General features: G+C 42.9%; 1 pseudogene; it reads left to right on the forward strand.

Moving 5' to 3' along the window:
• The first annotated feature begins 19699 nt into the window (after positions 1-19699).
• On the forward strand, positions 19700-54394 carry LOC101829298 (annotated as a pseudogene).
• Positions 54395-72089: the final 17695 nt, after the last annotated feature.

Consider the following 72089-nt stretch of genomic DNA (forward strand, 5'->3'; position numbering starts at 1 on the left):
TAAAAGGGTTTGGAGTGGTGGCTCAGTGGGGAATAGTTGTTACTGATCTTCCAAAAGACCTGAGTTCCTTCAACATCTGTTGTAGCTATGGGTGACAGCTGACACTGTGGACCTCCATTCTGTGATGAGCTCTGGGGAGCCTGTTGTGTGGCCAGCATAGTAGGTGAAGGCTGACATAGACACAGGAGAGTGTGAGTGTGAGGTCACTGCAGGAGAGCATGGCTGCTGCTTCTCCTTTGCAGCCCTTGAGGTGACACCTTCCCTGAGCCCTGCTGCTGTGCTCCGGGCTTCACAGGCTGTGCAGAGCCCTCTGTGAAGTCTTATTCTCTCTTTCGTCCACTGGGAACCTCAGTCCTTAGAGCTCCAACACTGATGTATCCAGATTTTAAAAGTTTTGTTCTGTTTATTATGCCAAATTCTTTTCTTGAGTGCATTTTTTTGTTTTGTGTAGTGTGTTGCCTTCCCTGCCATCCACCTGAGCCCTGCCACAGTTGCAGTCCCCAAATAATAAACAAGACAGTATATTAATTAGGAAAAAAAAGACCTGAGTTTAGTTCCCAGAACCCATATCAGGTAGTTCACGACCACTTATCATTCCAGCACCAAGGGAATATATATCTAGTCATTTCCTGGTATCTGTGGGCATCTGCACATGTACATGCAGGTACACACAAATATGTACACACAGACTCAACACATGTGCATGAATATACACACACTCAGCACACACACATACTCAACACAAGCACACACACACTCACTCAACACTCATGCACACATACTCTCTCAACACACAGGAAAGCAAACATATATAATAATAATGATAAAAGCTGGGTGTGGTAGTACATATATTTTATTTTAGCATTCAGGAGGCATAGGCAGGTGGATCTCTATTGGCGTGAAACCAGCCTGTTCTGCATGATGAGATAGAGACCAGCAAGGGGAGTGAGACCCTGCCTCAAAAAACAAACATTAGTAATACTACCACTACTAATACTAATAATATATTTTAAAGACTCATCATGATGAGAAGTGTTGTGTCCCAGCCCCACAGATTTCTGTGCATTAGTTGTCAGTTGATAGCCACAGGTGCATCTGGCTCTCTATTCCTGGCTTACAGCCTCAGCCTTGCCTGTCTGAAATCAATATCTAGCACCAGGAAAACAGGAGCTCTTAAACTTGGGGTTTTTCCACTGTGCTGTAAACTTGTATATAAGCCTGCTCCCTATTTACAGAGAGGAGAGGGGAGAGAGAGAGAGGTTTTGAAACACTTTTTATTATATATTTAAATTAGAAACAAGTTTGCTTCCCATGTCAGTTCCAGCTCCCTCTCCCTCCGCTCCACCCTCCACACCTGCTCCCCCCACCAGCCCTCCCACTCCCATCCAATCCCCACTCCATTCCAAAGGGAGGGTATGGCTCTCTATGGGGAATCTCTAGAGTCTCTCATTTCATTCCAGGAAGGGCCTCCCACAAATGTCCAGATTGAAAGAGCATCCCTCATTGTGGGATGCGCACCCAAAATACATTTGTATGCCAGGGATAAATACTGATATACTACCCAAAGCCCCATAGATTACCTAGGTCTCCTCACTGACACCCACATTCAGGGGGTCTGGATTAGTCCCATGGTGGCCTCTCAGCCATCAGTCTGGTGTTCAAGATATCCCCTTATTCAGGTCAGCTGTTTCTCTGGGTTTCACCAGCACAGACTTGACTCCTCCCTCTCTGTCACTGTGTTCCAAGAGTTCAGTTCAGTGTTTAACTGTGGGTGTCTGCCTCTGCTTCTGTCTGTCACTGGATGGAGGTTCTAGGATGGTATGTAAGATAGTCATTCAAAATCATTATCAGGGACGGGCATTTAATGTAGTCTCTCCACTATTGCTTAGTTTGCCAGTTTGTGTCATCTTGTAGATCTCTGGAAATCTCACTAGTCTCAGACCTCCCCCTCAAACCTAGAATGACTCCATATACTATGGTATCTCTCATCCTGCTCTTCTCTATTCTTCCCCAAACTCAACCTTCCTGTTCCCCCATGTCTTCCTCTCCCCTTTTTCTCCCTCTCTTTTTCCTGGCTCCCTCTCCCCTCTCCCACATTCTCTCAATCTGCTCAGAAGATCTTTCCTCATTCCACCTTCTCTGGGGTATCATGCATATTTCTCTAAGAATCCTTCCTGTTTCCCAGACTCTCTGGCAGTGGGATTGTAGGCGGACACTCCCATGATACATGTCTAAAATCCATATATGAGTGAGTACATGCCATGTTTGTCTTTTAGTGACTGGGTTACATCACACAGGATGGTTTCTTCTAGTGCCATCCATTTGCCTGCAAATTTCAAGGTATCATTGTTTCTTTTTCTGCTGAGTAGTACTACATTGGGTAAATGTACCACATTTTCTCTGTCCACTCTTCAGTTGAGGGGCATCTAGGTTGCTTCCAGGTTCTGGCTATTACAAATAGTGCTGCTATAAACATATTGGAACAGATGTCCTTGTTTTATGAATGGAATGTGCATCTTTTGAATGTATGCCTAAGAATGGAATTTCTGGGTCTTGTAGTAGACTGATTGCCATTTTCCTGATGAATCTCCATACAGATTTCCATAGTGGCTGTAAGTGTTGGCACTGCCACCAGCAGTGGAGGAGTGTTCCCTTTTCTCCACATCTTCTACAGCATAAACTGTCATTGGAGTAAGATGGTATCTCAGAGTTGTTTTGATTTGCTTTTCCCTGATTGCTAGGGATGTTGAGAACTTTCTTAAGTGTCTCTCAGTCATTTTAGATTCCTCTATTGAGAATTATCTACTTAGTTCTGTAGACCACTTTTTAATTGGATCCTTTGCTGCTTTGGAGACTTGCTTCTTGTGTTCTTTTTAGGTTTTGAAGATCAGTCCTCTGTCAGACGTGGGGTTAATGAATGTCTTTTCCAATTCTGTGGGATACCTTTTTATCTTGTTGACTGTGTCCTTTGCCTTGCAGATGCTTCTCAGTTTCAGGAGATCCCATTTATTAATTGTCAATCTCAGTGTCTATGCTACTGGTGTTATGTTCAGGAAGCAGTCTCATTACCAATTCTTTCAAGGGTGCCCCCCACTTTCTCTTTTAAGAGATTCAATGTGACTGTATTTATGTTGAGACCTTTAATCCATTTGGACTTAACTTTTGTGCATGGCGATAAACAGATCTATCTGCAGTTTTCTACATTCCAGCATCCAGTCATGCCAGTACCATTTGTTGAAGATGCCTCCTTTTTTCCATTGTATAATTTTAGCTTCTTTGTCAAAAACCAAGTTTTCATACGTTGTGGGTTAATATCAGGGTTTTCAATTTGATTCCATTGGTCTACTTGTCTATTTTTGTGCCAATACCAGATCTCTTAGCACTTTCAATAAAGACATATGCACAGGCATTCTTTGGCAGTAAAGGCGGCAGACACATTCTCTTAGCACAAATGGTTGGGCATCTCGCATCTCGTCTTTTATTTCCTGCCACAGAGAAGGTCAAATGTAGCCTTGTATTAGATCCCACAGAACCATACAAACCTGAGAGAAAGAGTGCTGTGTCAGTCAAGAACTCATTTTGCCTGTATCCCTGGCTCAGAAAGTTCAATGCACTCTTTTGGGCTCTGTGAGCACACACATATGTACACATACACACACACACACACACACATACACACACACACAAAACACAAAACACACACACACTTTTTTAATCAAAAAGATCTAACACCATAGTCAGTTCTTTTGGCTGTTCATCTGTACACCCAACCTCTGAGGCTTTTAAGATCCAGCAAAGTAACCATCCATCACATAATTCTGATTCTTCCTTAAAACACCACAGTTGCTCTCCCATAGACCTTGGCCACTATCTGATCACCTTTTCTCCTGTTATCATAGCTCTTATTGGCTCCCATATACTGAGTGCCTACCATAGCACAAGAAGGATACTGAGGGAGCTGGTGAGCTCGCTAGGTCAGGAAAGTGCTTGCTACACAACCACAAGGAACTCAATTCTGAGTCCTAGCTCCCACATAAAAGCCAGGCATATGCAAGATCACTGAAGTCCTTTAGTAATGGGATGTCGTTTTATCTTCCAGTTTGAGGCATGTGAGTCATATGTTTCATGATGACTTACTCCATGTTTTGAATGAAAACCAGCATCTTTGACAGCTGAGAATAGAACACCTACAACTGGGAAGCGAGGCCATGAAATCGCTGTTTAGCATGCTGAGATCACACCATTGTCTTTAGTATTCTGTAAGGTAAAGGCGGAGGCTAGAATTACTGACAGCAAGTAGATTGGTGGTCTCTGCAGAATGAATGATCACATCGTGTGCTCTGTGCCAGCCTGGCTTCCTTATATCCAGCTACTGTTAGTTTTATTCAAGTTTAAAGTATAAAGTGATGACAATTGTCTTGGATAATGCCCAGAAATGGGATTGCTAGATAATGTGTGTTAGCTTTGTTGTTCTTTTTGGTATTTGCATATCTTAGAGTTTTTGTTGTTTTGGTATTTTTTTAGTTAGATTTGTTTATTTTATGTGTATGTGCACCACATGAAGACACCCTTGTAGGCCAGAAGAGGGCACCGGAACTCTTGGAACTGCAGTTACAGATGGTTGTGAGGGCCCAAGTGGGTGCTGGGAACTGAACTCAGGTCCTTTGCAAGAGCAGACAGTGCTCCTCACCACTGTGTCATCTCTCCAGCCTCCAATTTCCTTTGCTAAGTTCTTACTGGCATGAATATATTGTACACGTTGCTGGATTTAATAAGTACATTTTCACATAGAATGCTTTTGGTACATTTCTTCCCTGATCCCAGTGCTGTGTGACACTATTCCTGGAGAGATAGGAATAAATGTCAATTCACCCCAGACACAGAACTGAGAACACACTGAAGTAATGATACCTCCAAAGTCCATCTTAGGCACCAATGAGTTCACTGGAGTTATTTACACTTGTATAGGTGAGGGCCTACTTACAGGAGCATAGACAAGTCAAAACCAGTTGTACCACTGAAATCCCACCCTAGCATGGGGGATGACTCACATAGCTGCCACCTTAAATCTTACTGAACAACTTCTTGGAAACTCAACAGGTTAGAGAGTTTTCTTCTAGGAAGCTTAGCTGGTTGGAGTATCCTTGAGTTTATGAATAAGAAGCTAAAAGTAACTTCTGCTATTATCCTTACTTTAAAAAAGTAGAATATGAGGTAGAAGAGATGGTCTTTGAGAGCACCATTTACTCCAGAAGTAAGGCTTGCCATCTATGTCTGACATTTATAGGTTGGATCACTGTGAGGCCACCCCTAGACATTGGGTTCATCTTGCCAGTGATCTTCAAAGGAATACACGGCTGAGGATCCTACTACTGAGAGAAAATTCTCTAGATATGTTCAGTGTGAATTACCTGTTAATGAGTCACCTCGGGGAATGGGTGTAAGTTTAATTTCTCTTCCTGTCATTATCATGTAAGCTACAGGGCTTACATGAGAAAATCCTTCCCCATATTGGGAGAAGGTACATGTAATTTACAGGGGTAAGTCTTATAGTTGATGTTTGGCTATGTAAATGAGCATCCAGGAAAAAATGAGGAAGAGCAACAGAGGGAGGGAACACAGTTGTATAATATCTGTGCTGGCTGCTTTCATCAATTTGACACAAAACTAGACATCTCTGGGAAGAGGGAATATTTTGGTTTTCCTTTTTTTTTTTTTAGTTTTTTTTTAGACAGGTTTTCTCTGTGGCTTTGGAGGCTGTCCTGGAATTAGCTCTTGTAGACCAGGCTGGTCTCAAACTCACAGAGATCCACCTGTCTCTGCCTCTCAAGTGCTGGGATTAAAGGCATGTGCCACCACCACCCGACTTGGTTTTCCTTTATAAAATCTTTTTAAAATCTTTTTTTATTTCACTTACCAATCCCAGTTCCCCTCCCTGTCCCCATAGTTCCCTCACCCCACCCTCCATCCACTCTTCAAAGAGGGTGAGACCTCCCATGGGGAGTCAACAAAGTCTGTTACATCACTTGAGGTTGAACCAAGGCCCTGCCCACTGTATCTAGGCTGAGTAAGGTATCTCTCCATAGGGAATAGACTCCAAAAAGCCAGTTCATGAACTAGGGATAAATACTGGTACCACTGACAGTGACCCCATAAATAGTCACCCACATTCACAAGGCCCAGTTTGGTCTTATGCAAGTTACCCAGCTGTCAGGCTGGCGTCAATGACCTCCCACTTGATCAGGTCAACTGTTTCTGTGGATTTCCCCAGCATGGTCTTAACCCCTTTACTTATATTATTACTCCTATGAATGAAGGATTTTTCTCCTCTTGTTTCTGTCTTTTTATAAAGATTATTTATTATGTATACAATGCTCTTCCTGCATGTATGCCTGCAGGCCAAAAGAGGGACTCAGATCTCATTATGGATTGTCAGAAAACACCATGTGGTTGCTGCGAATTGAACTCAGAACCTCTGGAAGAGCAGCCAGTGCTATTAACCTCTCAGCCATCACTGTAGCCCTAGAAGAGGGAATCTTAACTGTGTAAATACTTTCAGCATATTGTCCCATAGGCAAGTCTCTAGGATATCGATTAATGATTGATGTGAGTAGGCCCATTCCAGTGTGCTCATCCCTCAGCAAGTGGTCATGGGGACTATAAGAAAGTAGACTAGGCAAGCCAGTAAGCAGCATGCTCCCTGGTATCTGCTTTGAATTCCTGACCTGACTTCCCTGAATGGCCTGTTGTATGTTATAAGGTGAAATAAGCCCTTCCCTCCCCATGTTGCCTTTGGTCACAGGATTTTATCAAAGCAATAGAAATCTACCTAGGATTAGGGCTCAGCAGTTAAGAGCACTTAATACTCTAGCAGAAGTCCCAAGAGCAGCACCCAGACACCCATGTTGGGTAGATAAAAGCAACCTTTAACTACATCTCCAGGGCTCCAATGCCCTTTTCTAGCCTGCACTCATGTGCACACACCCCCATACAGACACACATGCATAATTTAAAAATTTAAAATAAATCTTTCAAGAGTATTGTGGTGGTTTGAATAAAACATCATAGGGAGCTTCACTATTAGGAAGTGGCCTTGTTGGAACAGATGTGGCTTAGTTGGAGGAGGCGTATCATTAGGGGTTGGAGTTTGAAGTCTCAAAAGCTCAAGGCAGTTCACTTCTGGTTGCCTGTCGATAAAGATGTAGAACTCTCAGCCCCTTCTCCAGCACCATGTCTGCCTGCACACTGCCATGTTTCCCACTGTCATGATAATGGACTATACCTCTGAACTGTAATCTATCCCTAATTAAATGCTTTCCTTTGTAAGTGTTGCCATGGTCATGGTGTCTCTCCACAGCAATAGAAACCTTAAGACAGGTATATACTTATATCTAATAGCCTAGTCTATATCATTGTAATGAGCTCTGTGTCTACCATCTAATGAATGAAGCAGAACATTATCATAAATGTCTTCTCCTCTCACTGCTCATATCAACCATCTTGAATGCAACTGAATAGGCTGAACTCTTTTAACTCTATAACAGTATTTCTACATACTTTTCCTCAAGCAGAATGGCACAAGGTTTATATTACCTTACATTTTACACAGACAGTGGCATCTGCTCTGCTTCTGCTTCCTCTTTTGATCAATAGTTTATTTTTAATGATATGTATGTGTGTGTGTACATACACAGTCCATTCACACATGCACGCTTTAAATGGACATTTTACAAGCAGAACTCCAGAGTTGAAGAGGGCTCACCTTCTGTCTGCCAGGCTTTGTGGCTGACTATACCTATTTGTAGTCCTATCTGCAATATATAGCAGAGTTCCCAGGACTTGAAATTCTCAGTTGACTCTGGTTTTTGGTTTTGTCAACCTGTTGAACTTCAAATGTCACTTTACTTTTTAATTGATACTTCCTGATTTTTGTGACTGAACTTATTTTTTTATTTATATGTGTACACCCATGCATATGTGTGTGCCCATTCACACGAATGTCATGGCACACATGTGGAGGTCAGAGAACAAATTACAAGAATCAGTTCTCTTACACTTCGCTGGTTCCAAAATCTAGCTAAGCTCATTGAGTTTGGCAGTGAGAGCCTTAGCATTCCAACCATCTCGTTGTCCAATAGTCTTCCTGTTCTTTGTGGTGTCCCTATTGTCATGCCTAGGTATGGACTTAATGTGTCCTTCCATTCTTTTCTCTCTTTTCCTTTCTTTTTCTTTTTCTGTTTTTGTTTTGTATGCTTTTTGAGACAGGGTTTCTCTGTGTAGCATTGGAGCCTGTCCTGGAACTCACTCTGTAGACTAGGGTGGCCTTGAACTCACAGAGATCCTCCTGCCTCTGCCTCCCAAGTACTGGGGTTAAAGGCATGTGCCACCACCACCTAGCAACAAGGGACAGTTTTAATTCATTTCTACAACTAGGTTTTGTGTGTGTTTGTATGTGTGTGTGTGTGTTTTGTATGTGTGTGTACTGTCTCCCTGTGTGTTTTTGCGTGTAGTATTGTATGTCTGTAGTGTGTGTGTGTGTGTGTGTGTGTGTGTGTGTGTGTGTGTGTGTGTGTCCCTTGTCAATTGTAAGAGCCAGAGGGGTCAAGGACACCACAAGAAATCTCACAGAATCATATAACCTGGGCTCATAGGAACTCAAGAGATACTAAACAAACCACCAGGGAGCCTATATGAAAGTGGCCTAGGACCTCTGCATATTTATGACAGTTGTGTAGTTGGTCCTCTTGTGGGACCTCTAACAGTGGGAAAAAGGGCTATCTCCAAATTAAAAGCTTTGGGAACCCTATTCCTCCTCACAGTGGTTCATCTTGCCCAGCCTTAATATATGGGGAGGTGCTTAGTCTTACTGCAACTTGATATGCCATGTTTTGTTGATACTCATGGGAGACTTGCCCTTTCCTGAACAGAAATGGAGGAGTTGGTGGGGGGAGGACTGGAAGGAGAGGAGTGATGGGGAAGAGACTGGGAGAAGAGGAGGGAGAGGAAACTTTGGCCAGGATGTTAAATAAATAAATAAATTTCTATTTATGTATATGTGTGTGTGTGTGTGTACATACCTACATACTTGCATGCATACACATACATACAAACTGTCCCTTGTCTGTGTTTCTCTTCACAGGCTGGAGAACTGTAACCTCACTGAGGTCTCCTGTGAAGGAATTGCCTTCTCTCTCAGGCACAGTAAGCTGAACCAGCTGAACAGCCCCGGGTCTGACCCTGAGTGGGGGAGTGTAGATCAGGGAAGTTCTAGCTACTCAGCTGCCTTAAGGAGGAGAAATAGACATCATATCATCTCAGGAGGGCTCCCAGTCAATGTTAGACACCATGGTTTATTCAAGCATCTTCTTAAATAGCATTCCAAAAGTGGGGGTACTGGCAGAAGACATCTGTTATCATGTATATAGTCCTGGCTAGGAAGTACTTCCTTTAACCCTAGAGACAGTCCTAGAATACACTAACACAAACCCTCAGACATTCTGTCAAGGGACGTCTCTTTTAACCCTCATGATGGGCATGGGGCCTAGGTCTATTATTACACATACTAGAAACCATTCTCCTCTGTGGCCAGGCCATCCAGAGGTAACCAGTCAACATCTAAAACACAATAGGAGATTCGAGCTCCTGGAATTGAGCTGAGGCTTATATCCGAAATATCTTATTCAGGCCCAGATAACTGGGGGACTGTGTATGTCTCTCTTACTGTCCTCCATGTCTTCTAGTTTCTCTGGAGGTATGGGTTATCGACTAGTAATCATTTCCTCTATGTCTAATATCCATATATGAGTGAGCATATACCATGTTTGTCTTTCTGTGACTGGGTTACCTCACTCAGGATGGTTTCTTCAAATTCCATTCATTTGCCTGCAAATTTCAAGATTCCAATTTTTTTTCTGCTGAATAGTACTCCATGGTATAAATGTACCACATTTTCTGTATCCATTCTTAGGTTCAGGGGCATCTAGGTTGCTTCCAGGTTCTGGATATTACAAATAATGCTGCTGTGAACATAGTTGAATAGATGTCCTTCTTGTATGATTGTTTGGGTATATGCATGCCTAAGAGTGGAATTGTAGTATCTTGAGGTAAACTAATCATTTTCCAGAGAAAATGCCATACTGATTTCCAAAGTGACTGTACAAGTTTGTACTCCTACCAGCAATGGAGAAGCGTTCCCCTTTTTTCCACATCCTTTCCAACATAAGCTGTTGTTGGTGTTTTTTTTTTTTAGCCATTCTGACAAGAGTGACATGGTACCTCAGAGTTGTTTTGATTCACATTTCCCTGATGGCTAAGGATGCTGAGCAATTTCTTAAGTGTTTTTCAGCCATTTTAGTTTCCTCTATTGATAATAGTTCTGTACCCCACTTTTCAATTGGATTATTTGGTGTTTGGTGACTAGCTTCTTAAGTTCTTTGTATATTTTGGAGGTCAGCCCTCTGTGTGATGTGGGGTTAGTGAAGATCTTTTCCCATTCTGTAGGCTGCAGTTTTGTCTTGTTAACTGTGTCTTTTGCCTTACAGAAGTTTCTCAGTTTATTAATTGTTGATCTCAGTGTCTGTGCTACTGGTGTTATGTTCAGAAAGAGGTGGTCTGTGCCAATTCTATCAAGGGTAACCTCTTCTAATAGGTTCAGTGTGACTGGATTTATGATGAGGTCTTTCATCCATTTGGACTTAAGTTTTGTGCATGGTGATAGATATTGATCTATCTGCAGTCTTCTACATGTCCATGTCCAATTATACCAGCACCATTTCTTGAAGATGCTTTTTTACCCACTGTGTAGTTTTAGCTTCTTTGTCAAAGATCAGGTGTTCATTGATGTGTGGGTTGATATCACGGTCCACAATTCAATTCCATTTGTCTACCTATCTATGCCAATACCAAGCTGTTTTCATTACTATAGCTCCATAGTAGGGCTTCAAGTTAGGGATGGTGATACCTCATGAAGTTTCTTTATTGTACAAGGTTGTTCTGCCTATCCTTGGTTTTTAATTTTTCCATATAAAGTTGAGAATAGTCCTTTCAAGGTCTGTGAAGATTTGTTCGGGTATTTTGATAAGGATTGCACTGAATCTGTAGGTTGCTTTTGGTAAGATTGCCAGTTTTACTATGTTGATCCAATATATCCAAGAGCATGGGAGATCTTTCCATTTTCTGGTATCTTCTTTAATGATTCAAAGTTCTTGTCAAACAAGTCTTTCACCTGTTTGGTTAGAGTTACCCCAAGATATTTCATGTTGTTTTTGGCTATTGTAAAGGGTGACATTTCTCTTATTTCTTTCCACAGCCCATTTATTGTCCATATATAGAAGGGCTACTGATTTTTTTAGTTAATCTTGTATTTTGCCACTTTGTTGAAGGTGTTTGTTTATACCTGTAGGAGTTCCCTGGTAGAATTTTTTGGGTCACTTATGAAAACTATCATGTCATCTGTAAATAGTGAGTTTGACTTCTTCCTTTCCAATATGTATCACCTTGACCTCCTTTTTTGTCTTATTGCTGTAGGTAGAACTTCAACTACAATATTGAAGAGGTATGGGGAGAGGGGTCAGCCTTGTCTTGTTCCTGATTTTAAAATCAGGAATTGACTTGAGTCTCTGTACATTTAGTTTGATGTTGGCTGTTGGTTTGCTGTGTATTGCCTTTATTATGTTTAGATGTTTTCCTGTTATCCCTGATCTCTCCAAGACCTTTATCATGAAGGGGTGTTGGATTTTGTCATAGGATTTTTCTGCATCTAGTGGGATGATCATGTGGTTTCTCTTTTTCAGATTGTTTATTTGGTGGATTACTTCAATAGATTTTCTTTTGTTGAACCATCCCTGCATCGCTGGCATGAAGCCTACTTGATCATGGTGGATTATTTTTCTGATGTGTTCTTGGATTTGATTTGCTAGTATTTTACTGAGTATTTTTGCATCAGTGTAAATGAGGGATATTGGTCTGCAGTTCTCTTTCTTAGTTGTATCTTTGTAGGGTTTGGGTACCAAGATAATTGTAGCTTCATAAAAGAGTTTGGCAATGATCCTTCTTCTTCTATTGATTGGAAAATTTTGAGGAGCATTAGTACTTTGAATTTCTTTGAATTTCTGGTAAAATTCTTCACTGTAAATATCTTACCATAGCCTCTTTTTGGCTGTGAGACTTTTAATAACTGCTTCTTATTCATTAGGGTTATAGATCTATTTAAATTGCTTATTTTTTCTTGATTTAATTTTGGTAAGTGATATTTATCCAGAAAAGTGTCCATTTCCATTAAATTTTTCAATTTTGTGGAGTACAGGTTTTCAAAATATGACCCGATGATTCTCTGGATTTCCCCAATGTCTGTTATGTCCCCCTTTTCATTTCTGATTTTGTTAATTTTCATCTTCTCTCTCTGCCTTTTGGTTAGGTTGGATAAAGGTTTGTTTATCTTGTTTTCTCAATGAGCAAACTCTTTGTTTTATTGATTCTTTGTGTTGTTTTCTGTTTCTACTTTTTTGATTTCAGCTTTCAATTTGATTATTTCCTAGCATCTGCTCTTCCTGGGTGAGTTTGCTTCCTTTTGTTCTAGCACATTCAGATGTTCTATTAATTGTCTAGTGTGGGTCTTCTCCAGTTTCTTTATGTGGGCACTTAATGTTATGAACTTTCGTCTTAGCACTGCTTTCAGAGTGTCCATAGTTTTGGATATGTTGTGTCTTCATTCTCATTGAATTCTAGGAAGTCTTTGATTGTTTTCTTTATTTCTTCCTTAACCCAAGATTAATGCAGTTGAGCATTGTTCAATTTTCATGAGTTTGTATGGTTTCTGCAATTTGTGTTCGTGCTAAATTCTAATTTTAAGCTGTGGTGGTCCAATAAGATACAGAGGGCTAGTCCAAATATTTTGTATCTGTAGAGGTTTGCTTTATTGCTCAGAATATGGTCGGTTTTAGAAAAGTTTCCATGTGATGCTGAGAAGAAGGTATATTCTTTTGTGTTTGGATGGAATATTCTATAGATGTCTGTTAAACACAATTGGGTCATAGCTTCTGTTAGTTCCTTTTTTCTTAAGTTTCTGTCTCATGGTCATGTCCAGTTGTGAGAGTGGGGTATTGAAATCTCCCACTTTAAGTGGTTTAAAGTGTGATTTGTGTTTAGTTATGTTTGTTTTATGAATGTCGGTGCCTTTTTATTTGGTGCATAGATGTTGAGAATTGAGACTTCATCTTGATGGATTTTTTTACTTTGGTGAATATGAAATGTCCTTCATCTCTTGATTAATTTCTAATTTGTTAGATATTAGGATAGCTACACCCACTTGCTTCTTATGGTCATTTGATTGGAAGATCTTTTCCCAACCTTTGACTCTGAGGTAATCCCTGTCTTTGCAGGTGAGGTGTGTTTCTTGTATGCAGCAAAAGGATGGATGCTGTCTTCTTATCCATTCTGTTAGCCTGTGTCTTTTTATAGGTGAGGTAAGTCCATTGATATTGAGGGATGTTAATGACCATTGGTGATTCTTGTTTGCTTTGAGTTTGTTTTGGTGGCGGTATTGCATGTGAGTTTCCCCCTTTTTCTGGCTTTTAGTAAAGTGTGGTTTTCTATTGTCTATGTTCTTGTGAGTGTAGTTAACTTCCTTGGGTTGGAGTTTTCCTTCCTAAAATTTCTGTAGGGCTCGATTTGTGGTAATGTATTATCTAAATCTGGTTTTATCATGGAATATCTTGTTTTCTCCATCTATAGTGATTGAGATATTTTCTGGGTATGGTATTCTGGGCTGGCATCCATTGTGTCTTACTGTTGTAGTGCATCTACCCAGGATCTTCTGACTTTCAGAGTTTCCATGGAGAAGTCAGGTGTAATCTGATAGGTCTGCCTTTATGTGTTACTTGGCCTTTTTCCTTCACTGCTCTTGGTATTCTTTCTTTATTATGTATGTTTGATGTTTTGATTATTATGTGGCAAGGGGACATTTTTTTTGGTCCAGTCTATTTGGTGTTCTGTAAGATTCTTATACTTTCATAGGCATGTCCTTCTTCACATTGGGAAAGTTTTCTTACTTGATTTTGTTGAATATGTTTTCTGCACCTTTGAACTGGATTACTTTGCCTTCTTCTATACCTAATATTCTTTTTTTGTTTTTTTATTCCTTTTTGGTTTTTCCAGACTAGGTTTCTCTGTGGCTTTAGTTAGTCCTGTAACTAGCTCTTGTAGACCAGGATAGCCTGGAACTCAGAGATCAGCCTGCCTCTGCTTCCCAAGTGCTGGGATTAGAGGTATGTGCCACCACCACTAGGCTATACCTAATATTCTTAGCTTTGCCTTTTCACGGTGTCCCATATTTCCTGGATATTTTGTGTAAAGGATTTGTTGTATTTAAGATTATCTTTGGTTGACGAATCTATTTTCTCTAGTTTACCTTTATTGCCTGAGATTGTCTCTTCCATCTCTTGTACTCTGTTGGTTATGCATGCATCTGTAGTTCCTGATCATTTACTCAGGTTTTATATTGCCAGGAATCCCTCAGGTTGTGTTTTCTTTATTGTCTCTATTTCAGTTTTCAGGTCTTGAACTGTTTGAATTTTTCCCTTCATCTGTTTGATTGGGATTTTTTGGCTTTCCTTGCTTTCCTTAAGAGATTTGTTGATTTCTTGCATTTTTTTTTGGTTTGTTTTTTTCTTCCTTTAAGGGATTTTCTCATATCCTCTTTGAAGGCCTCTATCATCTTTATGAAGTTGTCTTTAAGGTCATTTTCTTCTGTTTCATTTGTCTTGGGATGTTCAGGTCTTGTTGATATAGAATCCCTAGACGCTGGTGGTGTCTTATAAGTCTGTTGTTGGATGTGTTCTTATACTGTCTTCTTCCCATCTCTTCTTCCAGTGGGTACAGGTGGGGTCTTTCCCTCTCCTGTTGGGTATGGGACAAGGCTGTATCCTCTCTTTTTCCAAAGGGTGCAGGGGCAAGACAGGAATGGCAGCCGGTGATGCTGGGTATTTTGGTCTGCCTCTGGGTACCTCTGGAGGAATTGGTGACAGGGAGGCTCTGTCAGCTGCAGGTCAAGGGACTTGAAGAGGGAGAGTTGGCCTGGAAGAGTACCTGGCACTCACCCCTCTCTTTCTGTCTCTGTCTCTCTCTGTCTCTGTCTCTCTCTCACTGTGTCTCTGTGCATGCGTCTGTGTGTGTGTCTGTGTGTGTGTCTCTGTGTATGTGTGTCTCTGTGTATGTGTGTCTCTGTATGTGTGTGTCTGTGTGTGTCTCTGTGTATGTGTGTCTCTGTGTGTGTGTCTCTGTGTATGTGTGTCTGTCTTTGTGTATGTGTGTCTCTGTGTGTGTGTCTCTGTGTATGTGTGTCTGTGTGTGTGAGTCTCTGTGTATGTGTGTCTGTGTGTGTGTCTGTGTGTGTGTGTCTCTGTGTGTATGTGTGTCTGTGTGTGTGTGCCTCTGTGTATGTGTGTCTGTGTGTGTGTGTCTGTGTGTGTGTGTCTCTCTCTGCTTGCTCAGTGTCTCTGTGTCTCTTTCCCTGTCTGTCTCTGTCTCCCTGTCTGTCTGTCTGTCTGTCTGTCTGTCTCTCTCTCTCTCTCTCTGTTTCTCTCTCTCTCTCTCTCTCTCTCTCTCTCTCTCTCTCTCTCTCTCTCTCTCTCTCTCCCTCCCTCCCTCCAGAGGGTAGAGAGGCACAACAGCTTGAGGATTTTGTTTGTTTGTTTTTCCTTGGTTTTTGGAGACAGGGTTTCTCTGTATAACATCCCAGGCTGTCCTAGAACTTACTCTTTAGATGAGACTGGGCTTGGAACCCACATAGAGGAATTGGTTCTATCTCTACCATGTGAGAGTCTGTTCATCTGACTTGGTGAAAACCACTTGTACCTGCTAAGCCATCTCACCAGTCCATACCCTTCTGCCCTCCCCCACCCCCACCTCCCCCACCAAACACAAGGGAGCTTTAAATTTTACTACCATTTAATTTATTGATACTTTTAGAATGAAGAGGGGAGAGAATTGGTGCAGGAAAAGAAAGACCAAACATCCAGCTGTTTGGCTGTTTGTACTAAGAGAATGCATGTGCTGCCTTTATTGCTGAGAGAGAGAGAGAGAGAGAGAGAGAGAGAGAGAGAGAGAGAGAGAGAGAGAGAGAGAAATTCTTTATTGCAAGAGGTCAAGAGGTCTCTCCCTTGTAGGAAGAAGCAGTCTTATTTATGGGCTTACAACACAGTGGGAAAACCCCAGGTGGAAGAGAGTGTGTTTTCCTCCTGCTAGATGTTGATGTCAGAATGTCAAGGCCAGGGCAGGAAGCTAGGACTAGAAAACAGGATACACTTAGACTGGAAAACAGGATGGATTTTTGACTGACCAGTGACTCACAGAGACCCCATGGGGGCTAGAGCCCAACAAATTGGATTCATTTTGGTCAGTGGTTCTCAGCCTTCCTAAGATTGCAACCCTTTATTACTGTTCCTCATGCTGGGGTGAACCCCAACCACAAAATTGTTTTCGTTGAAACTTGAGAACTGTAATTTTGCTACTGTTATGAATAGTAATGAAAATATCTGACATGCAGGATATGTGATATGTGACCCCCTGTGAAAGGGTCATTTGACCCTGAAGGGGGTGGTGACTCACAGCCTTAGAACCTCTGGCTCTGCTTGTCCTGTTCTTACCAACAGATTGAGATATTTGAACCCAGTGGTTGTGTTGCACACCTTAAGTCCCAGACCAGAGAGGCAGGGGCAGGTGGACCGCTGTGAGTTTCAGGTCAGCTAGAAGACTCCTGCTACTCAAAACTGACCCCTGCCCTTTGCCTGGCTGTTTGCTCTCTGTGCTTCCTAGACATTGATGATCCCTATTGGTTGTGTATACAAAGCACACACAAGGCTCTGACTTTGGTCTCTTGTTTTGGTGTGTACTTAGCATGTATGAGACCCTGGCTTCAGTCTCTGATAGTGTGTGCATGGCTTGCATGATGCCGTGGCTTCTGGTGGTAGTGTGTGTATAGTCATGAAGTCCTGTCTTCAATCTCTAGTGCTTGTATGTGCACAGCACACATGAGGTTTGGCATCAATCCCTAGTGGTTGTATGTACTTAGCATGCATGAGGCTCTGACTCAATCTCTAATTGGAGTGTGTTCATGAGGTTCTGGCTTCATTCATCTTTAGCACTTATATAATATTTCCTGGTCTTTTTTGAAAATGTCATCATATTTTAAAAGGCACTCTGTTGCTCTTAAATCTCCCATGGCATGCATTTCAGATACTAAGTCATGGTTTTTTAAATATTATTTTTTATGTGCATTGGTGTTTTGCCTACATGTATGTCTGTGTAAGGGTGTCAGATCTTGGAGTTGCAGACAGTTGTCAGCTGCTATGGGGATTCTGGTAATTGAACCTGTGTTCTCTGGAAGAACAGTCAGTGCTCTTACCTCTCATCCATCTCTCCAGTCCCAAGTGGTTGTTTTTTGCTGCTGAGTAGTACTCCATTGTGTAAACATACCACATTTTCTTTATCCCTTTATCCATTCTTCAGTTGAGGAGCAGCTAGGTTGTTTCCAGGTTACCTATGTAGTTGTTTTAAGGCTACCCAAATATCACCCTTCCTAGCCACAAACTTCAGTGGATCATTAATTCATTTTTATTGTTTCTGAGGCAAGGAGCAGGTGTCATCTTTGAGTAACAAGAATCATTCAAGAGCCTAGTGATGAGTCAGTCATGGTAGTATATACCTTCAATCCCAATGCTTGGATTGGGAGGCAGAGACCATCAGATATGAGTTCAAGGCCAGCTTGGTCTACATAGCAAGTTCTAGGCCAGCTTGAATTACATAGTGAGACCCTGTCTCAAAATAGTCTGTGATGCCTCCCATCAACCCTGCTGTTGGCCACTTGAATGAATTCACTTGGTGTTCATGATCGGCTAGGAGAGGTGGGGCTCTGGTTTCCATTTTCAGGGGAGATGCAGCCTTGGGGATGGCTTCAGTTATTGTCATGTAGACACACCATACAGCAGATATATATTGTGTTTTTGGAGTAACTTTCACAAAGACTTCTGTGGTGGCTGTACCAATTTATATTTCTACCAAGAAGTGAATAAAGACTCTCTTCCCTTGGGTCCTTACTCATCAATCTTTTTCTGGGTGACATGACTAGGGTGAAATGGGACCTTGAGGCAATTTCTGTTTGTCATTGAGTTTTTAAACTCTCGTTATATGAGATTTCTTCAATTGTTTATTTTATACCATAAAGCAAGAGCTGTAGAAAACCAGATTAGCCAAAATAACCAATTTTATAGGTATCAGACAATAACAAAAGAGGGTATTTTTATGTGCATTGGTGTTTTGCCTCTATGTCTATATGAGGGTGTCATATCCAATAGAACAAGAGTTACAAACAGAATTGAACCCAGATCTTTGAAAGTGTAACCAGTGATTTTAACTGCCCAGCCATCTCTCTAGCACCAAAAGAGGACATATTTTAAGGACTCCTAAATTTTTCTGCCATCAAAGGCGACATTGTAGAGTCCTAAGAAGAAATGTAAGACTGTTGAGCCATAAAACAGATTGGACTTGTACCTGATGAGGAACAAAATCTGTCCTGTGGTGGCTGGCAAGATACCAGGATTTGAGTGTGTTCTTTGCCCATCTGTGTAACTACTTTGGAGGGATTTCTATTCAGATACTGGGCCTGTTTTAAACTGTCTCTTGATTGGCATTTAAATTTTTTTCTTTATGTATATACATGCCATGTTGCATATGTGGAAATCATAATACTCTTATGGAATAGAGACTCTGTCCTTTCACTGTCTCTATGTTGGTTCCAGGGATTGAACATGGTTCACCAAGTTTTTATGATAAATGGTGTTTACCCTCTGAACCATGTTCTTATTGCTGGTCTTATTAGAGTTTTCTCATCTTCCTCTAGGTCATGTCTTGGGTGTAACTTTCAGTGTTTCAGTTTGTTTTTATTTTATGTGTGCATGCATGTGGAGTTCAGAGGACAACTTCCAGGAATCAATCCTCTCCTTCCACCATATAATTAAGTCTCATGAATTGAACTTGGGTTATCAGGGTTGGCAGCATTACCCACTGAAACATCTTGCTAGTCTTTGAGTTCCCTTGTATTCTTATTTTATTCTTGAGACAAGAGTTGGTTTGTCTAGCCCTGGCTGGCCTGGAACTCTCTGTGAACTCAAGGCCTCTCTCTTATTTGACTGTTACATAACCAGCTGCATCTTTGAAGACATGAAAATCTTCATGTTCTCTAAGGAAGCCAAGAATTTGATGAAAAGTAAGACTTGAAAAAAGGCTAAGGGAGGGATGGGGAAAACACTCATCCCAAGTCATTGGCTTTTTAGTCTCTCTACATAGATCTAGCTGTCCAAAAACTTGTCTTGTAGACCAGACTGGCCTCAACCTAAGAAATCTGCCTGCCTCTACCTTCAGGATGCCACGGTGCTTGGATTAAAGGTATGCATTACCATTCCTTGCTCAATCCCATTTTTTTGAGACAGAGTTTCTCTTTGCTGGCCTTGGCTGTGCTGTAACTCTCTCTGTAGAGAGGACTGGCCTCAAACTCACAGAATCCACTGCCTCTGCTTCCCGAGTGCTGGTATTGATCTAATACTCCTAGGTAGTTTGGACATGGAACATTCTCATCCCCAGCTGGAGCAATTAAACAGTGAATTATTAACAACATTCTCTCTTTCTCTCTGTTGCAGAAGACCCAATGAGTAACCCAGAAGAAGACAGAGAACCAATCCAGAGTAACCAAGGACCAGATGAGGCACAGGTCCCAGGTTTGCATGCAGGGTGGGGTGTAAACATGGATACACTTAAAGTCATGTGGTTTTTAGTGTTACCTAAAGAATTAGCTCTCTTAAATCTTTTTGTTGTTGTGTTTGTTTTGTTTTTTAAAACAAGGTTTCTCTGTGTAGTCCTGGCTGTCCTGGAAGTTGCCCTGCAGTCCAGGTTAGCCTGAAACTCACAGAGATCCATGCCACCACCTCCCAGAAAGACCTCTGCATTCTTATGTGTGTGCATACAGGGTTGGAGTTTGGCTCCCAGCACCACGTGAAGGGACACATAAGCACTGGTTACTCCAGTTCCAAGACATTCAAACACCTCTGTTCTCTGCAGTTATAAGTGCTCACATGTACACATGCAGACACGTAATTGACAATTAAAAACCTCTTTTTAGAAGGGTAATGTTTTAGGAGGAAAGAAGCTAAGGTTGAACTTTCATCCACACAGACATGTACACTTATAACCTGCACTTAACTATATACCACAGACATGTACACACACAATTCTACTAAATTGCCTAGACAGTGGTATGGGATGGTAATTTGCAGTTACTCAGTTCTAGTTAACTAACCTATGTGCCTGTCCTTATACCACTACGTCCTCTGACTTCAGTGTTGTTTCTCTTGGGGTATATGACATTCTACATTAATCTGCAAAAGTTGGGGACCATTCTTGGCCCATTGATTCTACCGTGAGCTTTCTAATCATTTTGACAATTTCTTGGAAGTCGGCTGGGCTCTTGATATTGTCTGCATTTAGTTGCATGGATCTGTGTTTGGGTATATAGGTAGCAATATTAATAAATCTGAGTCTTGAAGTAAATTGCTCTGTCAGTAAAATGTTTGCTGCATGAGGACCTGAGTTCAGTTCCTAGAACCTGTTCTGAATGGTCAAGTGAAGGGGTATGTGCCTGTAATCCCAGCATTCATGGTGCTTGCTGAACAGCCAGTCTAGCGATGTTGCTGAGATTCATATTTAGTGAGAGACTCTCAAAAATATATTTAGGTACCAGAGAGAGGGGCTCAGGGTTTAAGAGCACTGAGAACACTTCAGAGGACAATTTCATTTTTCAGCACACAACCATCTGTAACTCCAGTTCCAAGGGATCTGCTCTCTTCTGGCCTCAGCAGGCATAGCATGCCCAAGGTACACAGGCATAACACACAGGCCAAATAGTCACCAAATATAAAATACATCTTTGCCAGGTGGTAGTGGTGCATGCCTTTAATCCCAGCACTCGGCAGGCAGAGGCAGTAGGATCTTTGTGAGTTTGAGGCCAGCCTGGTCTACAGAGAGACTTACAGCACAGCCAAGGCTACACAGAGAAACCCTCTGGAAAATCCAGCAAATAGATTAGATGGATAGAAAATAGTTGATACATCTTTAAAAATAAAGGAAGACAGTGATTGAGAAAGACACCAAAAGTCAACATCAGGTCCTCATATATGCACTTGAATGTTTACATGGACCCGCTGACACACGTACACACACACACACACACACACACACACACACACAGAGTATGGACAACCAACCGTAGGACACACCCCAAACAAAAGTGCCTCCATTTAGTTTGATGTCAGCACTTGGTTTGAAGTCTATAGCTTTTATTATATTGTGTGTGTTCCTATTATTCCAAATCGAATTGGTACCTTTATCATGAAGGCGAGTTGGTTTTTGTCAAAGGCTTTTTCAGCATCTAGTGAAATTATCATGTGATTTTTGTTTCTTGGCTTGTTTAAATGGTGGATTACATTGATGGGTTTTCGTGTCTTGAACCATCTCTGCATCCCTGGAGTGAAACCTACTTGATCATGGTGGGATGAGTATTCTTATGTGATCTTGGATCCGATTGGCCAGTATTTTAGTAAGTATTTTTGCACCAATGTTCATGAGGGATATTGGTCTGAAGTTCTTTCTTAGTTGTGTCTTGGTGTGGATTGTTTATCAAGGTTATTGAAGCCTCAGAAAAAGAGTTTGGCAAAGACCCTTCTGTTTCTTTTGCATACAAAATTTTGAGTCAAATTGGTATAAGCTGCTCTTTGAATGTCTTGTAAAATTCTGCACTGAGGCCATCTAAACCCATTTTTGTTTTTGTTTTTGTTTTTTAGAGAATTTTGAAAATTGCTTCTATTTCCTTTGGGGTTATAGTTTTATTTAAATGGCTTATCCATTCTTGATTTAATTTTGGCAAGTGACATCTACCTGAAAATTTTCCATTTCCTTTAAGTTTCTGAATTTTGTAGAATACAGCTTTTCAAAGTATGACCTGATGATTCTCTGGATTTCTTCAGTGTCCATTGTTATGTCCCACTTTTCATATCTGATTTTGTTAATTTGCATATTCACCCTCATTGTTTCATAAGTTTGGATAAGGTTTGTCTATCTTGTTGATTTCCTCAAAGAACCAACCCTTTCTTTTATTAATAAAATAATATTTTTTATTTTATTTTCCAGTTTAAATTTAGATAAGAAACAAGGTTGCTTCACAAGTCAGTTCCAGGTCCCTCTCCCTTTCCCTCCCATTCTCCCGTGCCCTCCCCCCAACCCCCCCTTATCCCCTCATTCCCACAGGGAGGGTGAGGCCCTCCATGGGGGTGTCCATAGTCTGTCATTTCATATAGGGCAGGGCCTAGACCCATCCACAAGAGTTCAGGGTGAGAGTGCACCTCACATCGTTCTATGGGAGTCCAAAGTCGTGTATATACTTGGGATGGGTACTGATCTGCTGCCCAAGGCTCAATAGATTACCTAGGCCTCCTCACTGACACCCAGATTCAGGGGGTCTTGATCAGTCCCATGCTGGATTCCCAGGCTGATGCCTGGGATTTAACAGTTAACCTTTGTCTGGTCAGCTGTTTCTGGGGGTTAAACCAGCCCAGTCTTAATCCCTTTGATCATCAGTCCTCCTTCTCTGTTACTGGCTTTCTTGAGTTCAGCTCAGTACTTAACCGAGGGAGTCTGCCTCTTCTTCGATCAGCCATAAATGAATTTTCTGTTTCCCAGACTCTCTGGCCATAGGATTGTATCCTGGCACTCCCCAGATCTATGTCTAAAATCCATATATGAGAGAGTGCATGCCATGTTTCTCTTTTTGTGACTGGGTTACCTCACTCAGGATGGTTTCTTCTAGTGTCATCCATTTGCCTGTGAATCTCATGATTCCATTATTATTTCTGCTGAATAGTACTCCATTGTGTAGATGTACCACATTTTCTCTATCCACTCTTCGGTTGAGGGACACCTAGGTTGTTTCCAAGTTCTGGCAATTACAAATAAAGCTGCTATGAACATAGTGGAACAGAAATCTTCGTTGTATGAATGGGCATCTTTTGGATATATGCCTAAGAGTGGAGTTGCTGGGTCTTGTGGTAGGTTTACTCCAATTTTTCTGAGGAATCTCCATACTGATTTTGGCTCTGCAGGAAACCCTAAATCCATTAGTTAGGCTAATGTTCAATATGAGGATATTGCATGGGTCCAATTTGGCAAATAGAGACCAAGATCTCAAGGTGGAATGTCAGCCTTCCATGTGTAACTCCCAAACCCATATAAAATGGTGGATATGATCCAGGCAGTGGTGGTCCATGCCTGTAATCCCAGCCCACAGGAGGCAGAGTTGGGGCAGATCTGAGTTGGAGGGCAGCCTGATCTATAGAGTACATCCAGGACAGTCATGGCTATACAGAGAAATTGTGTCTTGGAAAAAAGTTGGGTATAATGCCATTGTACTTGTAACTACAGTAGTGGCATGATGGGATAGGGAGAAAGGCAAATCTCTATAACTCACTGGCCAAAGATGGTCCAGCCTACTCGCATCTCATTATAAATACATTGCTCTGAATAAGCCAGACCATGAATGTAACCAAGTTGGTAGAGTGTTTGCGTAGGATGCATAAAGCCATGGGGTTTAGTCCCCAGCACCAGATGAATTGGGGCATGTTGGTACACACCTGTAATCCCAGCAGATGGGACATAAACAGGAGGACCAGAAGTTTAAAGTCACTGTAGGCTACTTAGCAAATATGAGAGTCTTGTCTCAAAGCAGGTACTGAAGTAGCAACAATATGTGCCTAGCCATCTGACTTGTAGCAGAAGAGGGACACATTTGATTCATTAGACACACAGTAGTGAACAATTAAAGGCAAGGAATATATTCACCCCCTAAACTTCCCTCACTTCTTTACTATAAGTTGATTTAGTTTCCTCCTCTCAATTTTGAGATGTTTTAAGCCATTGTTAGACTTGTCTTGCAAATATGCGTGTAGGTTTCAATGAAAAATAAGATTTTGTTGAAATTTTGTTTTTCTTTGGCTGTCTTACCTGACTTCATACCATCTAGGTGACCTGCAAGTCTATAAGGCGTGCATTATAAAGAAACTCAGAACGAGTGTGGAAGTACGCTATGATGACCCTGAGATGCAAGTGTTGTCTGGGGCTTTTAAGCCATACCAGAAAACTGTCCAGCCTCACACTGTTGTCTTACATGGAAAGCCAGGAGTTGGAAAGTCGGCTTTGGTCAGAAGTAGCATCCTGGGCTGGGCACAGGGTAAAGTCTACTAAGACATCTCCTATGCCTTCTTATTCTCTTCTACAGAGATAAAATGGACAGAGAAGAGTAGTTTGGCATAGTTGATTTCCAGGGAGTGGCCAGACTCCCAGATTCCAATGATAGAGATCATGTCCAAACCCGAAAGGCTCTTGTTTGTCATGGATGATTTTGACAATCTGGACTTCCTACAGTAGGACATGAGACTCTGTGAAGACTGGAAGGAATAGTGACCCATATACATCCTGCTGTGCAGCCTACTGAAGAAGTCTCTCCTACCCCAGTCTTTTCTCTTGGTCACCACCAGAGATATGGGCTTACAAAAGCTCAAGTCCATGGTCATGTCCCTCCTCTACATACTAGTTGAAGGGTTGTCTATGGCAAGGAGGACTCAGCTACTCCTCAAAAACTTCTCTGGTGACAATCAAAGAAAGCAAGTCATCCATTCTGTGATAGATAATCACTGGCTCACTGACCAGTGTTAGGTCCCCTCTGTGTTCTCACTGGTCTGTGAGGCCTTGAAGATACAGGAGCAGCTGGGAGAGAGATACACCCCAGTCTTCCAGACTCTTACCAGTTTGTACACCACCTTGGTGTTCCACCAGCTCACCCTGAGAGAGTCTTCCTGGAGCTGCCTCCATCAGAAAGATCGAGGCACCCTGATGGGTTTGTGCAGGATGGCGGCAGAGGGAGTGTGGAGCAAGAAATCAGTGTTCTACGATGATGACTTGCAGACCTATGGCCTGAAGGAGTCGGAGATCTCAGCCCTCTTTCACATGAACCTCCTCCAGGTTAACCAAAGCGCTGAATGGTTGTACATTTTCTTTCACCTTAGCGTGCAGGATTTCTGTGTTGCCTTACATTATGTTTTGGAAGGGCTGGGTAAATGGAATCAGTCCTTTTTCTTCTTTAAAAACCTGAGGAGCATCACAGAGGTGAAGCAAACCCACTTCAACACTCACCATGTCGGGCTGAACCATTTCTTATTTGGCCTCATGAACAAGGACACGATAAGAAGCCTAGAGGTTCTGCTTGGATGTCCCCTGTGCCCCGCTGTAAAGCAGGTGCTCCAACATTGGGTCCTTGTGCTAGGTCAGCAGGCCAATGCCACTAGCCAGACAGATGTCCTGGATGCCTTCCACTATCTCTTTGAGTCTCAGGATGCAGAATTTGTTTGCTCATCTCTGAAAAGCTTCCAAGAAGTGTGGATTTTGGTTAACCAGAGGATGGACTTAGTAGTATCTTCTTATTGTCTCCAGCATTGTCAGAATATGGAGATGCTCCAAGTGGATGTCAGAGACATCTTCTCAATGGAAGTGATTACTGAGCTGTGCCCTGTTATTCCCTGGCAGTGAGTATCACATGATCTTCATCCTAAATCAATTAGCAAATTTTGTATGTTAGTGGGTTTAGATATGGTGTTCAGAAATATTCAGGGTACCAGATGGCTCCTAAAGGATGATTCACTTACTACCAAGACCTGACACAAGTCTGGTTCATCATGATCTCCTGGGTAACCCCTTTTAAAACACTGAGTCAGACTCTGGGATTCAGTTGGTAGATAGATCTCTGGAGACTTGCTTGGCTAGCATGAATGAAGCCCGGGGTTCAATCCCAGCTGTATAGACTGGGTGGGGTGTGGTACTTACTGGCAAGGCCAGCACTCAAGAGGGAGAGGCATCAAGCAAGGTTCCACCAAAAGACAACTAGAATGGTCAAATTAATACTAAAATGCATAAAGGGGATATTTGGTCAGTGTGGCCACATTGGGAAAAAGGACAAAGAACAAATGTCAGTAGGTCTCTGTTGATTCCCCTCCCCATAGTCCATCTTCTGTATCCTGAGGTGAGAGTGAAAGAGAGAAGTGAAGGTCCGGGGGCTTGTTACATCAGAATAGTTCTCCCCGAGGTGTGATTCCTGCTCACCACTGACTCATGGTCTTGCCTCCAGTGTCCTCAGTAAGGTGGCCTGCTCTGTGTAGAATCTCTTCCATTCTGGCTGGTGCCAGGCTTCAGCCTTTCCCTTCTCCCAGTGTAAGAGTCCTGGGTGATTGGCAGTTTCTTGGCGGTCTGTTGTTTCTAAAGTCTGATAGAATCATAGATTAATGGATGAAGTATCTAGGGTGGAGAGAGAGCTCAGATGTTATTGCTGTTCTTCCAAAGGACCAGAGTTCAGTTCCAAGCACACAGGTGAGGTGCCTCACAACTGTCTACAGCCTACAGCTCCAGGTCCAGGGGCTCCAGCGCCCCCTTCTGACCTCCACAGGCACCAGCATTTGCATGCACATATCACACTCAGGCACATGATGTGCAATGCACACGAAAAAAAAACACTGAATATTTTTAAAATAAATCATCCCCATCTTGGTAAGCTGGTTACAGATGCAGGCAGATCGCATGTCAGGTTATTTTAGGACCATTTTGGCAATTTTTCGATATGTAACACATATCATCATTACATGTTAAGTTATAAAGTACAAATAATCTCTTCATTGTTTCCCCTTGATAGAGATTTTGTGACCTTTGTACAGCTTACCTTCCTATCCTCCCTGTCTCTAGTGACTCCACCTCTCTCCATGTTTGGGGATTAATTGTCATTTAGTTGCATTCCTTTGTTTAGTGTATCTGTGTGTCTGTAAGTGCGTGTATGTCTGTCTGTGCATGTCTGGGTGTCTGCATGTGCGTGTGTGTGTCTCTCTCACTCTGTGTCTGTCTGTGTGTCTCTCTGTGTGTGCCTGTGTGTGTGTTCATGCACAAATGTGTCACAACACATGTGTGGAGCTTAGGAGGAGGACAACCAGCAGTAATGGAGCTGCTTCTTCTACTACATAGGTCTCGGAGTTTGAACTCATGGTACCAAGCATGGGTGACATGTGCCTTTAACTCACTTAGCCATCTCAGTAGCTTGGATTTCACCTTTTTTTGAGTCTGCACACACATGTGCAACCATTAACTGTCTGTTTCAATGATCCTTCTTTCCTATTGTCACCCATAAAGACATGTAATTACCTGCCACCTAAGGAGAAAGGTGTGAGTGGGAAGGATATAGCCCATAGCACCTTCACAGTTGATGACATTCTTGGCATACATTTCTACATACAGCTTATTGCTCTTAGGATAGGCACATGGCCCCAAGCATGGACAAGCCAGGGGCTGTAAGTCAAGAGCCAGCACAGCACAGCACACGCTGCAACTTTCTCAGGGATGTGTGCAGGGAGACATGTCTGCTCTCTTTAGACCTGTGAGATCTGGATTTCTTAGGGTGTCTTAAAGGGACAGGCCAGTGTGCTAACAATGCATAAATGTGGGGCTGCTTTATTGTGTTCTTCAGTTCTAATTCTGGAGGCCCCTGTGCATGGTTCTCCACAGCAGCATGCTGTGTGAAGTCTACCTGGGGAGATGCAAACCAACTTCTCCTCACCCAAGTAGGAACCCAACAAAAGCCTAGAGCCACCATTCTACCACAGTAGATTGGGTTATACAGCAGTTTACTGGGATTATTTACAGAAACGTGGGTGACCCCAAAGCAACTGCATCACCCCATGTAAATAACTGCTTTATGGAAAATTGTGTGGTGTAGTCATGTTTTCAGTTAACCATTTACTTCCACATAGATGCTAGCAGCTCTCAAGATCACTTGCTGCTGAAGGAGGGGGATAAAGTAACAGCTAGAATCCCTGGCCAGAGGTCCTGTAACCTTCCATTTGTTGCTAAGGATTATCCATATTTCTACTGCTATATAACCAGCTGTCCTGTATTGCTCTATTTAGTTGATTGCCATAGCTACCGGGAAGTGGAAATCTCTAATCAAAGAGGGAGATTGAATGATCATATTATCCGCAGAGTTTTAAAAAAATCCAGGTTAGAGAGATGGCACAGCACTAAAGAGCATTTATCTGCTCTTCAAGAGGACCTGAATTTGGTTCCTAGCATCACATTGGGTGGCTCATAATTGCCTCTAACTCCAGCTCCAGGGAGATTTGATGCCCTTTTCCTGGTCTCCATGGGCACATGTACACACGTGTGTACCCACATGTAGACACACAGAGACACACATGCCCATGCACAAGCACAGAATGACACATATAATTTTAAAAATAAAAATGTATCTTTTCTAATGGTATAACAATATAGCTGCACCATTTTGCCACTAGGGGTGCTAGAATTTAAGTCAGCATGTGACTAGGAGGGATGAAGGCTCCTGATCATGCTGGCATACTCTTAGGGCATGTTGAAGAATTGGTGAGGTGGAAGTAGCCCTGGTTCTATAGAGCACCAGGCAGGATCCACTGAGCTAGTTTTGTTTTCTCAGCTGTCCTGCACCCTCATACAGTCTCGTCTCCCTCCAGTGGCCTTGCTGTGGCAGTCACTCCCCTTCAAATCTCCTGTTCAATCTCCCCATTTTTCTCCCTGCTGACACAGGACACAGGGTAAGCCCACATCATAGAGTACTGGGAGGACTTCTGCTCTGTCCTGGGCACCCACCCGAAGCTGAAGCAGCTGGACTTGGGCAACAGCATCCTGAACGAATGGGCCATGAAGATACTGTGCCTGAAACTGAGGAATCCTGCCAGAAAGAACAGAGTGATGTAAGTGCCATCCGTTCTGACATGAGCAATCCTTCCCATGGCCTCTCTTGCCAGCATAGGGTCCCTCTCTCAATCCTGAGGTGTGTCCTAACAGGATAAATGCTATAAAAGATGCATGAACCAAGTTCCCAGAAACACAGGATAGGAACTGACAAAAAAGACCCCTTAAAAGAGGTTTGAGGTAGGCTTAATTATTGTGAGTTTTTAAGGATGCCTAGAAGTTGGTTAGTAAAAGACTATGAGAGAACCTTGGGGGCAGGTATAGAATATTTGAGACAATAGGTCAAGGTGCATGGTTTACATAGCTCTCTCTAATCACTCTCTAATACCTTTGAGATAGTGGATATTGTACAAATCTGTGAACAGCTAATTGTTAAATATATCCAAAATAATAGTCTGGGAAAGAAACTTGGCCATTTAATCCCCTTCAGAGGAGGCAGTTTGTTGGTGGAGGAAAAAAGCCTTGAGGTGGAAAAGCAGAATTTATAGAACCAATAGTATATAGAGAGATCTAAGCATAACAGAGCCTTAAAAATGGAGGGGTTTGCCTTTGAGAATGAGGCAGAGGGTGGAGAGATTCTCAGTGGTAAAGAGCACTGGCTCTTCTTGCAGAGGACTAGGGCTCAGTTCCCAGCACCAACACAGTGACTCAACAACCTCTATAACCCACTCCAGATATCCAAGCCCTTCTTGTCACCTACTCCGGTTCCTGTACATGTGTGGTGCACATATACTCTTGTAGGAACACACAGCTACACATTAAATATTGTTCTTTTAAAGAGGGTGAATATTAATCCCAGCACTCAGGTGGCAGAGACAGGTGAATCCCTGAGTTCAAAGCTATCCTGGCTTGTAGAGCAAGTTCCAGGACAGCCAGGGCTACACAGAGATACTCTGTCTTGGAAAAAAAGGTGTGAAAGAGAGAATGCTCAAGCCATCATGGGAGTGATGTAGTGTCAAATGAGAAGGTACCACTTCACTCAGCAAATCCCCCTGAGTAGTCTCTATTAAACCCCTGGACCAAAGGAAAGGTCTGACTTTGGACAACTTTTAGGAGCAGTGAGAAGTTTCCCTTCACATAATTTCAACATAGCAAGTGTAACAAGCCTGGAAGACCCAGGTACCATCAGTTGACGACTTCTTAGATCTGTCCTTGTGAGAGCTGTGGGGAGGCTGGCCTGTCCTCAAGCATTGGGGATGTGGCCTGTCCTCAGGTGGTGGGTTCTGGCCTTCTGTAATAAATGCTACCTTTGAGGGGGCAGCCCCGTGCTCTAACAATAATAAAAATCAGAGCCTGCTGCAGATGACGTATATCTGGGTTAGAATAAATGGCAACTTCTTTTTAGACAAAAAGCCCACTTCTTAACTTGCCGTCCCAACCCAGGGAAAAGTCAGATGAGCCAGGTATGGTTCTTGTAGCCTAATGAATGCCTTGACTTCCTGCCCTAACTTCCCTAGATGATCTGTAGGATGAAATAGGTCCTTTCCTCCCTAAATTGCTTCTCATCATGGTATTTTATCACAGCAGTAGAAACCAAAAACAAACAAACAAACAAAACCTTTCACACTGCATAGCTGAGGAAACCCAGCTACAAAGTGAGTTTGAGACCTGCTTGGAATAAATTAGACCCTGTCTCTAAAAAGAAAAAAAGTAACTGTCAGGAGAGCTAGCACAGGGCTGTGATCCCAGCACTTGAGAGGTAGGGGGAGAATACAAGCATTAAAGGCCATTACAAAGCTGTGTGAGATTGTGTCTCAGAAACAAATGCTATTAAATAAGTAGCAGCTTTGAGAGCTAATCTGAAAGGGTAAGAGTGCAATGAATCTTTTTCTGTCCCCTCCAGTCCAGCTCCCAAATAACAGCACAGAGACTTCTTCAGTAAGAAAGCTTGAACTTAGCTTAGACTTGTCCAACTAGCTCTTATAACTTAAATTGACCCATTTATATTAACATTTTTTGCCTCTTGGCTTTTTACCTGTTTCATTTTGTATTTCTGACTCCCTCTAAGTTTTGTTGGTGTCTCATGTGCACCTACATTCATTTCCTACTTCATTTCTCTCTGCCCAAAAGTCCCACCTATACCTCCTAACTAGCTAGGGGCCATTCAACTCTGTACAAAACCAGTCACAGTGATATATCTTCACACAGTGTACAAACTTCCCACAATGTAAGAGAAAGAGAACTAGGATGTGACTGTACTCCTCTCTCTCTTCCTTTTCTGCAGGTTTAAGAATGCAGAGATTGCATCTGGTCTCCGGTATCTCTGGATGGCCCTCATTAGCAATCGGAACTTAAAATACCTCCATCTGGGAAACACTCTCATGAAGGAAGATGACATCAAGTTAGCCTGTGGAGCCCTGAGACACCCAAACTGCTCCCTAGAAACTTTGAGGTGTTCTCCAGAGATAATGATCACTGTGTGACTTTTACTTGAGAATCCACAGTAATTTCCAGAAAGTTGCAAAAAAAATTTTAAGAGGATTGGAAAGAAGGCAAAGTTCTGGAGGAGGGTGGCCATACTTATCTGTCAACACTATCATTGGGAGTGGAAGAGCCAGGAGAGTTGAGAGAAAGAATAGTCTGTGTACCAGCAAATTGTATGTTTCAGATCGTAGATTTTAAGGTATAAATGCTGCACCACAGTGAAATACTTTAGTGTTTGTAAAAATTAAAAACAGGACCAGTGAGATGGCCCTGTGGGTGAAGTAGTTTGCCACTAAGCCTGGTTGCCTGAATTCAGTCCCCAGAACGTGGGAGAAATGACTCCTAGAATTTGTCCCCTGGCCTCCAAATGCACACTGAGTAAATGAATGGAAAAAATAACTGACTGAAAACAATATTACATGCACCACTATGGCTGAGTCAGGGGGATGGTGATTTTCGGAGGTCAGCCTTGTTTGCCTTGCAAACTCCTTCCTGTCTTCAGAAAAAGTAATGTAGGGGGCATCTGCAGATGTGGCTCTGTTGGTGACATTGCTTGTCTAGAATGCAGAAAGTGTCGCTTTGAGTCCCCATCACTGCACAAAGGAAAGCATAGTGCTTGAACCTGAAAGCTCCTTGCTCAAGAGGTAGAGGCAAGAGAAGCAGAAGCTCAGTATCATGCTTAGCAACAGTAATTTTGAGGCCAACCTCAAAGGCTATGTGAGGCCTTGTCTCAAGATGAAAAGGAGGTAATGTGCAACCTCAGGAAGTTGCTTTGACTGCTTATGTCAGACAGCGAACTTGCTAAATTAGAGCTGACTCAGACCATCTGTCAAGTCATGCTGAAGAGTTATCACTTTCATTCTTTTGTGTTTGTGCCTGGACGTGCTCATGCCACAGCATGTGTGTGTTGAGAGAACAACTTGTGGGAATGGGTTCTGTATTTCCACCATGTGAATCCTGGGGTCAACCTCAGGTCTCAGTCTTGGTGGCAAGCTCCTTTACCCCTGAGTGTTCTCACAATCCCATCATTTTCTTTCATGTAAAAACTAGCCTATTGTGTCTATGGGGGTGTGGTGTGCTGGTTAAGTGTGTGGGCCAGCTGCTATAAGGAAAAGGAGAGGGAAATCTATTTGTGTGCACACACCTCCAGTTGCTAAGGAGCTTAGTCAAGTGTGTGTGTTACTCTGGGTTACCCAGGAGATATGAGAAAAAATTATGTCAGACTGTCTGTCGCTGCAGATTGGATTCCTGTGCGTTGACCCCAGATTGTTATGTGATACTCTCCAATCTCCTCCTCTCAACTACCAGCCTAAAATGTCTCAGTCTGGCAGAAAACAAGGTGGTAGAGAAAAGCATGAGGTAGCTCTGTGATGCCTTGAGAAGCTCCAGGTGTGCACTAGAAAGGCTGATGTGAGTCTTGCTTCCTCTCCACTCTGTGACTCTGCTGTGTCCGAGATGTCCAGGAGATGGGTGGGAGTGGCAGGTGTGTAACTCCAGAATGAGGCCCCATGGCCTCATGGGAAATCGCTGACACTGGGGCATCAGAAAAACCCAGGTCATTCTGTCATAGCCCTTCCTGTGAAAAGGGAGACCAATGGGAGTCAGCCCAGGACCTCTGTACTCACAGAACTCCTTTGGAACGTGATGCTCACATGCCAAATGGGTTAGTTCACACTTGAATCCAAGGTTGGAGATAATCCACTCATTCAGTGACTAATGACTTCCTGCTTGCCTGGCGAAGCCACAAACAGTGCATGAATATGGTTGCCACATGGTGTAGTTGTATGTGACTGAAATCCTAATATCCAGGAGGCTAAGGCAGAAGGATCTTAACAAGTCTAGGTGAGCCTGAGCTTCAGAATGAGCTCTTGTATACACACAGAGAGAGAGAGACAGAGACAGAGACAGAGACAGAGACAGAGAAGGATGGATGGAGAGGGACAGACGGAGAGGAATGGGAGAGATGGACAGAGGGAGGGGGAGAGATGGACAGAGGGGAGGAGATGGAGGGGAGGGGGGAAGCGGGACAGAAGGGGGAGAGAGGGGGAGAGAAGGGGGAGAGAGGGGGAGAGATGGAGAGAGGCAGGGAGGGAGGCAGGCAAGCAGGCAGGCAGGCAGGGAGGGAGGGAGACCAAAGAAATAGGAAAATGTGCTAGGCAGTTGGACCTGTAGAGCATGCATGAGACCTAGAGTTCAGATCCCCAGAACCTATGTATATCCAGATAGGCTTGGTGGGTTACATGGCACTAAGGAGGCAGAGAAAGGATCTCCAGATATCTGGCTTGCCAAACTCTGGATTTAGGGAGGGACCCCGCCTTCCTATATAAGATGGAGAGGGATCAAGCAAGGTGCCCAGTGTCATGCTTGTGCCTCCATAAGCTTGTATACACAGACATTTGCAGCTCCATACACATGTGCATCCACAGACACACACACACACACACATGCCAAAAAGTGGTGTGTCCTAACAGAATGTCATCGCAAATGCCAATCAGATAGCTCTGACTTCCTGTGGAGGCAAAGGTGCCCACAGAGGGACCAGTTTAAGAGTGTTGTTTTGTAGACAGACTTGTACTTGGAAACCTGGGGCAGGGTGATTCTCTTATGTCAATGATCTAAAGAAGGTCAGTTGTTAACTGGTCAAATTGTCCTGTGATTGGAGAGGAGAGTCGTGAGGTGTAGTAATTGTAGAAACCATTACTTAAATCATGATGAGATTGACAGGATCTTGCTGGTGCCTTTTACTTCCTTCTCCAGACATGTCTATGGCATGGCCATTGAGGCAGTTTTAGGCTAAGTTACTCATTCATGGAAGAACTGTCATTAGTTGGCAAAACAGGACATCACACCCATGGTCGCTGCTCAGGTGTGGTGGCAGCTGTCACAGCTCTAGTTTACTTTAAAGTCACTGCCAACACTGAGAACCAAACAGTACATCACTCTTTAAAGGCCAGAGGCAAGGCTAGAAAGATGGCTCCCAAGGTAAGAGTATTTGCTGTTCTCCTAGAGGACCTGGATTTGGTTCCCAGCACCCATATTAGATTGCTCACAACCACGGTAACTCAAGCATCTCCATCGCTCTCTTCTAGCCTCTGCAGGCACTGCACCCACATACATAGATAACATAAATAAAAATCTTAAAGGTGCTAAGCAAAAAAGAAATCACCACTGACGTTAACATAGTTGCTGGGCATTGGTGCAATTTCTTCACCAGCAGAGAACCCATCCCCCCATTAATGATACTGAATATCTGATACGTGGCATCCTAAGAACTCTAGGTATGTTGATGCAGTTAGTTTGGGGGCTACTAAGCTTTTATTTTCAAGTCTGGCAGCTCTCCTTTTTATGGCTAAGTATTAAGTAAATGGATTACACATTGTCAAATGTGTCAATTATGTCAAAATATGTATTCACATAGATTACATAGTCAGTCTATTGTCACATACAGGACATCAACCCCGCTTAGATTTATAATGTTCAGTTAGAGGGGGAATTAACATCGACCAAACCTAGTCCAATTAAAGATGGCTCAGCAGGTAAACAATGATGTTCCATGCCTATGAACCTGAATTCACACCCTACCCCCGGATCCATATAGAAAAAAAAAAAAAAAAAAAAAAAAAAAAAGAATGGACAGCTGCCAAGTTGTGTTCTTGACCCACATGCAAGCCATGGCACACAAGTGTCCTCCTACATGGACAGAACCTTGTAAGGAATGAGAGAAGAGGGAAATTTAAAATGCTTTGTATATGTATGCACTAAAATTTGCTTGATTCTGTAGGTATCTGCACAGTGGAACATAAGAGAGCATCAGATCCCCGGGAGCTGGAATTATAGGCTATCCAGTATAGGTATCAGGGCCTGAACTAAGGTCCTGTGGAAGAGCAGCAAGTTCTCTGAACCTTTGAGCCATCCCTCCAGATCCCATAAATTTTTCTACTGTCTGTTCAACATATTTATAGACATACACCCACATTCTTTCTCACCCGTATCCTGAAGCACGGTTCCCCTTTATTCTCCTGGACACCTCCATTTCTATTTTCACGACATTCTTTCATACACAGTTGTATGTATCTACATAAAATCTTGGACTGGCTGGTGAGACTGCCACCAAATCATGGTGATCTTAGCCTAGGTCCTTGAAGCCAGGTGGTAAAAGACTAAACCGACTCCTTTCAGTTGCCCTCTGGCTAACACCCTGTGCCCCCAAACACACACATAATAAAAAAGTAAAATGAGAGAGGAGTGATGGGCAAATTGGCAAAGAATGGGCTAGCAAAACCAGCAGAGACAGCTGATCCAAACAGGGGAGAGCTCTTGGACCCCAGACTGACAGCGGGGAGGCTACCATGGGACTGATCTGGACCCCCCCAAATATGAGTGTCAGCGAGAAGGCCTGGGCAACCTATGGGGCCTTGAGCAGTGGATGAGTGTCTATCCCTGGAATACAAACAGTCATTGTGTGTCCATAGCACAAAGAGGGATGCTCTCTCAGCCTGGACTCTTAGGGGAATGCCTGGACCCTACCCAGAGTGAAATGACAGACTCTAGATATCCCCTGTGTGGAAGGAATTGGCAATAGGGTGGGAGGGGAGGGAGAGGGAACTGGGATTGACATGAAAAATTAAAAAAATAATAAAAAAATTAAAAAAAAGAAAAAAGAAGTAAAATGTGCTTTTTAAAAGTGTGGGGCCAGCCAGGCATTGCTAGTACATGCCTTTAAGCCCAGGACTTCTGAGAGAGAGGCAGGCAGATCTCTGAGTTCAAGGCCAGTCTGGTCTACAGAGCCAGTGCTGGGATAGATTCAAAAGCTAAACCGATGAAAGCCCGTCTGAAGAAACCAAAAATAAAATAAAAATGGGAGGCCAGCCAGGCAATGATATTGCACACCTTTACACTCAGAACTAGAGAGGCAGAAGCAGGTAGATCTCTATGAGTTCGATAGCTTAGCTGTTGTGAGCAGTGCTGTGTGTGGAGTTGGGGGAAGAAGACATAAGAGCGGACCTCACTGTTCCTTCTGTGGGGGGCTCTCTCTTTGCAGACTATACAGCTGTGACCTCATATCTGTAAGTTGCCACATTCTGACCTCATCCCCAGCAACCTGACCTTGACACACCTGTGCCTGTCACACAACAGCCTGAGGACTGAAGAAGTAAGACGGCTGTGTCAGTTCATGAGACGCCCAGAATGTGCTCTGCAGCGACTGATATGAGTCTGGTTCATTTCTCTGGGAGGACATCGCAGCCTTTAGATTCATGGGGTTATCAGTTCCAAAAGGGTATGATGGGGTGGTGACTGGACTGATGGTTTGTGGTAGGAACAGCATCCTGTAGTGTATTTGTTCCTCTTCTCTTGCTGTATTATCATGCCCTGACAGAAAGCAACTTTAAAAAGAAAGGTGTTTATTTTACCCTATGGTTCCAAAGAGATAGAGTCCAGCAGGGCTCACGAGGCTTGGCAACTGTCAGGACAAACAAAATGGCTGATTCAGGAAGCAGCTGAGCACATTTTTATACACACAGGAAGCAAAAAGAACAGGATGTGAGATGAGGTGAGCAGCCACCTCCAGTGACATGCTTCCTCCAGCAAGGGTCTGCCTCCTAATGGTTCCACAGTGTCCCTAAAGAGCACACCTGACTGGGGACCAAGTGTTCAAACAGGAGTCTTGGGCAGACATGTTGTATTCAATCCACCACACCCAGTATGTCTAGGATTCTGATTCTAGGACTCTCCTGGGACACTAATTATTGCTACTTGTATATATGTTTTTAAGATGACACTAGGCTTTTATATATTATTATATATTTATGGGGGTGGGGATGAGGGTGCCTCAACCCACACAGGAAGCACAGAGGACACTCCTGTAGCATTGGCTCTATTCTTCCACCATGTGGGTCCCAAGGATCAAACTCAAATCCTTAGGTTTGGCTGCAAGTGTCTTCATCACTAAGTCATCTCATCAGCCCTCAAGACTTTTTCTAAATGCATCCATTGTTTTTTTTCTTTTTGGGGTGTGAGTGTTTATGTGTGTATGGGCATGTAGGAATGTGTTCACAGATGTGTGAGCACTTGCAGGTAGAGGCCAAGGATTGCTCTGGTGTCTTAATCAACTACTCTCCATCTACTATACAAAGGCAAAGTCTCCCTTGAACCCAGCTGAGTAATTCACTCAGACTAGGTTCACTAGCTGGCTTAGCTCAGTGAACCTGTTGTCTTGGCCTCCTATACCCTGAGATTACAGGAGGGTCACCCACACCACCGTCTGCCCACCCCCCAGCATTTACATGGATAGCTGGGAACTGAACTCAGGTCCCTGCCTGAGCCATTTTTAACAACTGAATCACCAACAGAAAGTACAAAAAAAATGAACAAGCATGACCCTAAATACACACCAAAAAGACAGTTTTGTTCAGTGTGAGACTTGAAACAAGTCCCAGCTCTTCAAGGAGAAGAATGTAGAGTTGGAGATAGACAGTCTCTGTGACCATGCAGGTGTCAGAGGGGACCCATGAGTGCCATTGGTGTTGATTTTTACAGGTTATTAATAAGTTTCACCAAATGGGAAATGCTTTTCTTTTTTTCTTTTGTTTTAAATTTAAATAGCTTGTTTTACGTGTCAATCCCAGTTCCCCTCTCCCTCCCCTCCTCCCACACACCCTCACTATCCCCCCCATCCTCCTACCCTATTGCCAATTCCTTCCACATAGGGGATGTCTAGAGTCTATCATTTCATTTGGGGTAGGGTCCAGGGACTTCCCTAAGAGTCCAGGCAGAGAGAGCATCCCTCTTTGTGTTATGGACACACGATGTCTGTTAGTATTCGAGGGATAAACACTGATCTACTGCTCAGGACCCCATAGGTAGCCTAGGCCTCCTCATTGACTCTCACATTCAGGGGGTCTGGATCGGTCCCATGATGGCCTCCCAGCTGTCGGTCTGGGGTCCAAGAGCTCTCCCCTGTTTGGATCAGCTGTCTCTGCTGGTTTTGCCAGCCCATTCTTTGCCAATTTGCTCTTCGCTCCTCTTTCTCCGTTGCTGGGTTCCTTGGGTTCTGTTCAGTATTTAACTATTGGCAAGCTAAGCAATAGTGTAGAAACCACCTCGAATGTCCATTCCTGATAGTGAACTTGATGTCTATAACCATCCTGGAGCCTTCATCCAGTGACTGATGGAAGCAGAGGCAAACACCCAAATGGGAATTTTTTTAAAGATTTATTTATTATTTATAAGGTGTTCTGCCTACATGTATGCCTGATGGCCAAAAAAGGGCCCCATGTCTCATTACAGATGTTTGTGAAGCCACCACATGGTTTCTGGGATTTGAACTCAGGACATCTAGAAGAGCAGTCAGAGCTCTTCACCTCTAATCCATCTCTCCAGCCCTCCAAATGGAAAAATGCAAAATCCACAGATGATGAAGAAGAATTATATGTATGAGGCAAAAAGTCATAGGTTTTAAATTTTAGGTTTATTGTGTATGGGCTGGACAAGCACAGCACACAGTTGGCAGTGTCAAACTTCCCCTGCTTGTGGGAGGCGCCTTCACCCTCTGAGCCATCTGGTCAGACCACAGATGGTCTTGGTTACTGGTACTACAGAGCAGAAGGGCATATGGGGCCTGTTTTCTCAGAGCTCAGAGTCTGTATGAGAACTGATTGAGATTTCCAGAGAAGCTAGACTGACAGCTCAGGGGTGATGTGCCTGCCACAGAAGTATGAGGACTTCAGTTTGGATCCCCTGAACTCACACATTAATTAAAACTCTTGGGTGGTGCACCATTGTAATCCCAATGCCGGGGACCAAGAGACAGACACAGCTTAACCAGCCAGCCTCACTGCATCAGCAGCCAATTAGAGGCCTTGTCTCAACACACAAGTTAGGGTTGGCTAAGAGATGGCTCAGCAGTTAAGAGCACTTGCTGACTTTGTAGAAGACCCAGGTTGGCTTCCCAGCACCCACATGGAGGCTCACAACTATCCCTAACTCCGCTTCCAGGGACCTGGTGCCCTCTTGTGGCCACCATTGGCATTGCACACATGCAGTAAACATACATATTTCATCTAAACACTTACACATATAAACAAAAAATCTTTAGAAATGAAAGTAGATAGCTTTGAGTGAACTACACATACTTGCATACCTTATACATGTACACACACCTTTGGAGAGACTGATTTAGGTAGATGTAGATGACTCAGAGCTAAAGTCACAGATGCATGGTGTCAGAGACTCCAAGGGAACTACAGTGGCATTTCCATGTAAATGTTTTTAAAACTGCTGTTTATCTTCAACAATAAATCTTACACTTGACATAAAGAATGATTCTTGTTACTCAGATCTGTGCAGTTTACCTACTCTGATTACTGAGGAGGGAGTTTCTTGGTGTTTATTCCTTTTGAACAATTACTCCACCAATACCATCTCATGAATAAACATATGGTGTGGGACAGTGGGTAAAGGAGCTTGCTGCCAAGCCTAACAACTTGAGTTCAAACCCCAGGACCTACAGGGTAGAAGGAGAAAGTCAGGTATCACAGGTTGTCCTCTGACGTTCATACACACACACACACACACACACACACACACACACACACACACAGGCAAGACTTGCTGAAACACATGATAACTGTGATTTGAAAATACATACATGTATCTGTCACAAACCAAGAAGTGTGCTAAGATAATCTTAGCTTGGTGGGGTGGTATTTCACTTTTAACTACAATACTCAGGATGTGGAGGCAAGAATATCCTAGGTAATCCTAATCTTCAAGATACGTTCCCAGCCAGTCTGGCCTACTGAAACCCTTTCTCAAAAAATTATAAAATAGGGCCAGCAAGATGCCTCACTAGGTAAAGGTAGTCGCTGCCAAGTCTAACAGTGTGAGTTTGATCCCTGGAACTGGTATGGTGGAAGGAGAGAACCAACTTTTACCTGTTGTCTTCTGACTTCTCTCTCTCACTCTCTCACTCTCTCACTCTCTCTTTCTCTCTCACTCTCTCTCTCTCTCTCTCTCTTTCTCTCTCACTCTCTCTCTCTCTCTCTCTCACACACACACACACACACAAAGACACAATGTAATTTAAAATTTTTAAAAATTCTAATAAAAATAACAGAGAAATAGGGTTGGAGAATCTGCATGTATGCTTCATGTACTTGGGTATATACATACATGCACACACACACACACACACACACACACACACACACATACACACACCTGCCATAGCATGCATATGGGTGGCAGGGAAAGTAGGAGTCAGCTATCTCCTTCTATCCTGTTGTTCCCAGAGAAGTTCTCAGGTTTGACCACTAACACATATCCTTGCTAAGCCATCCTGACAGCCTGGTCAGAGTTCCCCTCTCTTACAGTATGTCCCAGTGCTGATAACGATCCTACTAACTGCCAAGTCCTCTTTTATGTGCATTAGTGTTTTGCCTGCATATATCTGTTTGAAGTTGTTATATCCACTGGAACTGGAGTTACAGCAGTTGTGAGCTATCACGTGGGTGTTGGGAATTGAACCCGGGTCCCCTGGAAGAGCACTCTTAACCTCTGAGCCATCTCTCTAGCTTCCTACTGCCAAGTTCTTTAACCACCCACCATTTAAGGCTGAGAGCAATGGTCACTGTAAATGTGAGCCCCATCCTACAGAAGAGTAAACTGAGGCAGAGAAGAGTCTCTCATCTGAGGCCATATGTACTGTGTGTGTGTGATACCCATCCTGTCCTCTTCCCATTTGTGTCCCCACAGACCGAACCAGTACAACCTCAGAGGAGATGCCTATGGCTTCCTGGCGCTGATGCTTTACATCAAAGGAAAGCTGACAGACGTGAGCTTGACCATGGACCCAGTGAAGGATGGGGGGATGAAGCTCCTGTGTGATGCTATAAAGGAGCTCACTTCCTTCAGGACCTGGAGTGAGTAGACAGTGGTGACTGCAGGTCATCTCTACCACCCCGGCTTGGAGGATGAAAGAGACAGACAGAGAGTCACGAGAATCTAGTCTACTTCTGAGGCTAAGCACTCAGCCTTCTGGGATCACACTAGCTGCGGAAGTGATGTGTGGAGTGGACAGATTTGGAGCAAGCAAGGAATAACTGTGAACAGGAGCCCCGAGGCAGGGTTATGCCATAAGGGTTACTCTTGATCCCTTGAAATCTGATCAGTTCTGCAGAGATTATTTAGTTTGGTGTTTGGTTGGTTGTTTAGGTTTTTTTGTTTTTGTTTTTTTGTTGAGTTTGTTTCTATTGTTTATAGTGCTCCAGGAATGGCACCACTGCCCTCACTAGGAAATTCTCGGGAGGTCCTCTACCATTGAGCCATACCTCCAGCCCCTCAATAGGGGGGGTGTAGGCAGTGGCTGTACCACTGAACTACCTTCCCTACAGCATGTTATACAGTTATTATCCCAATGATACCTACGTTCATCATACCCACTGCACTTCCCCACACTGTTAACTGTCTCCCAGGCTAGTAGGCCACCCGCTGTATACTATTCATGAGAAGGATAGTATAACCATCTCTTGGGGATGGAGAGTACGCATGAGGTCCTGCATTCAGATTTGCAGAACTCATGTAGAAGCCCCCTATACCTCCCTGTAATCCCAACTCTAAGGGAAGAGGCAGCCAAGCAGACTTCAGGGGTTCACTGGCCAGCAAGCCTCTCTACAAATGTCAAGCTTAAGGCATACAGAAATATAGGAGTGACTGGGCAGGGGTGGTGCATACTTTTAGTCCCAGCACTTGGAAGGCAGAGGCTGGAAAATCTCTGTGAGTTCAAGGCCAGCCTGACCTACAGAAATCAAGTACCAGGAGAGCCAGGAATGTTTCATAGAGAAAAAGAAACAGAGGAGTATACCTGAAGGCCATCTGTGGACTCACCTGAAGGCCATCTGTGGACTCCACACAGGCATGCAATAGTGTAAATATACCCACACCCACCTGCACATATGCATACATGCATATGCCACACAGAACAAAGACCATCTCTGTGAGGAGCCGCCCTCGCTATCACTATTGCCGTTAGAAGATGGCGCTGACATCTGCTGTCAGTTGGAGTTAACCGTTTAAGCTGTGCCTCTCCCGTGGTGTCATCTGGGGTGATGTGCAAACCACCAATCCCGGCTCTACACGTCTCACTCGGAGCTCCTAGGCTTATATAAGGGGCTGGGTTTCTTAGCTTGGGGTCTCCCTCTAAGAAGCTGATCATCTATCTCTCAAGATGCATTAAAGCTTTACTGCAGAAGGATCCGAGTGTTCTGCGTCGTTCTTGCTGGCAAGACGGTAGCGCGGGACACATCTCTCTTTAAATTACATATGTATATTTTCGTATTTGGAATGAGGGGCTTTATGGGCAACGATGCCCACATGGAGATCAGAAGACAACTTGCTGGGGTCAGTTCTCAGCATCAGTCTTGTGGTTTTAGTGAATCAAACTTAGGATCATCCCTCATGGTGGCAAGTACCTTTATCCGCTACTCCATCTTGCTGACCCTAAGGCAGTCTCTGAGAAGACTATAAAAGCAGCTATTCTGAATACTTCTTGATGTTACTCCCACTGTAGCCCTTCCCCACTGAAGATAGGGATGCCCCTTTTCTTTTGCAGACTGGTGGACTGCCAGCTCACGGGGGACTGCTGTGCAGATCTGGCCTCTGTGATAACAATGAAACATTACTTGAAGAACTTGGATCTGCCTAGCAATGCCCTGGGTGACAGTGGAGTCATAGTCCTGTGCATGGGACTGAAGCAAAGTAGCAGCTCCTTGGGTAGACTTGGGTAATTTCCTGGAATCATTTCTTTGAGGGGCTAAGTTCAGAGGTGTTGGAAGGGGCCTCAGCATGACACCAGGGTGATGGTATGATATTAACGACCTTGGGGAAGTCATGGGTCTGGATGTCAGGATGTATCAGTGTGGAACTTTCAGATACTCATTGAGCTTCCTTTCTCTGATAGGCATGATGCTGGGTGCTGAGTGGTGGTAAGACACATTTAAGACATTAGTGGTGCAGCAGATAGACTTTAGCAAGAAGAATGAACCTTAAGCAGTCAGTACCAGTGACCCTTAAGACATAGTATCTTACTCACCTGGGAAACCTGTAAGAGCAGAGTGCTACCCAGATATGGCAGCTCCCAATTGGAATTCTAGCACATAGTACGATGAAGGGGGAGGATCACTGAGAGTTTTAGGACAGACGGGGCTATATTGTTAGGGCCTTTGCAATCTTTACATGCACGAGAATGCACTCGTACACTCCCATAAATACACAAGAGTCACATAAATAAAAATGAAAGTAGAATTTAATACTAGAATTTGGGCCAGTGAGATGGCTCAGCAGGTAAAGCCACCCATCCTGAGTTCCGTCACATGGGTTCAAATGGTAAAAGGAGAAAGTCAACTGTAGTTATGGTCCTTTCATCTCCACATATGTACCACACATGCCTGCATAAAACAAACTGGTGTACCTTGTTCAATATAGGAGCACTCTGATACACCATTATCACTTCAGTTTTTCCCTTAGAAGCAGACTCTTTCTGTGCAGTCCAAGTGGCCTGGATCTTGGGCACTTCCTTTCTCAGCCTTTGAGTGTGAGGATGACAGGAGTATGCAGCTCCGTGGTTGCTTAGTCTTTAAATAAACTTTACCATACATTCAAATGTTGAGTGTCTGCTTGTCTTTCTCTGTATCGCGTGCATGTTTGTGCCCACCAAGGCCAGAAGGATGGCAGCATTTTTGTATTGATGACTGTGTCCTTTGCCTTACAGAAGCATCTCAGTTTCAGGAGGTCCCATTTATTCATTGTTGATCTCACTGTCTGTGCTAGTGGTGCTATGTTCAGGAAGCTGTCTACTGTACCAATTCGTTCAAGGGTACCACCCACTTTCTCTTCTAAGAGGTTCAGTGTGGCTGGATTTATGTGGAGGTCTTTGATCCATTTGGACTTAAGTTTTGTGCATGGCAATAAACATGGATCGATCTGCATTCTTCTACATGCCAGCCTCCAGTTATGCCAGCACCATTTGTTGAAGATGCTTTCTTTATTCCATTGTATATTTTTAGCTTCTTTGTCAAAGATCAGATGTTCATATGTGTGTGGGTTAATATTAGGGTTTTGAATTCAATTACATTGGTCTACCTTTCTATTTTTGTGCCAATACCAAGCTGTTTTCAGGACTATAGCTCTAAAATAGAGCTTGAGGTCAGGGATGGTGATGCCTCCGGACGTTGCCTTGTTGAACAGTGTTGTTTTGGCTATCCTGGGTCTTTTGTTTTTCCATACAAAATTGATTATTGTTCTTTCAAGGTCTGTGAAAAATTGTGTTGGGATTTTAATTGGGATTGCATTGAATCTGTAGATTGCTTTTGGCAGGATTGCCATTTTTACTACATTGATCCTACCTATCCTAGAGCATGGGAGATCTTTCCATTTTCTGAGGGCTTCTTTAATTTCTTTCTTTAAAGATTCAAAGTTCTTGTGATACAGGTCTTTCACTTGTTTGGTTAGCATTACCCCAAGGTATTTTATGTTGTTTGTGGCAATTGTAAAGGGTGATGTTTCTCTGATTTCTTTTTCAGCCCTTTTATCATCTGTATATAGTAGGGCTACTGATTTGCTTGAGTTGATCTATTAGCCTGCCACTTTGCTGAAGGTGTTAATCAGCTGTAAGTGTTCCCTGGTAGAGTTCTTTGGGTCATTGATGTAAACTATCATATCGTCTGCAAACAGTGAAAGTTTGACCTCTTCCTTCCCAATTTGTATCCCCTTGATCCCCCTTTGTTGTCGTATGGCTATAGCTAGAACTTCAAGTACCATGTTGAAAAGGTATGGAGAGAGTGGACAGCCTTGTTTTGTTCCTGATTTTAGAGGAATTGCGTTGAGTTTCTGTCCATTTAGTTTGATGTTGGCTGTTGGTTTACTGTATATGGCTTTTATTATGTTTAAGTATGTCCCTGTTATCCCAGATCTCTCCAAGACCTTTATCATGAAGGGGTGTTGGATTTTGTCAAAGGCTTTTTCAGCATCTAGTGAGATGATCATGTGATTTTTGTTTTTCAGCTTGTTTATATGGTGGATTACGTTGATGGATTTTCGTATGTTGAACCATCCCTGCATCCCTGGGATGAAACCTACTTGATCGTGGTGAATGATTGTTTTGATGTGTTCTTGGATCCGATTTGCCAGTATTTTTTTGAGTATTTTTGCATCAATGTTCATGAGGGATATTGGTCTGAAGTTCTCTTTCATAGTTGTATCTTTGTGTGGCTGGGGGATCAAGGTTATTGAAGCCTCATAGAAAGAGTTTGGCAAAGACCCTTCTGTTCCTATTGTGTGGAATACTTTGAGAAGAATTGGTATAAGCTGTTCTTTGAATTTCTGGTAGAATTCTGCCCTGAGGCCATCTGGACCTTTTGATGACTGCTTCTATTTCTATAAGTGTCTATTTAAATTGCTTATCTGTTCTTGATTTAGTTTTGGCAAGTGATAGCTATCCAGGAAGTCGTCCATTTACTTTAAATTTTTGAATTTTGTGAAGTACAGGTTTTCAAAGTATGACCTGATGATTCTCTGAATTTCCTCAGAGTCCGTTGTTATGTCCCCCTTTTCATTTCTGATTTTTGTTAATTTTAATGTTCACTCTCTGCTGTTTGGTGAGTTTGGACAAAGGTTTGTCTATCTTGTTGATTTTCTCAAAGAACCAACTCTTCGTTGCATTGATTCTTTGTATTGATTTCCTACTTTCTACTTTATTAATTTTAGCCCTCAATTTTGATTATTTCCTTGCATCTACTCCTCCTGGGGGAGTTTGCTTCTTTGTGTTCTAGAGATTTCTGCTGTGCTGTTAATTCTCTAGTATAACTGTTCTCCAGTTTCTTCATGTGGGCACTTAGTGCTATGAACTTCCCCCATAGCACTGCTTTCAACATGTCCCATAGGTTTGGGTATGTTGTATCTTCATTCTCATTGAATTCGAGGAAGTCTTTAATTTCTTTTTTATTTCTTCTTTGAACCAGGGATGGTGCAGTTGAACATTATTCAATTTCCATGAGTTTGTAGGTTTTCTGCAATTTGTGTTGTTGTTGAATTCTAATTTTAAAGCATGGTGGTCTGATAACATGTATGGAGTTATTCCAATTTTTTTGTAGCTGCTGAGGTTTGATATGTTTCCAAGTATGTGGTCGATTTTTGAGAAGGTTCCATGTGGTGTTGAGAAGAAGGTATATTCTTTTTTATGTGGATGAAATGTTCTATAGATGTCTGTTAATACCAGTTGGGTCAGTACTTCTATTAGACCCTATGCTTCTTTGTTGTGTTTCTGTCTGGTATTCATGTCTAGTGGTGAGAGTGGTGTGTTGAAATCTCCCACTGTTACTGTATGGGGCATTAGATGTGATTTAATTTCTAATAATGTTTCTTTTACAAATGTGGATGCCTTTTTATTTGGGGCATAGATGCTCAGGATAGACACTTCATCTTGGTGGGTTTCACCTGTGATGAGTATGTAATGACCTCCTTCATCTCTTTTGATTGATTTTATTTTAAAGTCTAGTTTGTTAGATATTAGGATTGCTACCCCTGCTTGTTTCTTGGGTCCATTTGGTTGAAAAAATTTTTCCCAACCTTTAACTCTCAGGTAATGCCTGTCTTTGAGGGTGAGGTGTGTTTCTTGTATGCAGCATAAGGAAGGGTTCTGTCTTCGAATCCATTCTGCTAGCCTGTGTCTTTTTATGGGTGAGTTAAGGCCATTAATGTTAAGGGATATTAATGACCATTGATTGCTCATCCTTCTTCGATTTGCAATGGTTGTTGTTGGTTGAATTATGTGTGGAATTTCACCCCTTTGTTCTTTTGGTGATTGGTAGAGAGGGATTCTCTAATGCCTATGTTTTTCTGGTTGTAGTTAACTTCCTTGGGTTGGATTTTTCCTTCCAAAACTTTCTGTAGGGCTGGGTTAGTGGATACGTATTGCTTGAATCTAGTTTTGTCATGGAATATCTTGTTTTCTCCGTCTATAGTGATTGAGAGCTTTGCCGGGTATAGTAGTATAGGCTGGCATCCATGGTCTCTTAGTGTAGGTAGAATATCTTTCCAGGACCTTCTGGCTTTCAGAGTTTCCATGGAGAAGTCAGGTGTAATTCTGAAAGGTCTGCCTTTATATGTTACTTGATCTTTTTCCCCAGCTTCTCTTAATATTCTTTCTCTATTCTGTATATTTGGCGTCTTGATTATTATATGGGGAGGGGATTTTTTTGTGGTCACCCCTATTTGGTGTTCTGTAAGCTTCTGGTACCTCATTGGCATGTCTTTCTTCAGGTTGGGAAAGTTTTCTTCTATGATTTTGTTGATGATGTCTTCTGCCCCATTGAGGTGGTTTTCTTCTCGTTCTTCTATACCTATTATTCTTAGGTTTGGTCTTTTCATGGTGTCCCATATTTCCTGGATCTTTTGTGTTAAGGATTTGTTGGACTTAAGGTTTTCTTTGGTTGATGAATCCATTTGTCCTAGTGTGTCTTCAACACTTGAGACACTCTCTTCCATCTCTTCTATTCTGTTGGTAATGCTTCTATCGATAATACCTGATTGTTTGCCCAGCTTTTCTATTTCCCCCCTTTCTTCAGCTTGTGTTTTTTTATTGTCTCTATTTCAGTTTTCAACCCTTGCAGTGTTTGTATTGCTTCTTGGAATTTTTGGTTTATCTTTTTGTCCATTTGTTGCCTTTTATGAATTTTTTGGTTCGTTCTTTCTTCCATTTCTTGCATTTTTTGGTTTGCTTTTTTGTTCCATTTGTTGCATTTTTTGCTTTGTTTCTTCCTCCATTTCCTGACTTTTTTGGTTAGTTTCTTCTTCCATTTCTTTCATTTTTTGCTTTGTTTTTTTCTACCATTTCTTGCATTTTTGGCTTTGTTTCTTCTTCCATTTCCTGCCGTTTTTGGTATGTTTCTTCTTCCATTTCTTGCATTTTTTGCTTTGTTTTCTCTTCAATTTGTTGCATTTTTTGCTTCGTTTCTTCTTCCATTTCCTGCCTTTTTTGGTTTGTTTTTCTTCTATTTCTTTGAGGGGTTTTCCTATATCCTCTTTTAGGGCCTCTATCATTTTCATGAAAATGGTTTTAAGGTCATTCTCTTCTGCTTCGCTCGCATTGGGATGTTGGAGCCTTGCTGGTGTGGAGTCTCTAGAATCTGGTGGTGTCATATTTGGTTTTCTGTTGCTGAGTGTGTTTTTGTATTGTCTCTTTCCCATCTCTTCTTCTAGTGGGTGCAGAAAGAGCCCCTTACTGGTCTGGGGACCAGAGTTCCCTTTTGGTGGGTGCTAGCAAGTCCAATAATCTGGTGGTCCTTCTATTCCTTGTCATCATTCTGGTCCCATGGGTGGAGAAGAGGAACAGGAATCTGGGGCGCTTAGCCTCGTACCTGGTCCCCAGGACCCTATGCTGGATCCTGTTGTACCTGATCCTGTGGCTGGAACAGCTGCTCCCCTGGTCTCCCTGGCTCCTCTGGTTTCCTGGTTTCGTTGGTGTGAGAGAAGACCTGGAGTCTGGGGTGCTTGGCTCCCATTGGGATTGGAAGCTCTGTGCAATTCCCAGGCGATCCCCAGGCACTGGAACACAGGCCAGGAAGCCAGCCTGTTTACCTGATGCTGCTGCTGGAACAGCTGCTTCCCTGGACTCCCTGGCTCCTCTGGTTTCCTGGTCTCATTGGTGGGAGAGAAGACCTGGAGTTTGGGGTGCTTGGCTCGTGCCAGGATTGGAAGCTCTGTACAGTTCCCAGGCAAACCCCAGGCACTGGAGCACAGGCCCAGAAGCTGGCCTGTTTACCTGATGCTGCCACTGGAACAGCTGCTTCCCTGGACTCCCTGGCTCCTCTGCTTTCATACACATATGTAATGTACTTTGACCAAGTCCCCACAGGCATACCTCTGAATCTTCCTCTCACACCCCTCACCCTCCCATCCCATTAGTGTTCTTCATTCCCCTAGAAAACTTCGCATTTACATTAGAGGCATATATAACTTTATGTGTCTACTTACAATCTGGGCTCCAGGAACAAGACAAAACATGCAATATATTCTTCCAAGTCTAACTTAAGCTGGCCAGTGGTGGCACACACCTTTAATCCCAGCACTTGGGAGGCAAAGGCAGGCAGATCTGAGTTCAAGGCCAGCCTGGTTGGTCTATAGAGTGAGTTCTGGACAGGCTGCAAAGCTATAGAGAAACGTATCTAGAAAAACAATAGGAAAAAATTATAACTTAATTTAAAATGCAAATCTCTAGTCTTATCCATTTTTCTAGAACACTAAATCTTTACTGCATAAAGCTTTCAGCTTCATTCATATGTCCTAGTCTCTGCTAAGCTCTGACCATCTGGACATGGTTATCCATTAAGCATCCTCCCACTAAAGCAGTATCCATGCAGATAATTGGGTATCGTTTGCTTGTCTGAACATCCTGCCTGCTGCATGAAGTGTGTGATCATCTGAGTCTCTGGTACATTGCCACTTTTTCAGAGGGGAGGGGTTTCTAGACAGGGTTTCTCTGTGTGGCCCTAGTTGTCCTGGAACTAATTCTGTAGATCATACTGGCCTGAAAATCAGATATACCTGCCTCTGCCTCCCAAGTGCTGGTACTAAAAGTTTGTGTCACCATTTCCCAGAAGGGTTGAAACTCCTTTGGGATGAATGGAGGGTCCATCACTGACCATTTCTTCCTTGCTCCTCTGGGTAGATTAGAGGCATGAGGCTTGAGTTCTGACTGCTGAGAGGAGCTGTCATTGGCCCTTTCTTGCAATTCACGCCTCACCAGCCTAATCCTCTTAAAGAATGATTTAAGTACATCAGGAATGTTGAAGCTGTGTTCTACATTCCTGCATCCTACCTCTAATCTGAGGATAATTGGGTAAGTCTCTGCTGATCATCTCCTAAGACATACATGTGACTCTCTACAAGCTACTTGGAGCAACAATTGAAATGTAGTTGAGGTCCATGGCATGGCAACTCTTTTTGTCTAAGGAGTTCCTAACCTTCCTCATGCTGTAGCCCTTCAATACAATTCCTCATGTTGGGGTGACCCCAAATCTTATAATTCACTGCACTTCATAATTGTAATTTTGCTACTGTCATGAATCGTAATGTAAACATCTGACATTCAGCAGGATATCTGATATGGGCTCCTAATGGGGTTGGGACCCACAGGGTGAGAATTGTTGACAAGAGTTCCAGTACAGCCAAGGTTATACAGAGAGACCCTGTCCCAAAAACCGTCAAAGAGAAAATTTGTACACTTATGTTTATAGTGTCACTTTTCAAGAAAGGGAATTTGATGTATGCTCATGTCTGGATAAGATACAAGAATTAAGAGAAATCAGTCATTCACAAAAGACAAATATTGAGGTTCCTAAATTTTGACTCAAGACAGAAAGACTAGAGGTTGCTAAAGGAAAAGACAAAGAGGGCTCTGAGGGGTGTAACTCAGTGGTAGAGATCTTTCTCAATGTATGTAAAGCCCTGGGTTCCATACCTAACACTGCCAAAATAACTTAAAGGGGTGACAAAAATTTGAGTTCATATATATAATGTCTACAAATTTACAGGTTGGGATGATGGAAAATTTCTGAAGATGCATGGTGGAAGTGGTTGCACTACAGTGTGTATTTGTGTAATGCCACTTATGCACCCCAAGATGATTAAGATAGTTAATTGTACCATGTGTCATAACTTATACCTGTAATCCTAGCCACTGTGACGCTAAAGGAGGATTACCACACATATGAGCCATGTTTGACTGGGTTATGAGTTCCAGGATGGCATAGACCACAGAGAGACACTCAATCAAGAAGAATTATTTGGCCATACATGTTGAATATTGAATGGAGCCACTGATGTGTTCCTGTATTGTAACAAATAACACCCTAATTTGTGGAAGCAACTATGATTGAATGGAGTGGATAAAAAAAATATGGGCCCGGAAAGATGATTTGATACTTAAAAGCACTGGTTGCTCTTGCAGAGGAATTGAGTTCTGTTCCGGAACCCCCAGGACAATCCACAACAGCCTGTAACTCAAGTTTTGATGAACCAGTGCTCTCTTCTGACCTCTGGGGGCACTGCATGTGAATTGTGCACACACATGCATGCAGACACATGCGAAATGCTCATACATACATGCAGGCATGGGCATGTCCATTTTTTTTGTAGCCAACGCAGCCTATATCTCAAGTTTTGATGGTCTAGTTCTCTCTTCTGGCTTCTGAGGGCACTGCATATACATAATGCACATACGTGCATGAAGGCTTGTGCATGTCTCTATTTTTAGTTGCTGAAATTCTGAGCCTGTACTCAGTGTTTATTTTGTATTTATTTGTTGTGTATGTAGTGTTTTGCCTGCATGTACACCTGCACTTGCTCTATAGGCCAGAAGAGGGCACCAGATCTTATTATAGACAGTTGTGAGCCACCATATGTGGTTGCTTGGAAATGAACTCAGAACCTCTGGAAGAGCAGCCACTGCTCTTAACCTCTGGACCATCTCTCCAGGCTTGCACTTCCATTTTTTATTTTTTATTTTTGCAAGTAGTGCGTGTTTATGTGCATGTGTAGAGTGCTGATGTGGAGGTCAGAACTTGCAAAGTCAGTTCTCTCTGTCCATCATGTAGGCCTTTGGGATAAGATTCAGGTTGTCAGGCTTGCAGCCAAGTGTCCTTTATACACTGAGCCATCTCCCATGCTCAAATATACTTATTATCCACAAAAGTACAATATTGTGGTACATGATAGTATTCCTAGCTCTGTGAAGTAGAAGCAGGAGGGTTGCTATAAATTTAAGGCCAGGCTATCCTACCTCATAAGTTCTGCCTCCAAAAACAAACACACAAATTTGGGTGAAGAGATAGGGCTGGCCACGCAGATGAGGCTGATGGTGAAATGATTCAATTGAGTGACTTCTCCAGACAGTAGCCAGATTTATCCAAGTACAAGCCTTAGCTCACGGATATAAATGCAAAAGGCCCAGGAGCGACTGTAGGGATGGAGCATGTGAAGGCAGGTTGCAGGGGATGGAGGACTGGGAACTCTGACTGAGTGAGGTGGCAATCTTTACATAAACATTGCAAGGTATATGCCCAGACAATCCCAAAAAGCAAAATGTTGGTTGGAGCCAACTGGAGTCAGACAATTGTGGCACACACCTTTAGTCCCAGCACTCAGGAAGCAGAGTCAGGCAGTCTCTGATTTCAAGGCTAGCCTAGTCAACAGAGCAAGTTTCAGGATGGCCAGAGCTACACGGAGAACTTTTGTATTGGGAAAAAAATTAAAAAGCCCATTGAATCAATGAGCTACAAGGCACAGTATTCTTTGACAAGACCCAGTGGTGAGCATGATGTTAGCAGCTGGTACAGTCTGGGGAGATGGCTGTCTGTAAAGTGCTTCCTACACAAGCCTGAGGGCTTGAGAGTTCTGTTCCCTAGAACCCAGGAGAAATCCAGATGTGATAGTGCACACACCTTCAGTCCTAGCGCTAAGGAGACAGAGACCAGAAGACCCTGGAGTTCATTGGCCAGCCAGTCAGCAAGTTCTGGGTTTCAGAAGTTTGTCTCAGAATGAAGAGTGATGGGGAAAGTCAAAAGACAATGATGCTGACCTCTGTCCTCCGCCTGCATGCTGGACTGTGTGTGCACATACACACAAAACACATAAACACAAGACACAATGCACACACAAAATACACTCATACACACTCGCACACACAAGGCACAAAATATACATGTACACACAAAACACATATGCAACAAACAATACACATGCACACACAACACAACATATAATACATACATACATACATACATACATACATACACACATACACACCAAATAGAGTACACTCACACATGCATGCAGACACAACACACTACACAGACATGCACACACAATGCATAATGCATACACATAGACACACATGAAGGCACACACACACACACACACACACACATACACATACATATTGGAACACATCCACATGCATACACCCCTGCCATGCACAAGTAGTCAGACTTGGATATTTACCAGTTGATCTTTCATGGACAAAGTGGGATTTCTCTGCAGCTATTTAAATGTGTTGAATAGCCCTCTCCTCAATTGGGATGGGTGGGGCCTTTGCCTTCACCAAGTCCATCACTGTGCCTCAAACCTGGGACAAGACCCAGCACAGGGTAGATTTCCTTTGCATTTAGGACTTACTTTTCCATGTGTGGGTTCCTTGTGTATGAATGTGTGTGCATCTGGGATTTCCATGCCTATATGTACCTGTAAATGTGGAGGCCAAAGGGTTAATCTCTGGTGTAGGAGTCCCCAGACTGGCTGAGATGTTCTTGTTTTGTTTTGAGACAAGGTCTCACTGTGTAGCCCTGGCTGTCCTGAAAGCAGTTTGGCCTCAAAGTCACAGAAATCAACCTGCTGGAATGAAAGGCATGCACCACAATGTCAGGTTTGTCTTTTTTTTTTAATTAACAATTGTAGCCTGGCTGTGGTGATGCATGCCTTCAATCCCAGCAGTCAGTGAGGTTGAGGCCAGCCTGGTCTACAGAGTGAGTTCCAAACCAGCCAAGACTACACAGAGAAAACCTTTCTCAAAAAACCAAAATAATAATAATAACAAGCAACTGCATCCAACTTCTGTGGAGTCATCCTTGGGGGAAGGGAGGGGATCCAGGAACAACTTGTGGCTACATCACCAAAGGAAAGTGATTCTCCCTCTTCCGTTGGGCATGGAGCCTTGGAAACCCCTCCCCCAGCCCTTTTAATCTGTGGCAAATGCACTACTCTCATTGAGAGTCCTCAAAAAGATTTACAGTGCTTGGTTTGGCTTCCAGGCCATCTTAGGAAGGGAGCACAATCAAAGATGGGTCTTAGCGTGATGGCTCCCTTTCTTCCCAGCCTGTGGAAGCAGCAGTACTCTGTTGAGGTGAGAAGGCAGCTGGAGAAAGTGCAGCTTATCAAGCCCCGCATCATGATTGATGGTGACTGGTATTCCATTCATGGAGATGACCCTACCTGGTGGAAAAACTGAAGACATGAGTCCCTCCCCATCCCCGTTGGGTCCTAACTCCTCTCTGAAAACTTTTGTCCCACCTCCAAGGTTGTTTCTGGAATAAAATAAACACTCAGCACATGGAAAAGCATCACGTGGTCATGTTGATCAGTGGGAGATATGATGGAAGGCAGAGATGGGATGGGGAGGTGGCTCAGTCGGTAAAGGGCTTATTGTGCCAGTGTAAGGACCTGAATTTGATGCATGCAACCTGTATTAAACAGCCAAGTGTGTTGGCACATGCTTGTAATTCCAGTACTGAGAGATGAAGAAAGATTCTGACAAAAGCAACTGAAGGGAGGAAGGGTTGGGTATTAGTGGTTCATGGCAGGAAAGATGTCACATCACAGCCACACTCAAATGAGGCATGAATGTGTACTGCTGCTTAGCTACCTTTTTCCATTTGTCCCATCAGGGCACGGTGCCCCCTGAGTCATAGCTTTCTGTTGCTATAAGAAAACACCAGAACCAACTTGCAGAGGAAAGCATTTACTTGACTAGCATTTCCATGTTATGTTCCATGACTGTGGAAAGTCAGGACAGGAACTGGAGCAGAGGTCACAGAGGAATGCTTTTACTGGTTGCTCCTCATGGCTTGGTCAGTCAGCTTTCTTACACAACTAGGACTTCCTACCTATGAATGGCATTGCCCACAGCAACTTGACCCCTTCTGCATTAATCACCAATCAATAAAATGTCCCATGGGCCAATCTGACAGAGGTGCTTTCCCAGATGTGTTTGTCTTCTTCCAGGTGACCTAGCTAGTGTCAAGCCCAATACCTCAATATAATCAACACAGTCTCCCAAATGCTGGACCCCAGGGGACTTTAGGTTTTGTCAGATTGATAATATTCATTGTTATGTGGAAGAGACAGAGTATCCCTGGGGCTCACTGATTGCCAGCCTAGCCTACTTGGAGAATTCCAGGACAGTGAAACACCTGTCTCCAAAAATAGAAAGGTAGATGGATATCACCTGAGGAATGACAAGTGAGGTTGTCCTCTGGGCCCTGCACATACACATTCAACCTTGGCCTCCATTTTCAGATAACAAAAGTGCTGGGTGAAGTGCACACACCTATCCAAAGCTGGTGACACTGTCACTCAGCGTCTATGTCAGCGGACACAACATGAGATTGATGCTTAGCGTTCCTAGAGATGCTCTGCCACACATTTCAGGGCTGGGTGTCATCCTGACACACTCAAATGAAGCTGGTTGGCATTAGACCTGTTCATCAGTGAATCCCTTCCCTATTGACTGATTTTCCAAAGCCAAGATCAGCTATTGGTTGGTATGCAGAAGCATGTTCACCTACAAGTTGCCCTATAACCATTGGCTAGAATGAAGCCTGTTTTGGTAGTTCCTTGTTACCAGAAATATAGCACAGGTATCCTGACTATAAAAGAGCACTTGCCTAGCATGCAGGACACTCTAGCTCATGCCCAGTACCACATCACCCATGTATAGCATCTAGTGGTGCAAGTCTGTAATTCCTGTTTCTCTTCCCTTCTGGAATGGGAGTGGCTGGAGAGAAAGCTCAGAGTTTAAGAGGACTGGCTGCTCTTCCAGAGGTCCAGAGTTCAATTTTCAGCAACCAGATGGTGGCTCACAACCATCTGTAATGAGATCTGGTGCCCTCTTCTGGCCTGCCTGTGTATGTACAGACAGAGCACTGCATTAAACTCTTGCCATCTGCGAAGTATTGGATGAGGACTAAACATGGTAGCCTTCTCAACCTCCAGAATCACAAGGGATCTCCAGAGCAAGTTACCTAGAAAACCTGGCCACATCCATGAGCTCTAGAATTGACTAAGACACCCTGTCTCAATAAGGTGAGAGCACAATGGAGTATGATTTCCCCAAATCAACCCCTGGCCTCTGTTTACATTCACACACAAGCCTGTATACCCATGGACATGTTCATACCACACATGGATATTGAACTCTTTGTCCCCCTAGACCAGTGATGCCCAACCTTCCTGATGATGTGACCCTGTAATACAGTTCCCCAACCATAAAACTATTTTTTTGCTGCTACTTAACTTCAGTTTTGCTAATGTTATAAATTGGACATATCTGATAATGAGATGCACAGGTTGAGAATTGACTCCCTAGACCATTTCCCTGCACTTCCTATGTCTACATACCTTCCCAGAACCTTAGACATTAAGTACTCCACCCCATCTTACAGATAAGGAACTTGAGGCATGGGTGGGATAGCTGTCACTCATGTCTACTTCTGGTCACCATTGTCTTGCCTTGAGTGTCCAGGAAGCATTGGCCCCCTTCTACATACCTCAAACTGCTTTGCTTGTAGCCCCACTATTCAAGCAGTGTAGCCCTGTCAGTCCTGAAGCTAACTCCATAGACCAAGGTAGCCTCATCTCACAGAGATCTGCTTGACTCTGCCTCCTATGTGCTGAGAGTAAAGGCATGTACCACTACCACCTGGCTACAAATATTTTTTCAAGTTTTCCAGAAGAAAATAAGAAGTTATTCTCTGTTGATACCATTAGTATTGACCATATTTGGGCTTCCTTGCAAAAAAATGCCTCTCACAGCCTGGGAAAGTTTGCATGATTTAACACCCAGACATTTGGCCAATGTGACAAGATCTGAAAGGATACTAGAAGGGGTGTTAGCAGTTTCCCACAGCTAGGAAGTGTCAATCCTTCAGAACAGTGTTGGCCACCGTGATCATCTGACAGACAGATACAGGGTATGCAGCCACCATGAATGCTTCTGTTGAATATTAATACTTATTGGCCAGAGGTAGTAGCATGGCTATAGAATCTCAGCCTCCAGCAGGGAAGGTAGAAGAATCAGAAGGGCAAGATCAGCTTCAAACACAGCCTGGGATACATGAGAAATCTGAAAAGAAAAACAAACAAAAACAAAAATAGAGAATGTGGTAACAATTGATCCCTATGATCCTTATGGACAGGTAGAGGCCCTGCACTGTCACAGCCTTATAGCTCATCCCACCTACAAGGACAAATGCAAAAATAACCTCCAGGGGCTAGAGAGATGCCTCAGTGGTTATAAGAACACAAGCTCCTCTTCTAGGGGATCTGAGTTTGATCCCAGCACCCAGATAATGACTCAGTACTCTCTACAACTCCTGTTCCAGGGGATCTGATACACTTTCCTGGCATGCGCATGGTGCAATGACATGAATGGAAGCAAAATTCCCATACATATAATTAAAATATTTTATATTAAGATTTTTTTAATTTAAATTTTTTAAAAAAAAGATGAGACCATTTCTAAAAAAACACAATGAAAAGTCAACAGAGTCACTGTATAACATAAAAGAAACCTGACAGCCAAGGACCAAGGGTTTCAGCACTCATGCCCCCACCTCTCTGTGGAGAGTGGTAGGGTTATCCAGCAAGAGAGCCCTGTAGTTCCCCCTCAGGATAGCCAAGACAAATGCACTCTGAAATGTGGGAGGTTCTCACTGATTGATATTCACACTTAGAGTATGCCCCAATCATTGACTTCTTGGCTTTTGTATTTCTTTCTTTGCAAAGGGAGAGCCATGGAGGACAGGACATACTCACCTAGTGAATATAGTAACTTTGCATTAACCAGGGTACCCTGTGTGGCATGGCTTACAGTTGCCAATTCTTGGCATTGTTTAAAAGAAGTTACTTTTAAAAGAAGTAGTGCTGATGCACACAGAGGCCAGAGCTGTTTGACTCCCTGGAGCTGGAGTTTCAGGAGGTTGTGAGCTATACATGTGGGTGCTGGGATCTGGGGTCCTGTGTAAGACCGGTAAGTGTTCTTAACCCCTGAGTCCTCCCTCCAGCCCACATTCTTTGTATTTTGTTTGAGATCTCAGCTTAGGGTACTTTTCGTTCTTTCAATTTTTGTCCTTTAATATTTTATTCTTTATTCCTTTTTTAATTAGAAACATGTTTCTTCAATCCCAGTTCCCTCTCCCTCCCCTCCTCCCCTGCTCACCACTGACCCCCTATTCCACCCCCTTCCTGCTCCTCAGGGAGGGTAAGGCCTTCCATGGGGGATCTTCAAAGTTTGTCATATCATTTGGAGCAGGGCCTAGAACCTCCCCTGTGTGGCTAGGCTGAGAGAGTATCCCCTATGTGAAGTGGGCTCCCAGAGTCCATTCGTGTACTAGGGATAAATACTGATTCACTACCAGAGGCCCCATAGATTAACCTGACCTCAAACTGACATCCAAGTTCAGGGAATCTGGAACAGTCCTATGCTGGTTTCCCAGCTATCAGTCTGAGGTCCTGGTTCAAGTCAGCTATTTCTGTGGGTTTCTCTAATCTGGCCTTTACCCCTTTGCTCATCACTCCTCCCTCTCTGCAACTGCATTCCAGGAGTTCAGCTCAGTGTTTACCTGTGGGTGTCTGCTTCTGCTTCCATCAGCTACTGGATGAAGGTTCTAGAATGACGTATAAGGCAGTCATCAATCTCATTATAAGAGATGGGCATTTAAGGTAGCCTCTTGGCTATAGCTTAGATTGTTAGTTGGAGTCAAATTTGTAGATCTCTGGAAATTTCCCTTGTGCCAGATTTGTCTTTAAACCTATAACAGCTTCCTCTACTATGGTGTTTCTTTTCTTACTCTCCTCTATTCCCTTGACTTAATCTTCCTGTTTGGTCCTCCTCTCCCTTCCTCTTCTCCCCTTCTCGTTTTTTCTAACTCCTCCCCTCCCCCCATGCTCCTAATTAGCTCAGGAGATCTTGTCTCCTTCCCCTTCTTGAGGGATCATGTATATATCTGTCACACTTAGGGTCCTCCTTATTTCCTAGCTTCTCTGGCAGTGTGGATTATAGGCTGGTACTACTTTGCTCTATGTCTAAAATCCATATATGAGTGAGTACATACTATTTTTATCTTTTTGTGACTGGGTTACCTCACTCAGGATGGTTTATTCTAGTGCCATCCATTTGCCTGCAAATTTCAAGATTCCATTGTTTTTTCCTCTGAGTAGTATTCCGTTGTGTAAATGTACCACATTTTCTCTACTCATTCTTCAGTTCAAGGACATCTAAGTTGCTTCCAGGTTCTGGCTATTACAAATAATACTGCTATGAATATGGTGGAACAGATGTTCTTGTTGTATGAATGTGCATGTTTTGGGTATATACCTAAGAGTGGAATTTCTGAATGTTGTGGTAGAGTGATTCCAATTTTCCTGAGGAATCTCCATACTTATTTCCAAAGTGACTATATGAGTTTGCACTCCCACCAGCAGTGGAGGACTGTTCTCTTTTCTCCACAACCTCTCCAGCATAAACTGTCATTGGTGTTTTTGATTTTAGCCATTCTGACAGGAGTAAAATGGTATCTCAGAGTTGTTTTAATTTGCATTTCTTGGGTTACTTTTCTTATCTCTGCCTGCCTTGCCACATCCTGTGGAATGGTGAAGTAGTATGCACAGCTAAAGGCATGGAAAAGTTTCCTGTGCCATTCAAGGAGGTGGAACAGGTCAGATTCCCTTTAATCCCTGTAGTCTACTGAGCTCTTGATGTTCTCTCAATGCACACCAGGTTGTAGCCATGTCTCAGGAAGGAGGAGATGGAGGAAAGGAAGGCGTTGCTCCTGGGTTCCTGGTAGGTTGCCTGGCACTGGGGCTACCTACTTCTGTGTTAAGGGGCTTCCTGCACCCTGCAGGATGCTGAAAAGTGCCTGGCTTCAACACACCTCGTGTCAGGGAGACTCACCTGCTCCAGCTGCAGCAACCAGAACTGTCACCAGATGTTGCTAGGGGCACAATCTCCCTGACCAGGGCCTGATAGCCACTTATCTACATAATTCATGGAAATCTCAGTAGCACCCAACAGATTTCCCTTTACTCGTGCAAAGTACTGGTTCAGACACAGTCTGCTAATTTCCAGTTTTGGCATGTGGAAGTAGCAGCCGTTTGGATTGTCTGTCCTAGCAAAGCTGATGCATCTTGTAAGTTGTATCATGACTTTACTACTTTGACAGCATATTCCATTGTGTGAGGATGGATGACCTCTCCCAGCAGGGCTGGCTCTGTGATAAACAAATGCAGCCATGACTTTTCTCAAACATCTTTGGATTTTGTTTTGGGAGACAGGGATGATATTTGAATGTGAAAGTGAGAGGACTAGCCAAGGTGTTGGTGGCATACACCTTTAATCCCAGCTCAGCAGGTAGAGGTGGGCAGATCTCTATGAGTTCAAGGTCAGCCTAGTCTACAGAGCACTGTAAATATGTCTCATCTCTTTACCTGTCAGCAAACTCTCACACACTCAACTGCACCAACATATGCATGTGCACACGCACACACACCACCTCTTTCATTGGCCTGGAATCCTGCAGTAGTATTAGTAAGCATCAGGGAGCCAGAAAAAATCTGTGAATCCACCAAGAATGAAGTGGATCCCTTGCATCCATGCAGAGAGGTGGGTGGATGCTACTCAAAGAAACAGGCAGTAGCTGAGCCTGTGGCTGGGTTGACTGAGTACTTGCCTAGCATAAATGAAAGCTCTGGATCGTGTTCCCAGTGCCATTTAAAACCCTTTGTGATGGCATATGCTTGCTATCCTGGCACTCAGGAGGCAGAGGCAGTATGATCAGAAGTTCAAGGTTATTTTCAGCTATGTAGCAAGTTGGAGTGCAGGTTGGGGTGAGGAAGGAGAAAGGGGAGAGAGAAAAAGGAGATACAGGGGAAGAGATACATGGAGGAGGGAGAGAGCAGATGGACAGTGTGGGGAAGGGAGAGAGTGGTGGGGGAATTGAGAGATGTGTAGTGACATCTAGACAGTCATAGAAAATGGAAACTAACAGGAGCTGGGATTCTAGCTCAGTGGCATGCTTGCAGTTTATGCATAAAGCCCTCTGTTGGATCCCCAGTAATGGGGGAAGGATGACAAAGTGGTAAATGGGAGATATATGGTTCATATATTGAGACCAGGTAATATGATACAATAGCTGATGCATGATAGTAGAGGACAGGTATGTAAATGAAGGATGGTGTGCAGGGGATGCTCACATTATAAGGAATGTTAATTCTGTGTGTAAGTGTATAGGTGTGGGCATAGACACATGTATGATGCCATAGCACACATGCAGAGGGCAAAGGACACCTTTTAGGAGTAGGTTCTCTTCTTCCACTCTGTGTATCCCAGGGAGTAAAGTCAGGTTGTCTTACATAGCAAGGACTTTTGCCCACTGAGTTATCTCAACTGGCCTTGAAAGAGCAATTCTTTAGACCCTCTAGTGCTCATTTACTCACATGCAGAGCCAGATGTGTTTTTGACTGTATGACATAAAAGCAGAAGGGGATTATTTGCAGGACCATAGGAACTAACAGGAGAGGTAGGGGAAGGGGAGGGGCAGATATGAGTAAAGTACAAATACATTTGTCATAGTGAGACATTTTTTTAAATTATGAGTATGCAAGTGTGTGCTGTGTGCACATGAATGTATGTATGCTTGCATGTGTGCACACATACGTGCCTGGGCCTGCAGAGACCATAGTAGAGCATCAGATACACTGGAGCTGGAATTACAAGCAATTGTGAGCTGCTTGCTTTGGGTGCTGGGAACTGAATCCAGGTCCTCCACAAGAGCAAGAAACACATTGTTTTTTAACCTGTGTGAGGCAGCACACATCTGTTGTCAAAACACTTGGAAGTGGAGGTAAGAGAATCAGTTGACAGTCATCTTCAACTACACAGCAGGTTCTAGGTTAGCCTAGACTTCATGACACCATAGTCTCTTATACACACATACACACACGCACACACACACACACACACACACACACCTCTTCCTGGGCATGCCCCTCACCTAGAGTGTATGCCAGCCCAAGCTACTACAGTAAGCAAAGCTTTCAATCACCACCATAGATGGAAAAAACAAGATATCCCATGACAAAACCATATTTAAACACTGTGCATCCACAAATCTAGCCCTACAGAAAGTACTGGAAGGAAAACTGCACCCCCAGGAAGATAACTATACTCACAAAATTATAAACAATAGGTAATCCTACAATACCAACAACAACAAACCTAAAATAAAAAAGAATTAACAATCAATGGTCATTAATATCCATCAATGTCCATGGTCTTAACTTTACAATAAAAAGACACAAACTAACAGAATGGATACAAAGAAAGAATTCATCCTTCTGCTGCATACAAGAAACCCATCTCATCATCAAAGGCAAATGTTACTTCAGAGTCAAGGGTTGGGAAAATATTTTCCAATCAAATGGTCCCAAGAAACAAGCTGATATAGCAATCCTAATATCTAACGAATTAGACTTCAAACTAAAATCAATCAAAAGAGATGAAGAAAGTCATTCATAACAGGAAAAGTCCATCAAGATGATGTTTCAATTCTGAACATCTGTGCCCCAAATATGAAGGTACCCACATTCATAAAAGAAACATTACTAAAGCTCAAATCACACATAATACTCACACACCTATAATAGGAGACTTTAACACCCCACTCTCAACATTAGACAGGACCCCCAGACAGAAACTTAATAAAGAAACAAAGGAACTAACAGAAGTTATGACCCAATTGGGATTAACAGACATCTATACAACAATCCAGCCAGCACCACAGGAACTTTCTCTAAAATCAACCACATACTTGGCAGCATAGCAAACCTCAACAGATATGAAAAAAAATTGGGGATTAGTCCCCAATTGGATCACCATGGTTTAAAGTTACAATTCAGCAAGAACACAAATTGCAGAAATCCTACAAATCATGGAAATTGAACAACATGCAATTACACCATTCCTGAGTCAAAAAAATTAAAGACTTCCTGGATTTCAACGAAAATGGAAGACACAGCATATGGGACATCATTAAAGCAGTGCTAAGAGGAAAGTTCATAGCACTAAGTGCACACATGAAGAAATTGTAGAATCATCACACGAGAGAATTACAGCACAAATAAAAGCTCTAGGAAAAAAATCAAACTCCCTCCTGAGGAGTAGACACCAGGAAATAATAAAATGGAGGACTGAAACAAATAAAAGAATAGCAAGGATCAATGAAACAAAGAGTTGGTTCTTTGAAAAAAATCAAAAAGATAAACAAAGCTTTATCCAAACTAAACAAAAGACAGAGAAAGAGCATGCTAACTAAGAAAATCAGAAATGAGAGTTCAAGGCCAGCCTGGTCAACAGCCTCCAAAACAATACAGAGAAACCCTGTCTTGAAAAACCAAAAAAAAATCATATATGAAAAGGGGGACATAACAATAGACACTGAGGAAATTCAGACAATCATCAGGTCATACTATGAAAACCTGTACTTCACAAAATTCAGAAATTTAAAGGAAATGGACAATTTCTTGGACAGACATACCTTACCAAAATTAAATTAAGACCAGATAAGCAATTTAAATAAACCTATAACCCCTAATGAAATAGAAGCAGTCATCAAAAGTCTCCCAACCGAAAAATGTCCAAGGCCAGATGGTTTCAGTGTAGAAGTCAACCTGAAATACAAAGAGATAATACCAGTACTCCTCAAACTGTTCAATACAATAGAAGTAGAAGGGTCATTGCCAAACTATTTTCAAGTGGTTACAATTACCTGGGTACCCAAGCAACACAAAGGCACAACTAAGAAAGAGATCTACAGAACAGTATCCTTCATGTACTCAAAAATACTCAATAAAATACTGGCAAATCAAATCCAAGAACACAGCAGAAAACTCTTCCACCATGATCAAGTAGGCTTCATCCCAGGGATGCAGGGATGGTTCAACATACAAAAAACCATCAGTGTAATCCACCATATAAACAAACTGCAAAAAAAAATCACATGATCATCTCACTCGATGCTGAAAAAACCTTTGACAAAATCCAACATCCCTTCAAGATAAAGGTCCTAGAATTAGCAGGGATAACAGGAATACATCTTAACATAATAAAACCAATATATAGTAAACCAACAGCAAATATAAAAATAAATAGAGGGAAATTCAATGCAATTCCTCTAAAACCAGGAGAAAGACAAGATTGTCACTCTCTCCATATCTCTTCATTATTGTGCTTGAAGTTCTAGCTAGAGCAATAAGACAACAAAAGGAGATATAGGGGATACAAATTGGAAAGGAAGAAGTCAAATTTTCACTATTTGCAGATGATATGATTGTAACATAAGTGACCAGAAAAGCTCTGCAAGGGAACTCTAACATCTGATAAACACCTTCAGGAAAATGACAGGATACAAGATTTACTTTAAAAAATCGGTAGTCCTACTAGAGACAGATGATAAATGGACCGAAAAAGAAATCAGAGAAACTTTACCCTTTACAATTGCCACAAACAACATAAAATATCTTGGGGTAACACTAACCAATCATGTGAAAGGCCTGTATAGCAAAACCTTCTAGTCTTTAAAGAAAGAAATTAAAAAAGATACCAGAAAATGGAAATATATCCCATGCTCTTGAATAGGTAGGATCAACGTAGTACAAATGGCAATCTTGCCAAAAACAATCTACAGATTCAATGCAGTCCCCATCAAAATATGGACACAGTTCTTCATAGACCTTGACAGAATAATAATTAACTTCATATGGAAAAAATAAAAGACCCAGAATATCCATAACAGCCCTATACAAGAAAGTAATGTCCGGAGGCATCACCATCTCTGATTTCAAACTCTATTATAGAGCCATAGTCCTGAAATCAGCTTGGTTTTGGCACAAAAATAGACAGGTAGACCAATGGAATTGAATTGAAAAACATGATATTAACCAATGCATGTATAAACACTTGGATTTTTTTAAAAAAGCTAAAATTATACAATGGAAAAAAGAAATCATCTTCAACAAATGGTGCTGGCATAATTGGATGCTAGCATGTAGAAGACTGCAGATAGATCCATGTCTATCGTCATGCACAAAACTTAAGTCCAGATGGATGAAAGATCTCAACATAAATCCAATCACACTGAACCTCTTAGAAGAGGAAGTGGGGGGCATCCTTGAATGAATTGGTACATGAGACTGCTTCCTGAACATTACACCAGTAGCACAGACACTGAGATTGACAATTAATAAATGGGACTTCCTGAAACTGAGAAGCTTTTGCATGGCAAAGGACACAGTCTACAAAAGGCGGTCCACAGAATGGTAAAAGATATTCATTAAACCCACCTCTGACAGAGGGCTGATCTCCAAAATCTACAAATAACTCAAGAAGCAAGTCTCCAAAGCACCAAACGATCCAATTAAAAAGTGTTCTACAGAACTAAATAGACAATGTTCAATAGAGGAGAATAAAATGGCTATGAGACACTTAAGAAAGTCCTCAACCTCCCTAGCAATCAGGGAAATGCAAATCAAAACAACTCTGTTTATTTTTATCACATTTACTAATCTGTATGTATTTATACATGCACATGCTATAGTGTACATGTGAAGGCAGAGAACAGTTCATAGGAGTCCCTGATTCACATTCTACTGTATGAGTCTGAGGTTGTCAGGCTCAGAAACAAGTGCCTTCACCCACAGAACCACATAACCATCATAAGTTTTGGTGCCAATCATTTGCCTCTCTTTACCCCTTTGACTACTTCTCTTTATCACCCTTCCATAGGAATAAGTGAGAGGAACATACCAAGTGCATAGAAAAGGCATGATTCTCTTGGAAAGCAGGAGCATGGATGCATATATATATATATGTGTGTGTGTGTCTGTGTGTGTGTGTCTGTGTGTGTGTGTGTCTGAATGAATACTGCCCTAACCATACCATCCTCACCACAATTTAAATTTATAACTCTGTGCTCACACACCAGTACTCAATATCTCATTCTTGTTTGCATATTACTTTCTATAGACACAGTATAGAATCCAAGTCAACAGGGCAGAGGTGTGAACATTTTTTTCTTACAGAATGTTCCTCCAAACATCTTCACAGGCACTCATCTAATCAATCTGCACATATGGAGTATGTTCTCTAGGCTGGTGCTGAACTTTTATTGGTAAAGTATGTGGGAGGCAGCATTTGTAAGTAGAATGGTAGTCCTTGGTTCTGTGATTGTGTTTCACAGGTGGTAGGAAAATGCCTAATCAAGTTGTCCCCAGTGGAATAATACTAGTATGGTAGTTGTAGGAGTAGCCAATCACTTTTTTGTTAGGATTATGATGCCAGCTCCAAAGGGGAGATTTAAGGTCTGCTACTGTAAGTGTCAAAATCCCATGGCTGAGGAGATCCCAGACCCCAGAGGGAAATCTACTGTTGTTCACTTAAAAGGCATGTTGTCAAATTGCCTTCAAAATGTTTACATTTATACCCATAGATTTGTACTTCTCACAACCTTTGTCAAAGAAGCTGTTTTCCTCCCTCTGGACAGTAGATAATACAGAAATTCACAACTGGTCAAAATTACTGAAAGCAAATAACTATTAGTACTGTCCCATAGATTGGTCATTTATCAACCTCCCCTATTTAAGGCACAGGGATTATCATGAAAGAAGGGACAGATAGACCTTATGAAGAACTGTGGGGGTGGGAAGAAGCCCTATGAAATGCTCTCTTTTAGACATGATGATTTTATGCATCAATTTACAGCTGATGCAGAGATTGCTGGCATAAGAACTGTATGCAAAATTCCAACATGAATGGGGGAAGGACTCTAAAATGCACCCCCTGTGGAGGAATTATTAGATGGTGGCTGAGTGAGAATGACTTTTAAGATTTGGCTGTTGTTAGATTGCCCAGGCCCTAGTGGATGACCCCATACTCATAAGCATATGGTCAACAGGACTTAGAGTAGGAGGGTTATTAATTGTGATTGATTAGAGGGTACTGGGGGATTGTTGCTTGATAGTGGAGGTTTGGAAGGAATGGAAGTGGAGACCATGGAGGAATGAGGCTTACTGTCTTGTTTCCTACGTCCTACTCCATATGGCTTGCTCAGATTGTATTTTTTTCATACATCCCCAGGATAGTGCCAGTCTGTACTTCCACTGATAGAGGATCTTGGAAACAGGAAAGAACCTAAAAGGCATGCATTGTACCCAAGAGAAGAGGAATGAGGCAAGATCCTCTGAACAGATGGGGAACACAGTGAGGGGTGGGGGGGGAGTGGGAGCTGGGAAGAAGAGAAGGGGAGAAGAGGAAGAGAAAGTAGGTCATGGGGGAACAGGAAGGTTGAGTGGGGGGGTTGAATAGGGGGAAGAGGGAATCATGGGTTAGAAGAAAGATCAGGCACCAGTATGACCTCTAGTGATCTAAAGGGATGACACCAATTGGCAAGCTAAGCAATAGTGAAGAGACCACCTTGAATGCCCATTCCTGATAATGAACTTGATGTCTATAACCATCCAGGAGCTTTCATCCAGTGACTGATGGAAGCAGAGGCAAACACCCAGAGTTAAACACTGAACTGAACCTAAGGAACCCAGTGACAGAGAGAGGAGCGATGAGCAAATGGGCAAAGAATGGGCTGGCAAAACCAGCAGAGACAGCTGATCTGAACAGGGGAGAGCTCTTGGACCCCAGACCAACAGCTGGGAGGCCAGCATGGGACTTATCCGGACCCCCCAATGTAAGTGTCAGTGAGGAGGCCGGGCAACCTGTGGGGCCCTGAGCAGTGGATCAGTGTTTATCCCTGGAATACAAACAGACATCGTGTGTCCATAGCACAAACAGGGATGCTCTCTCAGCCTGGACTCTAAGGGGAGTGCCTGGACCCTACCCTGATTGAAATGACAGACTCTAGATATCACCTATGTGGAAGGAATAGGCAATAGGGTGGGAAGCTGGGGTGGATGGGGGGTGCGGGAGGAGGGGAGAGAGAGGGAACTGGGATTGACATATAAAACAAGCTATTTAAAATTAAAATAAAAAAATTAAAAAGACCCTGCAAACAAAAAAAAGAAATTCCTGATCCCAGATGAGTAATTTGCATTCAAATCACACACACAAAAAAAGCAAGCACATACAGATTTTTAAGTATGAGTAGATAACATCAAGAGTTCTTAAACATGCATGCCTTTAATCCCAGCACTCGGGAGGCAGAGACAGGCAGATGTCTGTGAGTTCGAGGCCAGCCTGGTCTACAGAGTGAGTTCCAGGACAGCCTCCAAAACAATACAGAGAAACCCTGTCTCGAAAAAACCAAAACAAAACAAAACAAAACAAAACAAAAAAAAGTTCTTAAAACCAATAGAGGGGCAGTGGTGGTAAATGTCTTTCATTCCAGCAATCAGGAGGCAGAGGCTGGCACATCTATTCTTTCAAGGCCAGACTGCTTAAAGAGTGAATTCCAGTTCAACCTGGGCTACACCAAAAACCCTGTCTGTGATGGAGGGGAATCAACAGTCTTACAACCAGGAGAAGAGACCAGGATCCAAACTTGACATCTTCTCCTGATAGACTTCATCAAAGTGAAATGATTCTTACAATCCCCACAATTTGCTGTCAAACACAGAAGGAAAAACTGCAGGAAAGTGAACAAAAATCTCCAATGTTCAGCCAAGGCTGTCACACTCACACCTGATCAATCCCATTAGTATCCAGAACAATATGAGTCATTCTGTAATTTTCTACTCCATACAAACTCTCATTGTCTTGCACAAAAGTAGTCCCCTATTTCGTTCCTTATTTATTGATTTATTATCATTTTTTTCTGACAGGATTATTCAGTGTAATCTCGGTTGTCCTGAAACTCGCTCTGTAGACTAGGCTGACCTTGAACTCATAGTGATCTGCCCACCTCTACCTGCTGAGCTGGGATTAAAGGTGTATGCCACCAACACCTTGGCTAGTCCTCTCACTTTCACATTCAAATATCATCCCTGTCTCCCAAAACAAAATCCAAAGATGTTTGAGAAAAGTCATGGCTGCATTTGTTTATCACAGAGCCAGCCCTGCTGGGAGAGGTCATCCATCCTCACACAATGGAATATGCTGTCAAAGTAGTGAAGACATGATACAACCTACAAGATGCATCAGCTTTGCTAGGACAGACAATCCAAACGGCTGCTACTTCCACATGCCAAAACTGGAAATTAGCAGACTGTGTCTGAACCAGTACTTTGCACGAGTAAAGGGAAATCTGTTGGGTGCTACTGAGATTTCCATGAATTATGTAGATAAGTGGCTATCAGGCCCTGGTCAGGGAGATTGTGCCCCTAGCAACATCTGGTGACAGTTCTGGTTGCTGCAGCTGGAGCAGGTGAGTCTCCCTGACACGAGGTGTGTTGAAGCCAGGCACTTTTCAGCATCCTGCAGGGTGCAGGAAGCCCCTTAACACAGAAGTAGGTAGCTCCAGTGTCAGGTAACATACCAGGAACCCAGGAGCAGCACCTTCCTCTCCTCCATCTTCTCCCTCCTAATACATGGCTACAACCATCAAGAGCTCAGGAGACTACAGGGGTTAAAGGGAATCTGACTTGTTCCCCCTCACCCATCCAGTGGAGGCAATCAACATAACAATGGGCACTCATAGAAGAAAATGGAGGGATGAGGGTTACTAGGAATGGACAGCAAGACAAGCCAACAACCTTCATTCATCCCAAAGGGATTTATATTGGACCATAGGGAAGGGAATAGGGTGTAGACTGCAGCTGTGATGAGCCTGGCAGAGCAAAGATCAGTGGGAGGGGTAGGACATCCTGTGTTGCCTGGTAACCTAATTGCAGGTTTCAATTCTATCTTTCACAATCCTATCCTCTATTGCTCAAGCCTATAGCCCAAGTGACTTGATAATTTTCACTAGGCTTAATCTTTAACTGATGGATAAGCCATGAGTCTATTTTCTATCTTAAGAGGCAATATTTCTGCAGTGTGACCTGGAGTCATGTTTTTTCTAGGAGGACATGATCATGCTAGAGCTGGATTATGGCTGATGTTCCTGACATCTCCCCCTTTTTGGTTAAGCAAAGAGACACAGCTAGAATGCAAGTTACCTGAAAAACCACAAGGAACCTGTCTTAGGATCATTCTTAGGGGTTTGCACCCATATCTCTCTTTGGATCTCTTTACCAGACATCAAAGCTCCTGTCTTAGGTGATAAGGACCACTCTCCTTCATGGCCAGCCTCTGATAATGGACCTGAATAGGCCTTGTGGCAAGATTATCTATTTGTTATTTAATAGAGTCTGTCAGACACCTAAGGGCCCATGGGTCAAAAGAAATAAGCAATATAAAGCCCATAAAGGGGCCTAAAATGCTAGGCAATAAGATGGATAGTCAGGGGGAAGTAGAAAACCAATTTTTATACCAACTCTCCTGTTGTTCTCTCTTTAGCTTTTTTAAGTGGAGTTAGTATCAGGGAAGAGAGTGGGGTTGTAGAGGTGAGAATGGATTGAAAGAATTTGGATACTGGGGGGAGGGGAGGTGCTATGCAGAGTCAGGAACACTGATTTAGCATGTTCCCATGGTTTAGTAGGCTCCCATGATTTTCGGTCAGGTTTTTCTCTGCTCCAGGCATCTCACCAAATGTTTTCATAGCCACCAAGCTTTGTTCATTTCTTGTAAGAAAACACAGACATTACCTCCACCCCAAATTGTGTCTTTTCTACTGTCTAGTGTATGGATGTTTTTATTTACCTGAGCAAAAGTCACTTGAGTTCCATCATGCCAGAATCTGTCAGAAGTAGATTTTTCACTGGCATCCACATTTTAAAATTTTAAATGAAGAGTGCATAATTTAATACATCATGTGGAGACAAAGGTGATTTTATAGTGTAAAGAGAAAACTTTTCCTTGAGAGAAGCCTTCCAGCCAGCCTGGTTCTAGAGCCAAATCAGTCCCAAATAAACAAACAGGAGGCTATATTAATTATGAAGCTGTTGGCCTTGCTTGTTTCTTACTGGCTAGCTCTGACTTAAATAATTACCCCATAATTGTTAATCTAAGCATTTCTCTTACCGGAGAATAGTTCCGGGCTTCCTACCCCATGGCTTTACATCTTGGCCCTCTGTGTTTCTCCTTCCCAGAGACCTCCTGGACTCCTAGTCCCACCTATCTAGATTCCTATTGGCCAGCAGTGCTTTATTGACAAATGCACAGGACTTCCCCCCCAACATTATAGCCATTTTTTCAGTCAACATGTGAATAAGGTTCATCATGGAGTATGTCTGAATAGCTACTCCCATGAGTATGGAGCCATTGACTAAGGCCCCCAATATTCCAAGTCCCATTTACAGGGGAATGAACTAGATGACTCTCTTATGTCTAGTAATAAGATAATCTATGTGGGTTCACTTCCTGGAATAAACTCTGCATCTGAGAGAAGGGTGGCTACCAATTTGTAGGCAACATCGAATAGGCCATTCAATTTTTACATGTAAAATCTTTTCTAGGCCCAGGACAAAAGAGCTGTGGATACATTGATCATTAAAGAGCAGGAAGTGAATGACGCTTGTCATACATCTATATCAAAGCTATTATTATTATTATTATTATTATTGATTTTACAAGACAGGATTTCTCTCTATTGTTTTGGAGGCTGTCGGTCCAGCCTGGCCTCTGGAAGACCCCAAATTTATAGAAATAAAATATAAGCTTAAACAGGGAGGGCACCCCACTAAAGAACTTGGGAAGTGAACAAAGGACCTCATCCCAGGAACCGGCCAAACCACAGAATGGAATGTATGGTTTAGCAACCTTAATTGCAGAAGGGCTGTAAACCCACAAAAGGCCAATTCCGGGATGCTGACCACCTGTGAAGAAC

This window comes from Mesocricetus auratus, unplaced genomic scaffold (assembly GCF_017639785.1).
Source record: "Mesocricetus auratus isolate SY011 unplaced genomic scaffold, BCM_Maur_2.0 Super-Scaffold_100057, whole genome shotgun sequence".
NCBI lineage: Eukaryota > Metazoa > Chordata > Mammalia > Rodentia > Cricetidae > Mesocricetus > Mesocricetus auratus.